General features: G+C 46.5%; 1 protein-coding gene across 1 annotated transcript; it reads left to right on the forward strand.

Moving 5' to 3' along the window:
* The first annotated feature begins 21,539 nt into the window (after positions 1-21,539).
* Positions 21,540-36,095, forward strand: LOC147115383 (extracellular calcium-sensing receptor-like). The gene is made up of 6 exons (XM_085989562.1): positions 21,540-21,649; positions 24,968-25,253; positions 26,919-27,749; positions 30,624-30,851; positions 31,511-31,634; positions 35,197-36,095. The coding sequence occupies exons 1-6, from the start codon at positions 21,540-21,542 to the stop codon at positions 36,093-36,095; spliced, it is 2,478 nt and encodes an 825-aa protein (XP_085845688.1).
* The last annotated feature ends 35,994 nt before the right edge of the window (positions 36,096-72,089 follow it).

Here is a 72,089-nt window from a genome sequence, read left to right on the forward strand (position 1 = left end):
CTCCCTCAGCAGCGGCACTGAAGCCTTCAGTGGGACTTGGACCCACAACCTTCATGAGCTCAGTAGGCAAGTGTGCTACCCACTGAACCACAGCTGACACACAATAGCAGAGGATGAATTTGAAAGAGATCTTGGGATTTTAGTAGGTTCAATACTCAACAGTAGTTAACAAGGAGGTTTGCCTGTACTAAATGGTATAGACTTCAATGCATGGAGTATAGCGAACAAGGCAGATGAGCTGAGGGCACAGGTAGATACTTGGGACTATGATATTATAGGTATTACAGAGGCGTGGCTGAAAGAGGGGCAGGTATGGCAGCTCGACATTCCTGGTTACAGGATTTTCAGATGGGATAGAGAGGGAGGTAAAAAGGGAGGGGGGGTCGCACTGTTGATTAAAGAAACTATTACAGCTGTGAGGAGGGATGATATGTTGGAGGGATCATTAAATGAGGCCATATGGGTCGAATTGAAAAACAAAAAATGGGCGATCACACTGCTGGGAGTGTACTACAGACCCCAAACAGTGAGAGGGAGATAGAAGAACAAATATGTAGACAAATTTCTGAGAAGTGCAAAAACTATAGGGCAATAATAATAGGGGATTTCAACTACCTCAATATTAACTGGGATAAAATTAGTGTGAAGGGTATAGAGGGTGCGGAATTCCTAAAATGCATCCAGGAGAACTTTTTAGCCAGTATGTAGCAAGCCCAACAAGGGAGGGGGCAGTTTTCGACTTAGTTTTAGGGAATGAAGCTGGGCAAGTAGAAGTCGTATCAGTGGGGGAGCATTTTGGTGCTGGTGACCATAATTCTGTTAGATTTAAGGTAGTTATGGAAAAGGACAAGGATAGACCAGGAATAAAAATTCTAAATTGGGGTAAAGCAAATTTTGCTAAGCTCAGAGGGGATTTAGCCATAGTGGACTGGAAACAGCTACTTGAAGGTAAATCAGTATCAGAGCAGTGGGGGGCATTCAAATCTGGAGCCCCCTGGATGTCTAGGGACATACAGGGTAGGATAAAGAAAAAAGGGAGGCGTATGACAGATACCGAGGGCTAAATATTCCAGAATCTTTAGAGGAGTAGAGAAAGTGCAGGGGTGCAATTAAAAAGGATATTAGGAAAGCAAAGAGAGCATGAAAAATTCTTGGCAAGTACAATCAAGGAAAACACAAAGATGTTTTATAAATATATTAAGAGTAAGAGGATAACTAAAGAAAGAGTAGGGCCTATTAGAGATCATGAGGGTAATCTGTGTGTGGAGGCGGGAGATGTCGGTAGGGTTCTTAATGAATGCTTTGCGTCTGTTTCCACAAAGGAGAGGGGCGAAGCAGACATTGCTATCAGGGGGAGGAGTGTGAAATATTAGATGAAATAAACATAGTGGGAGAGGAAGTATTAAGGGGTTTAGAAGCTTTAAAATTGGATAAATCCCCAGGCCCGGGTGAAATGTATCCCAGGCTTTTAAGCGAAGTAAAAGTGGAAATAGCAGAGGCCCTAACCACCATTTTTCAACCCTTTCTGGCTTCAGGTGTGGTGCCAGAGCACTGGAGGTGGGAAAATTATTGGAAAGAATTCTGAAGGACAGGATAAATCTTAATTTAGAAAGACACGGATTAATCAAGGATAGTCAGCACGGATTTGTTAAGGGAAGGTCGAGTCTGACAAACTTGATTGAATTTTTTGAGGAGTTAACAAGGAGGGTAAATTAGGGTAGTGCATTTGTTGTAGTGTATATGGACTTTATCAAGGCTTTTGATAAGGTTCCACATGGCAGACTGGTCATGAAGCTAAAAGCCCATGGGATCCAGGGCAAAGTGTCAAGTTGGATTCAAAACTGACTCGGAGACAGGAAGCAGAGGATAATGGTTGATGGGTGTTTTTGTGACTGGAAGGCTGTTTCCAGTGGGGTTCTGCAGGGCTCAGTATTAAGTTCCTTGCTTTTTCTGGTATATATCAATGATCTAGACTTGAATATAGGGGGTATGATTAAGAAGTTTGCAGATGATACTAAGATACTGAAGAAGGAAGCTGTAGACTGTAGGAAGATATCAATAAATTTGTCAGGTGGGCAGAACAGTGGCAAATGGAATTCAATCCAGAGAAATGTGAGGTAATGCATTTGGGGAGGGCTAACAAGGAAAGGGAATACACATTAAATGGTAGGGCACTGAGTAGTATAGAGGAACAAAGGGAACTTGGAGTGCATGTCCACAGATCCCTGAAGGTAGCAGGCCAGGTAGATAAGATGGTTAAGAAGGCATACGGAATGCTTACCTTTATTAGCTGTGGCATAGAATACAAGAGCAGTGGGGTTATGCTTCAACTGTATAAAACAATAATTAGGCCTCAGCTAGAGTACTGCGTGCAGTTCTGGTCACCACATTACAGGAAAGATGTGATTGCACTAGAGAGGGTACAGAGGAGATTTACAAGGATGTTGCCGGGAGTAGAGAATCTTAGCTATGAGGAAAGACTGGATAGGCTGGGTCTGTTTTCCTTGGAACAGAGGAGGCTGAGGGGACACCTTATTGAGGTGTATAAAATTATGAGGGGCCGAGATAAAGTGGATAGAAAGGACCTATTTCCCTTAGCAGAGGGGTCAAAAACCAGGGGGCACAGATTTAAAGTAATTGGGGGAAGGTTTAGAGGGGATTTGAGGGGAAATTTCTTCACCCAGAGGGTTGTGGGGGTCAGGAACTCACTGCCTGAAAGAGTGGTAGAGGCAGGAACCCTAACCTCATTTAAAAAGTACTTGGATGTGCACTTGTAATGCTGTAACCTGCCGGGCTACGGACCAAGAGCTGGGAAGTGGGATTCGGCTGGATAGCTCTTTGTTGGCCGGCGCAGACACGATGGGCCAAAATGGCCTCCTTCCATGCTGTAACTGTAACTTTCTGAATAGCCTGGATTTTATGATCGGATTTGGCTGATTATTTTTTATTCATTCACGTGATCTGGGCATCGTCAGCAAGGCCAGCATTTATTGCCCATCCTTAATTGCTCTTGAGAAGGTGGTGGTGAGCCGCCTTCTTGAACTGCTGCAGCCTATGGTACAACTGAGTGTCTTGCTGGGCCATTTCAGCAGGCAGGTAAGGGTCAACCACATTGTTGTGGGTCTGGAGTCACATATAGACCAGACCGGATAACAACGGCAGATTTCCTTCCCCAAAGGAGTTAGTAAATCGGATGGATTTTTAAAACAACCCGGTAGTTTCATGGTCACCATTACTGATACTAGCTTTTTATTCCAGATTTATTTAATCAATTGAATTGAAAACTGGTGTTGGAAGTCCCTGCCACAAACACATGGGAGTTTCAATCAAATATTAATTTGGAGTGAGGATGCCCTTCACACCATTTCTCTTAGTTTGTGCGTTTAGGTTGTCCATAAAAAACCATGGCCATGTGGGATGGGCATCACGGTTGCCAGGTGATGGTAAATATACAGAAAGTCATAATAAGTTATGTGTACTTCAGTCACTTCTTACACCTGGCACTAATGGGCTTTCCTATGGGAATCCCCCTATCTGATGTGTTTGGAAAAAGAGCGTAGGAACAGGAGGAGGCCATTCAGCCCCTCCAGTCTGTTGTTCCAGTCAATTAGATTAGTGCTGATTTGTACCTCAACTCCATTTACTCCTTAATACACTTTCCCAAGAAAAATCTAACGATTTGAGTTTCTAATTTTTCAATTGACCCCCAGCCTCAACAGAAGAAGAAGAAGAAGGAGGAGGAGGAGAAGAGTAACAATGGACTAATGCCAGACATGTCAGGCTACGCGAGAGGTGCTCTTTTCCCATTTACAGATACCTGTATGCTTGCCTCTACAGATAGGAGTGAACCAGCCCCACTATGGCAGACAATTAGTACATGAGGAAGCTTTCATTCCTAAGGAAGGCTGGCACAACAGACCCAATGGAGATGCACCATGACGATATGTCAGTGTCTATTGAACCATAGGGCTCGATTTTACCAGCCCTGAGGAGGCGGGTTTGGAGGCGGGTTGGCTGCGAAAATTGGAAAAAATGGCTTCAGACGCCCACCCGCCTCCATCCCGCCCCCACCTGATTTTTGTGAGTGTCTGTTCAGCTGTTCCCAAACTGACCCGACTCCAACCAGTGGGACAGGTAGTTAAGGCAGTTAAGAGCCTTGATAATCCTATTTTGATCGAGGTTTCCCATTTTCGTGCCTCTGGCTCCTGTTTCCCGTCTTGTCAGAAACAGTCCAGCTGTAAGGAGACGAGTTGGTGGAGGACATGATCCGTAGTCATTATTGGTGCAGAACTTTAACAGCACTCCTGTAACGTGGCTGGCATTCAAATGCAATAACTTTGTTATTGGAGGTTCGGGATAAGATTTTGCAAATCTACTGACCTTGTGACTGGTCAAGCTGACACACATCTGCTGTTTGAAATAATTGCATGCCACTTTGAGTGTGCGCTTGCAAGCTTCCTGCCTCAACTGAAATCTATAACAATGGGATGGGAAACATTTACATCCTCTCATCCTGGTCATCAGATTCGGAGGAAGAGCAGCGTGGCTTAGTGCTGCCAGATGAACAAGTGACTCAGCACACAGCCTCCTTGCAGCGACCACGCCACCACACAACCCTGCCACGGCAACCTCTGCAAGACATGCCAGATCATCAACACAGATACCATCATCACACGTGAGGACACCACCCACCAGGTACATGGTACATACTCATGTGACTCGGCCAACATTGTCTACCTCATACGTTGCAGGAAAGGATGCCCCGGAGCATGGTACATTGGCGAGACCATGCAGACTCTGCGACAACGGATGAATGGACACCGCACAACAATCACCAGGCAGGAGTGTTCCCTCCCAGTCGGGGAACACTTCAGCAGTCAAGGACATTCAGCCTCCGATCTTTGGGTAAGCATTCTCCAAGGCGGCCGTTGAGACACATGATAACGCAAAATCGTCGAGCAGAAACTGATAGCCAAGTTCCGCACTCATGAGGACGGCCTCAACCGGGATCCTGGGTTCATGTCACGCTACATGTAATCCCACCTGATGTAGATTCATCCAGACTCGAATCGTCATTGGCTTGTTCTCTCTGCACAGATGCGGCTGGACCTGCTGTGATTTCCAGCAAAGTTTTTTGTTTTTTTTCTGTTTTTCATATAGACCCTAGCATCTGCAACATTTGACCCCTTGTGACCCCACCTCATTGTTCCTGACTGACCTGTTTGGACACCATTCACACCTTTGATTGCTGTGATTATCTCTTTGCCGAGGTGTGATAAAGGGCAGTTAGAAAGATCACCTGTAATCATCTGGCAGTTTTCTCTGACTATATATGCTGTGTCTTTATGCATCTCTTCACTTCACTTGACAAAGAAGCAGCACTCCGAAAGCTTGTGATTTCAAATAAAGCTGTTGGACTATAACCTGGTGTTGTGTGACTTCCTACATTTGTCCACCCCAGTCCAACAACGGCATCTCCACATCCTTGGAGGAAGATGAGGAGGAAGATGATGAGGACGAGGAACAGGACGAGGAGGAGGATGGCGAGTGATGCCTTGTGGGGCCGGATGTGGCCAATCCAGCAGCAGATGACCACATTGCTGGCCGTCAGGCAAGAGATGCACTCATCCATGCCAGATTCCCGTAATCTTATGCTTCAACCACAGGTAGCTGGCACCTGGAGATGAATATAAGTCTGACATTCTCAAAACCCCAGGCATCATCTGTCCAATAAACGGTGGTTTGCGCTCAGTGTCACTACCAACATTCTACATGGAAATCACCCTGAGCTCTCACTCTTGAACTTCCCAGGACACAGAGGCCACACTTTAGGCGATCTCAGCAGATCATTAAACCTTTTTCCACACTGAACCCATGTGCATCTGCACACAGGCCTTGAGCTCACCTCCTCAGCAATTTGCCTTGGTTTGCTGAGGAGGCCTCCCCCTTCCGTTTCCAGGGAAGAGGAGCTCCTGACGTCCTCTAACTCCCTCAACAAGAGCATGGAGAGTGCTCTCATTGAACCTGGGTGAGCCTTAGCTATTGGGGCTGCCGTTCCTGCAGCACTTTTAAGAGAAAAAAGCATTAATATTACTAAGCCAATGATTGGAACAAATCTGGCATCTTTTTCATTTCATAGTCAGATAATCAATTGATATATAAAAAAATCATCAATATCTTTCTGGAATAATATGACCAGCAATTTCATTCATTAAATTTTGTTCAGAACAGACGCCGTCGACTCCCTTTTCTATATAATACAGTGTGGCGGAGCCACTGTATGACTCTGGGCAACTGTATATAATTCCCTTTAACGATGTTCTAACACCAGCCTAAGCCGGTACCATTGTGTTAGACATTACTGTGTTTTGTATATAGTGTTTGTATGTACGGGGCGTGGCCCTTTTAAGAGCGTGGGAAAACGCGGGCAAACGCGATGACGTCACGTCGCAAACCATGTGACTGTCCGGGCAGTCCTCGTGGAATCTCCATCTTGTTAAGACCTGTTTTCGTGGTTCTCCTGTATCGATCCCAACAAACTGTTTGAACTTGTTTAGTCTTACATTAAAGACCTGTTTGATTGATCTCCTGAGTCGACCACAGTTACTACATTGGTGACCCCGTTTTTTGTGAACGTTTTTCGCCAAAAGAACACAGCATGGAGGCCAACGCCGTTTCGCTGAAGCTACCGCTGTTCTGGGAGCAGCAAGCGACCTCGTGGTTCATTCAGGTCGAGGCACAGTTCGCCCTGAGGGACGTCGTTGCGGATCAGACCAAATATCTCTATGTGGTCTCCGCACTCGACAGCTCTGCCGCCTCGCGGATTGTCAGCCTCCTCGAGAACCCTCCAACGGAGCGCAAGTATGAAACTCTCAAGGCGTGGTTGCTGCAAGTTTTCGGGCTCACTAAATCGGAGCACGCCCGTCGATTGCTCGCTATGCCCGGGCTCGGGGACTCCAAGCCTTCGGAATTGATGAGCCAAATGCTCACACTCCTGGGCTCAGAACCGGAATGCTTCCTATTCCGTGAACCATTCCTCAGCCAGCTGCCTGAGCAGGTGCAAGCTGCCCTGACCAGATCCGAGGTGGAAGACTGCGCGGCACTCGCGGCAGAAGCGGACAAAATTTTCGCGGTAACGCAGCAGTATTGCACTGCCATGAGGCGCCCATCCCCCACAGACGCCGCCACAGCTCGTCAGCCTGCTGGGCTGTGTTTCTACCACGCGCAGTTCAGCGCGAAGGCGCAACGTTGCCGCCCTCCCTGCAGCTTTCCCCAACAAAAAAAACAACTGCGATTACTGAGGAACGGGCCTAACGGGCGCCCCGCGGCCGCCATGGTGATCGGCAACGCGGGCAAGTTGCTTTTCATCACCAATACGCTCTCCGGTCGTCGTTTTCTGTGCGACACCGGAGCGCAGTGTAGCATTTTGCCCGCGTCTGCCCTCGATGTGCAGGCAGGGAATCACGGCCTCGCCCTTGAAGCGGCCAATGGCAGAGCAATTCGGACCTTCGGCAGACGGCAAGTGGAGGTGTGCTTTGGGGGGCAACGTTTTCACTCGGAGTTTGTGATGGCCAAGGTTTCTCAACCCATTCTTGGCGCGGATTTCCTGTGCGCCAACAGCCTCTTGGTCGACGTGAAGAACCGGCGGTTGATCAACGCTGCAACTTTCAATTCTATCCCTTGTTACTGCAGTAACACTACGTCACGCACCATCGCCTGTGCTTTCCCGACTCCTGACGAGTTCGTTCGTCTGCTCACCGAATTTCCCGACCTCACAAGACCCACGTTCTCCTCCATAGCCACGAAACATGGTGTGGAACACCACATCACCACCAATGGTCCCCCGGTCTACGCGCGGGCCCGGTGCCTGGAACCTGGCAAGCTGGCGGTCGCAAAGGCAGAGTTCGCGACCATGGAATGGTTAGGGATTATTCGCCGGTTGAATAGTCCCTGGTCTTCACCCCTCCATATCATCCCGAAGCCTGGCGGCAGATGGCGACCATGTGGCGACTATCACCGCCTAAACGACACCACCACTCCTGATCGGTTCCCGATCCCCCACATCCAGGATTTCTCTGCCCATTTGGCAGGGAGCACCGTCTTCTCGAAAGTCGACCTTGTACAGGGCTACCACCAGGTCCAAGTGCACCCACAGGACGTCCAGAAGACCACAGTCATCACCCCATTCAGCCTCTTCAAGTTTCTGCGAATGCCGTTTGGGTTAAAGAACGCCGCCCAGGCTTTCCAATGCCTGATGGACTCCGTGCTGCGGGACCTCAAGTTCCTCTTCGTCTACCTGGATGATATCCTAATTGCCAGTCCCACTAAAGAAGAACATATCTGTCACCTATGCACCCTTTTTCGACGCCTCAGCCAACACAGCCTGATTATCAACCCGGCCAAGTGTCAGTTTGGCCTGCGCCAAATTGATTTCCTGGGACATTGCATCACCACAGAGGGAGCGGTTCCTTTACAAGTGAAGGTAGAGGCGGTGATATCCTTCCCACGCCCGCAAAGCATTAAGGCCCTGCAGGAATACCTAGGCATGGTAAACTTTTACCGCCGTTTCGTGCCTAAGGCAGTATAAAAACCGGCGCCAAGGCAGAGGCCCGACCAGTTCGGGGGAGAGCAGCAGCGGAGGAGGTGAGCCCGGTATAAAAACCGGCGCCAAGGCAGAGGCCCGACCAGTTCGGGGGAGAGCAGCAGCGGAGGAGGTGAGCCCGGTATAAAAACCGGCGCCAAGGCAGAGGCCCGACCAGTTCGGGGGAGAGCAGCAGCGGAGGAGGTGAGCCCGGTATAAAAACCGGCGCCAAGGCAGAGGCCCGACCAGTTCGGGGGAGAGCAGCAGCGGAGGAGGTGAGCCCGGTATAAAAACCGGCGCCAAGGCAGAGGCCCGACCAGTTCGGGGGAGAGCAGCAGCGGAGGAGGTGAGCCCGGTATAAAAACCGGCGCCAAGGCAGAGGCCCGACCAGTTCGGGGGAGAGCAGCAGCGGAGGAGGTGAGCCCGGTATAAAAACCGGCGCCAAGGCAGAGGCCCGAACAGTTCGGGGGAGAGCAGCAGCGGAGGAGGTGAGCCCGGTATAAAAACCGGCGCCAAGGCAGAGGCCCGACCAGTTCGGGGGAGAGCAGCAGCGGAGGAGGTGAGCCCGGTATAAAAACCGGCGCCAAGGCAGAGGCCCGACCAGTTCGGGGGAGAGCAGCAGCGGAGGAGGTGAGCCCGGTATAAAAACCGGCGCCAAGGCAGAGGCCCGACCAGTTCGGGGGAGAGCAGCAGCGGAGGAGGTGAGCCCGGTATAAAAACCGGCGCCAAGGCAGAGGCCCGACCAGTTCGGGGGAGAGCAGCAGCGGAAGAGGTGAGCCCGGTATAAAAACCGGCGCCAAGGCAGAGGCCCGACCAGTTCAGACCAGGGAGCAGCGAGGCATACCAAATCAACAGCAGAGGAGAGAGGTAAAAAGTAATCAGTGTGTGACGTCACCAGGGAGCAGGTAAGTGATTGGTTGGTGAGTATTTCTCTCTTTTCAATACAAGCTTGACTTCTGTGGTGTTAAATTTCTAGGGTCTCTGGTGTAGTGGGGACAGTTGGTAAATAAAGCGCCCTAGAGTATACCTGTAACTGGGGTATTGAATAAATTTTTTAATTAATTAAAGGAGTAAGTCATGGGAGGAGAGCTCAGACCCGTGTTCTGCTCCTCTTGCTCCATGTGGGAAATCAGGGACGCTGTCAGTGTCCCTGACGACCATATGTGCGGGAAATGCATCCAGCTGCAGCTACTTGCAGACCGCATTGCGGCGCTCGAGCTGCAGGTGGATGAATTTTGGAGCATGCGCGATGCTGAGAGGCTCGTGGATAGCACGTTTAGCGAGTTGTTCACGCCTCAGGGCAGGGCAGCACAGGGGGTGACCATCAGGTGGAGCAACAAAGGCAGGCAGGTAGTGCAGGGAACCACTGCGGGCATCCCCCTTTCAAACAAGTATACCGCTTTGGATACTGTTGAGGGGGATGACTCACCAGGGGAAGGCAGCAGCAGCCAAATTCCTGGCACTGGGGGTGCTCCTGCTGCCCAGGAAGGGGGGAAAAAGAGTGGGAGAGCAATAGTGGTAGGGGATTCTATAGTAAGGGGAACAGATAGGCGTTTCTGTGGCCGTAGACGTGAATCCAGGATGGTTTGTTGCCTCCCTGGTGCCAGGGTCAAGGATGTCACTGAGCGGCTGCAGGGCATTCTGGAGGGGGAGGGTGAACAGCCAATGGTCGTGGTCCACATTGGTACCAACGACATAGGTAAAAAGAGGGATGAGGTCCTGCATCAAGAATTTAGGGAGCTAGGTAACAGATTAAAGAGCAGGACCTCAAAGGTTGTAATCTCTGGATTACTCCCAGTGCCACGTGCTAGTAAGTATAGGAATGGGAGGATAGAGCAGATGAATGCGTGGCTAAAGAGTTGGTGTAGGGGGGAGGGTTTTACTTTCCTGGATCACTGGGCCTGCTTCTGGGAAAGGTGGGACTTGTACAAGTCGGACGGGTTGCACCTGAACCAGAGCGGGACAAATATCCTTGCGGGGAGGTTTGCTAGCACTGTTGGGGGGGGTTTAAACTAACTTGGCAGGGGGATGGGATACAGAGGGGAGCTGAAATAGGGGGGGATGTGCTGCCAATTATAGAGAAAAAAACAAGTCAGCTTGGTAGACAGGGCAAATCTATAAGGGCAAGGCTGGATGGCATCTATTTTAATGCAAGGAGTCTTGCAAATAAGGTGGATGAACTGAAGGTGTTGATAAACACATGGGAGTATGATATTGTTGCTATCACGGAGACATGGTTGAGGGAAGGGCAAGACTGGCAGCTCAATATTCCGGGGTACAGAATCTTCAGGCGAGACAGAGGGGGAGGTATAAGAGGAGGGGGGTGTCACAATATTAATTAAGGAGGCAATTACTGCAGTAAGGAGGGATGATATATTAGCAGGGTCCTCTAATGAGGCCATATGGGTGGAGCTTAAAAACAAAAAGGGGGCAAGCACTTTGCTGGGAGTGTACTATAGGCCTCCAAACAGTCAGGGGGAGATAGAGGAACAGATATGTAGGCAAATCTCAGAGAAATGTGCAAATAATAGGGTAATAATAATGGGGGATTTCAACTTCCCCAATATTAACTGGGATAGTCAGAGTGTGAAAGGCTCAGAGGGTGTAGAATTCTTAAAGTGCATCCAGGAGAGCTTTTTGAGCCAGCATGTAGAAAGTCCTACAAGAGAGGGGGCGGTACTGGACCTAATTCTAGGGAATGTGGCCGGCCAAGTGGAAAAAGTGCTAGTAGGTGAGCACTTTGGTGATAGTGACCATAATATGGTAAGATTTAAGGTGGCCATGGAAAAGGACAGGGATGGGCCGGAAATAAAGGTTCTAAATTGGGGGAAGGCCGATTTTAATAGGATAAGGCAGGATCTGGCCAAAATGGACTGGGATCAGCTACTTGTAGGAAAATCCGCATCGGAGCAATGGGAGGCTTTCAGAAGGGAGATTGAGATCATACAATGGCAACATGTTCCCGTAAAGGTCAAGGGTGGTTCCAAAAACCACAGGGAACCTTGGATGTCAGGGGATATACGAGAATGGATTAGGAAAAAAAGGAGGGCTTTTGGTAGATACAAAAGGCTAAAGACGGAGGAAGCCCTAGAGGAGTACAAAAAGTGCAGGGGGATACTTAAAAAAGAAATTAGGAGATCAAGGAGGGGCCATGAAATAACACTGGCAAGCAAAATAAAGGAAAATCCGAAGATGTTTTATAAGTATATTAAGGGTAAGAGGATAACTAGGGAAAAAATAGGGCCCATTAGGGACAAAAGTGGCAATCTGTGTGTGGAGCCGGAAGATGTAGGAGGGGTTCTAAATGAATTTTTTGCATCTGTTTTCACTATGGAGAAGGACGATGTAGACATAGAAATAGGGCGGGGGGACTGTGATATGCTCGAACATATTAACATCGAGAGGGAGGAGGTATTGGCGGTTTTAGCTGGCCTAAAAATGGATAAATCCCCAGGCCCGGATGAAATGTATCCCAGGCTGCTGTGTGAGGCAAAGGAGGAGATTGCGGGGGCTCTAACACATATATTCAGGACCTCTCTGGCCACAGGGGATGTGCCAGAGGACTGGAGAACCGCTAATGTAGTACCATTATTCAAGAAGGGTAGTAGGGAAAAACCGGGGAACTACAGGCCAGTGAGCCTAACATCAGTGGTAGGAAAATTATTGGAAAAAATCCTGAGGGACAAAATTTGTCTCCACTTGGAGAGGCAAGGATTAATCAGGGATAGTCAACATGGCTTTGTCAAGGGAAGATCATGTCTGACTAATTTGATTGAATTTTTTGAGGGGGTGACTAGGTGTGTGGATGAGGGTAACGCAGTGGATGTGGTATACATGGATTTCAGTAAGGCCTTCGATAAAGTCCCGCACAGGAGACTGGTCAAGAAGGTAAGAGCCCATGGAATCCAGGGTGCCTTGGCACATTGGATACAAAACTGGCTTAGTGGCAGAAGGCAGAGGGTGATGGTCGAAGGTTGTTTTTGTGACTGGAAGCCTGTGGCCAGTGGGGTACCACAGGGATCGGTGCTGGGTCCCTTGCTGTTTGTGGTCTACATTAATGACTTGGATATGAATGTAAAGGGTATGATCAGTAAGTTCGCGGATGATACAAAAATTGGTAGGGTGGTAAATAGCGAGGAGGGTAGCCTCAGTCTGCAGGACGATATAGATGGGTTGGTCAGATGGGCGGAACAGTGGCAAATGGAATTTAACCCGGAAAAGTGCGAGGTGATGCACTTTGGGGGGACTAACAAGGCAAAGGAATACACAATGAATGGAAAGACCCTAGGCAAGACGGAGGGTCAGAGGGATCTGGGTGTGCAAGTACACAGATCCCTGAAGGCGGCGGAACAGGTGGATAAGGTGGTAAAAAAGGCATATGGGATACTTGCCTTCATTAGCCGAGGCATTGAATATAAGAGCAAGGAGGTTATGATGGAGCTGTATAAAACACTGGTTAGGCCACAGCTGGAATATTGTGTGCAGTTCTGGTCGCCACACTACAGGAAGGATGTGATCGCGTTAGAGAGGGTGCAGAGGAGGTTCACCAGGATGTTACCAGGGCTGGAGCGCTTCAGCTATGAAGAGAGACTGGGCAGGTTGGGTTTGTTTTCCTTGGAGCTGAGGAGGCTGAGGGGGGACATGATTGAGGTGTACAAAATTATGAGGGGCATAGATAGGATGGATGCTGAGGAGCTTTTTCCCTTAGTAGAGGGGTCAATAACTAGGGGGCATAGATTCAAGGTAAAGGGCGGGAGGTTTAGAGGGGATTTGAGAAAGAACTTTTTCACCCAGAGGGTGGTTGGAGTCTGGAACTCACTGCCTGAAAGGGTTGTGGAGGCAGAAACCCTCACAACATTTAAGAAGCATTTGGATGTGCACTTGAAATGCCATAGCATACAAGGCTACGGGCCAAATGCTGGAATATGGGATTAGATTAGACAGGGCTTGATGGCCGGCGCGGACACGATGGGCCGAAGGGCCTCTATCCGTGCTGTATTACTCTATGACTCTATGACTCTACTCATGCAGCCCCTGTACGAGGCCCTCAAGGGCAAGACTGGCAAGAACCCAGTAGACTGGACGGACGACATGGCCCAAGCGTTCGACGACACCAAAAGCGCCTTAGCCAACGCAACGATGCTGGTGCACCCGCTGCCAGGAGCCACTATCACCCTCACCACCGACGCGTCAGACTACGCCATCGGCGCTGTGCAAGATCAGTGGGTGAACGGGATGTGGCAGCTGTTGGCATTCTTCAGCCGCCAACTACGGTGGAACGAGAGAGCGTATAGCATGTTTGACCGGGAGTTGCTCGCCCTTTTTCTGGCCATCCGCCATTTTCGCTTCCTCCTGGAAGGACGTCCTTTCACCGCCTTTGTAGACCATAAGCCACTAACTTTTGCCATGGCCAAGACCGCCGAACCATGGTCATCCCGACAGCAACATCAACTGACCTACATATCCGAATTCACCATGGATATACAGCACGTGGCCGGTAAGGACAACCTGGTGGCAGACTGCCTCTCCTGCGCGACCATCAATACGCTTCATTTGGGCATTGATTACGCCCTTATGGCAGCGGACCAAGCCTCAGACCCAGAAGTCCAAGCCTGCAGAATGACCATTACTGGCCTCTGGTTGGCCGACGTCAAGTTCCATTCGGCAGGTAGCACGCTGTTGTGTGACGTCTCCGTACAGGACCCTTGCCCGGTCGTGCCGGTCATCTGGCACCGTAAAGTCTTTGACGCCATACATGGGTTGTCACACCCAGGAATGAAGGCCTCTCAGAAGCTGATGTCAGCGAAATTCGCATGGCATGGCATGCACAAGGGTGTCCGCGACTGGGCCAACACCTGCGTGGTCTGCCAAAAGGCGAAAGTACAGTGCTACGTCAAAGCTCCGTTGCCCACCTTCACAGTTCCGGAGCGACGGTTTGACCATGTCAATGTGGACCTGGTAGGACCACTCCCACCCTCCCATGGTTTTTCACACATCCTGACCATGGTTGACTGCACCACCAGCTGGCCGGAGGCGGTTCCCCTGTTATCCACTACTTCGGCGGACGTGGCCAGGGCGTTCATTTCCACCTGGGTCGCCCGGTTCGGAGTGCCCGCAGATATTTCTTCCGACAGAGGACCACAGTTTTCCTCCGAACTCTGGAATGCAGTGGCCCAAGGACTCGGTGTCAAATTACATCGCACCACAGCCTACCACCCACAGGCGAATGGCCTCTGTGAACGTTTCCACCGATCACTGAAAGCCGCCCTGAGGGCCAGCCACCAGGATGCTGGATGGGCAGACAAGCTACCGTGGGTCCTGTTGGGCCTTTGCACGGCCCCCAAAGAAGACCTTCGCTCTTCATCAGCAGAGCTGGTGTATGGTCAGCTGCTGCGAGTCCCAGGAAATTTCCTGCCAGCTTCGACGAAGCCATGGTCCACGTCTGACCAGCTTACTAGTCACCAGGAGGTGGCCAGATGCTTCGCACCAGTGCCCACTTCGCACCACGGGCGGCAGATTTCGCACGTTCCCCCGGAGCTTCGCAAGGCTGAGTACGTCTTTATTCGCCATGATGCTCATAGGGATCCACTCAAGGCCCCATATACTGGTCCCTTCCACGTGTTGGAGGCAGGGGACAAAACCTTCACGGTAGATGTCGGTGGTAAACCGGACCACATTTCGGTCGATCGCTTAAAGCCAGCACTTCTGGACCTCTACCGCCCCGTCGAGACAGCACAACCGCCGAGCCGAGGTTGGCCACCCATCGCCGTTACAGCAGACCAAGTGCAACTGCCCGCCAGACCACCAGCCGCCCAACAGCCTCCGCCTCAGGAGTACAGGAGTCGTTCTGACAGGCTCATCAGACCCCCTCACCGTTTGACTTTGTCCGTTAAAGCGAATTCTGGGGGCGCGCATGTGGCGGAGCCACTGAATGACTCTGGGCAACTGTATATAATTCCCTTTAACGATGTTCTAACACCAGCCTAAGCCTGTACCGTTGTGTTAGACATTACTGCATTTTGTATATAGTGTTTGTATGTACGGGGCGTGGCCCCTTTAAGAGCGCGGGAAAACACGGGCAAACGCGATGACGTCATGTCGCAAACCACGTGACTGTCTGGGCAGTCCTCGTGGAATCTCCATCTTGTTAAGATGTGGTTTCGTGGTTCTCCTGTATCGATCTCAACAAACTGTTTGAGCTCGTTCATTCTTACATTAAAGACCTGTTTGATTGATCACCTGAGTCGACCTCAGTTGTTGGTTAGGAATTCGTCAATTCCTACAACAGCACCAATCCATCTGATTGACATTTTTTCCAAAGGGGACATGGCCCCTTTTAAATTTTCATTCAAACAACGCGTCATCAGATGCGAGAAACTGACAGCCTCCAAGCAATTGCCTGGAGGGACCCGCACGTCGGTCGTGACGAGACCAATCAAGCATAAATAATAAGTGATGGGAGGCGGCCACCGGGAGCGGGTCAGAAAGCTGTCGACAGCGAGCCCACCCTCAACCCGCCTCCATTAATAAAATCAAGCCCATAATGTTCGATCCTTCCTCAGTGTACCTTTAAGAGAAAAAAGAATTGGGGTATATGTCATAAGAACATAAGAAATAAGAGCAGGTGTCGGCCATTTGGCCCTTCGAGCCTGCGCTGCCTTTCAATAAGATCATGGCTGATGTTTTACGTCATCTTTACTTTCCTGAACTTCACAAAGGAGGACACAAATAACCCCCCAGAGATGTCGGGAAACATAGGGTCTAATGAAAGGGAGGAACTGAATGAAATCAGTATTTGTAGGGAAATGGTGTTCGGGTAATTGACGGGATTGAAGGCTGATAAATCCCCAGGGCCTGATAATCTACATCCTAGGGTGCTTAAGGAAGTGGCCCTAGAAATAGTAGATGCATTGCTGGTCTTCTTCCAAAATTCTATAGACTCTGGCACAGTTCCCATGGATTGGAGGGTAGCTAATGTTACCCCACTATTCAAAAAAGGTGGTAGAGAGAAAACGGTGAATTATAGACCGGTAAGCCTGATATCGGCAGTGGGGAAAATGCTAGAGTCCATTATAAAAGATGTAACAGCAGAGCCCTTGGAAAACAGTGACAGGTTTGGACAAAGTCAACATGGATTTACAAAAGGTAAATCGTGCTTGACTAATCTACTGGAATTTTTTGAGGATATAACTGGTAGAATAGATAAGGGACAACCAGTGGATGTGGTGTATTTGGGCTTTCAGAAGGCTTTCGATAAGGTCCCGCATAAGAGATTAGCGTGTAAAGTTAAGGCACATGGGATTGGGGGTAAGGTACTGTCTTGGATAGAGAACTGGTTGGCAGACAGGAAGCACAGAGTTGGAATAAACGGGTCTTTTTCCGAGTGGCAGGGAGTGACTAGTGGGGTACCACAGGGATCGGTGCTAGGACCCCAGCTATTCACAATATATATAAATGATCTAGACGAGGGAACTAGATGTAATATCTCCAAGTTTGCAGATAACACAAAGCTGGGTGGGCGTGTGTGCTGTGAGGAGGATGCAGAGAAACTCCAGTATGATTTGGACAGGTTGGGTGATTGAACAGATGCATGGCAAATGCAGTAAAATGTGGATAAATACGAGGTTATCCGCTTCGGTGGCAAAAACAGGAAGACAGATTATTATCTGAACGGCAATAGATTGGGAAAGGGGGAAGTGCAACGAGACCTGGGTGTCATTGTGCACCAGTCGCTGAAGGTAAGCATGCAGGTGCAGCAGGTGGTTAAAAAGACAAATGGTATGTTGGCCTTCATAGCGAGAGGATTCGAGTACAGGAGCAAGGATGTCTTGTTGCACTTGTACAGGGCCAGTTTTAGTCGCCTTATTTGAGGAAGGATGTTCTTGCCATGGAGAGAGTGCAGTGAAGATTCACCAGACCGATACCTGGGATGGCAGGAATGATCTATGAGGAGAGATTGGGTCGATTAGGCTTATATTCGCTGGAGTTTAGAAGAATGAGAGGGGATCTCAGTGAAACGTATAAAATTCTAACAGGACTAGACAGACTAGATGCAGGAAGAATGTTCCCGATGGCGGGGGAGTCCAGAACCAGGGGGTCACAGTCTAAGGATAAGGGGTAAGCCATTTAGGACTGAGATGAGGAGGAATTTCTTCACCCAGAGAGTGGTGAACCTGTGGAATTCTCTACCACAGAAGGCAGTTGCGGCTAATTCATTAAATATATTCAAGAAGGAGTTAGATATATTTCTTAAGGCTAAAGGGATCAAGAGATATGGGGAGAAAGCAGGGACAGGGTACTGAATTTGGATGATCAGCCATGATCTCAGTAAATGGCGGAACAGGCTCGAGGGGCCGAATGGCCTACTCCTGCTCCTATCTTCTATGTTTCTATGTATCCCCATATCCCTTGATTCCCTTAATATTCAAAAATCTATCAATCTCTGACTTGAATATACTCAACGACTGAGCCTCCACAGCCCTCTGGGGTAGAGAATTCCAAAGATTCACCACCCTCTGAGTGAAGAAATGTCTCCTCATCTCAGTCCTAAATGGCCAACCCTTATTCTGAGACTGTGACCCTTGGTTTTTGACTCCGCAGCCAGGGGAAACATCCTCCCTTCATCTATCCTGTCAAGGCCTGTAAGAATTTTGTATGTTTCAATGAGATCAACTCCCATTCTTCTAACCTCTAGAGAATATAGGCCTAGTCTACTCAATCTGTCCTCATACGTCATTCCTGCCATCCCAGGTGTCAGTCTGGTGAATCTTCGCTGCACTCCTTCCATGGCAAGAACATCCTTCCTCAGATAAGGCGACCAAAACTGCACACAATACTCAAGGTGTGGTCTCACCAAGGCCCTGTACAACTGCAGCAAGACATCCTTGCTCCTGTACTCAAACCCTCTCGCTATGAAGGCCAACATACCATTTGCCTTCTTAACAGTCTGCTGCACCTGCATGCTTACCTTCAGTGACTGGTGCACAAGGACACCCAGGTCTCGTTGCACTTCCCCTTTTCCCAATCTATTGCCGTTCAGATAATAATCTGTCTTTTGGATTTTGCCACCGAAGTGGATAACCTCGCATTTATCCATATTATACTGCATCTGCCATGCATCTGCCCAATCACCCAACCTGTCCAAATCATAGGTAAGGAGACCAAAACTGTATAGAATACTCCAGGTGTGGTCTCACCAGGGCCCTATATAATTGCAGTAAGACGCCTTGGCCTAGAAATTCATTATAGCCACTTTTGGGGCGGTAAAGTCGGGCGGCCGCTAAAGTTTGCGCCCAGCGCAAATTCGAGGCCACTTCGCCGATATTCATTAGCTTCGCCCTAAGAGTTTGCTCGAGCGCTAAAACTGGTGATGCACGGCTCTCTTTAAGCGCTAAGCCGGCGGCCTGGGCGCTAACACCGGAAGTTGGGCACAGGGCAGGTACGGCGAGCTGCTGATTGACGGCAGACACTCTGGCTCCGGTGAGCTCTTAAAGGGGGAGGGTGGATTTGTTTTTTTGAAAGGCCGAGACTGCTGTATTTGTGTTGTTGGGGAGGGCTTCTCTCCATCAGTTTGTTATGTGGTACCGGCACACCAATCATCTCCTCCTCCTCCTCCTCCTCCTCCTCCTCCTCCTCCTCCTCCTCCTCCACCACCACCATCATCATCTTTGTCTCTCACAAAGTGTTGCAAAACGGCTGCCTTTTCTGCAGGAGTGCCCTTTAATTTGCGCTCCCCGCGGCCCGCCTCGGCTGTGTACCGTTCCACTTCACAGTCGTTCGGGCCGCCAGGCGCACAATGGGGCGGCGCAAGTGAAGTTCCGGTTCCGGGCGCACAAAGGGCGTTGCACGACGAAATGACGTCATGATCTGCGCGCACAGCTGAGCGCGCGCAAAGACTTTGCGTCGGCGCTAAATGTCTACTGAAGTTGGGGCGAGGCGCAGATCGCGCTGCGCCCGAGCGCTAAGCGCCTAGCACTCGAGATCTGCTCCTCCTAAGGCGTTAACGGCTGGCGCAGCCAACTGAATTTCTAGGCCCTTTACTCTTATACTCAAATCCTCTTGTAATAAAGGCCAACATACCATTTTCTTCCCTAATTGCCTGCTGTACCTGCATGTTAACTTTCAGTGATTCATGTACAAGGACACCCTTGTCATGCTTGCACTGGAACTGCGTGAAAGAAGCATGACAGGATGATCACCAACCAGTGTAGCCTGAGTGCCCACACCTGTCTAGGTGCCACCAGCCATTTTTGAAGGAATTGCTGAACCTACCTGGCAACAATTTACCCTTTCTATTTGCCTTTGCGAGGGTAAAATGCAGATTCATCAGAATGGCACCAGGGTTAAAGGGTTAAATTAGAAAGTCAGGTTGCATAAATTTGCTTTGCATTCCCTTGAATTTAGAAGATTTATTTGAGGTCTTTAAAATAATAAAGAAATTCTATAAAGTAGCTACTATTTCCTCTGGTAAGGGAGTCCAGAATAAAGGGGAAAAATCTTAAAATTAGAGCTAGGTCATTTAGGAGTGAAATCTGGAAGCAATTTTTCACACAAAGTGTAGTAGAAATCTGGATCTCTCTCTCTCTCCCAAAAGGCTGTGGATTCTGGGTTATTTGAAATTTTCAAGACTGAGATCGATAGATATTTGTTGGGTAAGAGTATCAAGGGATATAGATCAAAGGCGGGTAAATGGAGTTGTGGTACAGATCAGCCATTATCTAATTGAATGGCACAACAGGCTTGAGGGGCTGAATGGCCTCATCTTGTTCCTATATTCCTGAGTAACCCCTGCTGAAACTCTAGCACAGAGTTGTGAATTTAGAGTGTTCAGTAAGCCGAGGCAGTGAGTGTTGAGTGAGCCTAGAGAGTGAGTGTTGAAATGCTATTCGACTGTGGGGACTATCGCAGTTGAGCATTCCATCACACATCCTGACTTCCGTACACATGCAGTTTCCAGGAGATGTCATTGGACAGGGATCAGGAGAGGGGTCGTTGGTTAATTTTTCCTCTCCTTAGCCCAGGAGGCACTGAGGCCAACTGTAGCACCCTAAATACTGCCTCAATTGAGATTAGCTACCTCGACAGGGGCCAGGGATCAAACCTGACATCTTGTGGCCTTTGCCCCTTGCTGCTATACCCCTCACCCACAGGGCTGTTGGACACACATCTAATAAATGTGCAACCTAAAAGGGGGTGATATTGGTTTTTGGGCAGGAGCACAAACTGGGTGATAGCGAATTAGATGCTAGTTTTACACCCAACCCGATGGGAAACAAAACCTGGCGGCACATAAAATGGGCATCGCCCATCTTGCTCTACTGCCCAAGACCAATTTCACTCCAAAAGGTACAAACAGATTTGAAAGACTGGGAGCACCAGTAAATTTACAGACTGTCCAGCACATCAGATATGCGGCACTGTACCTCATGTCAGAAACGATTCAATAAGAGCACTTTAACTTGTCTTGAATCTGGTATCTCCCAGTTTACAGAAGCTGTTTATTTAGGTCTGAATGAAGTCAGGTGGAATTCCATTCATTATGAGTCCAAAAACCCCAAAGAACATCCTATCCCCATTGGACAAAAATATTTACCTGGACTTACTCAGGTGGAACTAATACTTTATGGTAATCATCTCACAAACTCCCCAGTATGATATGCAAGAAATCATACTGGGAAGAGGGAAAAATATCTTTATGTATTTCTGTCTCACGAGCTGGACTTAGATCATTTGGGATTGGACCAAACTGTACTTCGAAATCCCCGCAGTCTCATGCATCTATTAGCCTGTATAAATGCTAGATATATAACGAACTCTAACCATTTTAACAGTGTTGCTTGCCTTTATGGGTCATGCAATGCATTGGAAATTCTCTTTAGTCATTCTGCACTCTATACTCTTGCCCCAATCCAAAGCAACTGGAGTATGCAAACTAAGGGAACACTTTGTTTCGCCTGGGATGGCACAGGACAGCGACATAACAATCGGAGGAATGTTCCCCATTAGTTTATATGTTAATGTGCCAAAGCTTCACTACATGAGAAAACCTGACCAGTTACGCTGCACAGGGTGAGTCAATGTATGTTGTATATATGGTGTATATATTGAACAGGCATTTTGTGGTTTCCTTGCTGGGGTCCCAGTGACTCGCCTGTGAAACATCACTAATTGTTATTATTGATCGAGGGACAAGACACACAATGAAGGACAACATCAGGGTGGGGAAGAGTAGGAGAGGAAGACTAAGTAAATCAGCAAAAATGGGGTGAATCTTAAAACCTCATGGTGGTGGGGGGTAAAGTTCAAATATATTCAATGCCATGATCCATAACCTGCCCAGAATGGGAGATCTAACTCTTTGATAAACAAAAATATTCAAGTTAATCAAAGAAAAATTGGTGAAATGGGCAGACACATGGCAGATAAAATTTAACACAGAGAAGTGTAAAGTGATTCATTTTCATAGGAAGACTGAGGAGACACAATATATACAAAATGGTGCAATTTTAAAGGGGGTGCAGGAACAGAGAGACTAGGAGGTGTATGTGCACCAATCTTTGAAGAGGCAGGACAAGTTGAGAAGGCTGTTAAAAAGGCATATGGCATCCTTGGCTTTACAAATAGAGCACCAAAAAACAAGGAAATTGTGCTAAAGCTTTATAAGTCACTGGTTAGGTCTCAGCTGGAGTATTGTGTTCAATTCTGGGCACCGCACTTTAGAAAGGATGTGAAGGCCTTAGAGAGGGTGCAGATGAGATTTACTAGAATGGTCCCAGGGATGAGGGACTTCAGTTACATGGAGAGACTGGAGAAGCTGGGATTGTTCTCCTTAGAACGGAGAAGGTTAAGGTGAGATTTGATAGAGGTGCTCAAAATCATGAAGGGTTTTGATAGAGTAAACAAGGAGAAACTGTTTCCACTGGTAGAAGGGTCAGTAATCAGAGGACACGGATTTAAGATAATTGGCAAAAATAAGAGGCGAAATGAGGATTTTTTACTCAGCGAGTTGTTGTGATCTGGAATGCACTGCCTGAAAGGGCGGTGGAAGCAGATTCAATAATAACTTTGAAAAGGGAATTGGATAAATACTTGAAGGGGAAAAATTTACAGGGCTATGGGGAAAGAGCAGGCGAGTGAGATTTTTGGATAGGTCTTTCAAAGAGCCGGCACAAGCACCGTGGACCAAATGGCTTCCTTCTGTACTGTATCATTCTCTGATTCTATGGAAACTCCCAAATGAGATTTACTGTGGTCCCTTACACTTTGTGCTTTCTAATGAGCAGTATGAGAATGCATGGGAAGCGCATATATCAGGTGATCTAAGTTAGGCAAAGCACTTAATTTTGAAGTTACAACATTATAATGCTCAAGAATTAAAAAGCAGAAAATGCAAGTTGTGAATGGCAGTAGGCAGCTGCTTCCTACAATGGATTGTTTGAAGGAGCTGAAGGTTATTTTCAACTTTGAATCTTCATTGTGCCATTGGCTGGAACTCATGTCTGCTTTGTTCTGCCAGATCTCGTTTGGCACGAAGAAGGCCCTTTGACCAATGTAATCCCGTCTGCTTCAGTGATGGATTTGCAGATGATACATAAATTGGCTGTGTGGTTGTTAGTGAGGAAGAAAGCTGTAGACTGCAGGAAGATATCAATGGACTGGTCAGGTGGGCAGAAAAGTGGCAAATGGAATTCAATCTGGAGACATGTGAGGTAATGCATTTGGGGAGGGCTAACAAGGCAAGAGAATACACAATAAATGGTAGGATACTGAGAAGTGTAGAGGAACAAAGAAACCTTGAAGTGCATGTCCACAGATCCCTGAAGGTAGCAGGACAGGTAGATAAGGTGGTTAAGAAGGCACACGGGATACTTTCCTTTATTAGCTGAGGCATAGAATATAAGAGCAGGGAGGTTATGCTTGAACTGTATAAAACACTAGTTAGGCCACAGCTAGAGTACTGCGTGCAGTTCTGGTCACCACTTAACTAGAAAGATGTTATTGCACTAGAGAAGGTACAGAGGAGATTTATGAGGATGTTGCCAGGACTGGAGAAGTTTAGCTATGAGGAAAGATTGGACAGGCTGGGGTTGTTTTATTTGGCACAGAGGGGGCTGCGGGGAGATTTAATTGTGGTGTATAAAATTATGAGGGACCTAGATAGAGTGGATAGGAAGGACCTATTTCCCTTAGCAGAGAGGTCGATAACCAGGGGGCAGAGATTTAAAGTAATTGGTAGAAGGATTAGAGGGGAGTTGAGGAGAACTTTTTTCACCCAGAGGGTGTTGGGGGTCTGGAACTCACTGCCTGAAAGAGTGGTAGAGGCAGAAACCCTCATCACATTTAATACGTACTTGGATATTCACTTGAAGTGCTGTAACCTACAGGTTAGGGACCAAGAGCTGGAAAGTGAGATTAGGCTGGAGAGCTCTTTTTCAGCCGGCACAGACACAATGGGCCGAATGGCCTCCATCTGGGCTGTAAATTTCTATGATTTTGTGAAAACCCTCTGTGCAGAGAAATACTTATTCTTTCTGTCCTCAGCCTCCCCTTCAAACTTGTCCTGCTGCCCTGGAGTTTTAAAATATCTATCTAATCTATCCAACTCAGCACCACTGAAGTGGCCTAGCAAGCCATTCCCTTGTATCACACTCAGGGCCACTAGGGGTGGGCAGTAATTGCCAGCCTTGTAGGTGACGCCCACATCCCGAGAATGATCTGCAGGCAAATTCACAGAGCGGGACAGGTCATTTTACTGGCTAGGTTCAAGGTTCCAAACAAGGCTTTGCTTCAAGTATGTAACTCCCAGTGAGATGTCACTGACACTCGTCCTGCAGTTGGCTCAAACAGAAACAGATTGGGGAACATTTGAGGAGTTACTGCTTCTGACGCTCATCCTCTCTCTGCAGATCGGGTGTGAGGTCAGAGGGCTGATTTGCTGCACGCTCGATTTCCCGATTAGTGATTAATCGCCCGGTTGCCCCATCGAACGAGGTTGCCCACAGCGAGTATCAATTCACTCACATCATTCTGTTGTATTTAAGGCATTCTCAAATATAAAAAATAGAGAATGAGCTTCAGGCTTGAAAAGCACACAGGGACATTTTAGTGTTGGGCATGATTCCAAAAGCACTGGTGACCTTCCAATATGTCACCCAAGTGATCTTTATTTAACGGAGCGCTTTGGTAGTGCGTGCTAGACTATTTGACTATGGCAGGCATCACAGTGAAGCCTGGTCCTGTCTCGCCAGATATAGGGTCTAGTGTTGTGTACTCACTTAAAAATCTTGACAATTTCTGCTTTCAAAGCATTAGTCAAACAACAAGTGGTTAAAAATCAATGAAGAAATATCTGTGCCTGTGATGCTGGGATTAATGTGTGCCGGACAGATTTGATTTCAGAGCCTTTCGCTGGTTACAAACGATGATCTTTACCATTGAAGAAATAAACAAGGAGCCGAAGATTTTGCCCAATATTACTCTGGGCTATAAGGTATACGACACTTGCGATACCTACGCTCTGAGGACAGCTATGACATTTCTCAGTGGTGGTGAAGAGGAAATGTCCAGCAGCACATGCCAAGGGGCGGTCTCTGTGCCAGCAATAATCGGTGAAGCCGGATCTCTTCAGTCCAGTATCATTGCAAGCACAACAGGACCGTTCCAGATTCCCATCGTAAGCTTTCACCACTTTTCAGCTGCTTCTCCTTTATTTTTGTGCCAGTTTTCTCTCCTGTTCTACAATAAGTTTTGACTCCTTGTTGGGGCAACAACAGCGATTTATATTTATGTGGAGCTTTTAACGTCGTAAAACTTTCCACGGCGCTTCACAGGAGCGTCAGGAGACACAATTTGACACCGAATTAAGACAGGTGACCAAAAGCTTCGTCTTAAGGTTTTAAAGAGCGTCTTAAAGGAAGAAAGAGAGGCGGAGAAGTTTAGGGAGGGAGTTCCCGAGCATAGGGTTTAGGCCGCTAAAGATAAGGCGAAGGAAATGGTCGATGTACAAGAGGCCAGAATTGCGCATGTTTCCAAAGGCACTGGTGACCTTCCAATGTGTCACACAAGTGATCGTTATTTAACTGAGAGCTTTGTGTGTGTTAGACTATTTGACTATGGTAGGCATCACAGTCGAGCCTGGTCCTGCCTCACCAGATTATCAACTTCACATGGATAACTCTATCAAAAGGGAACATGGCAAATGTCTGAATGGGAATCAGATTAGTGGCTATAATCTGAGATAATGAAATGTTCAAGGAGGAAGGGTAGTTCCCATACTGCTGGGGTTGAGGAAGCGAGGTGAACTGTTTGTGGAAAGTAGTAGGTTAGGGTTGATTAATGATACAGGAATGGAGTTGTTTTCATTGGAAAAAAGATTTATTTGATAGAGGTGTATATTATAAATATATGAAAGGATGGGACAGAATAGAGTGAAACAGATTGGGGTAGATTTTGACTTTGTGCCATAGTGTAAAATGGGTGATAGCGAATTGGCAGCCCGTTTTACATCGCTCGCCAATGTTTTTTTGTTGACTATTGATCCGCCCTGCACCATGAGCCTCAGTTCCGCTCTATGGGCCTGACTGGGCTCTGCACGATTGGCCCCGGTCCTGGGCTGTGGGTCTTGGGCTATGGGTCTTGGGCTGTGGGTCTTGGGCTATGGGTCTTGGGCTATGGGTCCTGGGCTGTGGGTCCAGTCTTGGGCTATGGGTCCTGGGCTGTGGGTCCAGTCTTGGGCTATGGGTCTTGGGCTGTGGGTCTTGGGCTATGGGTCCTGGGCTGTGGGTCCAGTCTTGGGCTATGGGTCCTGGGCTGTGGGTCTTGGGCTACGGGTCCTGGACTGTGGGTCCGGTCTTGGGCTATGGGTCCTGGACTGTGGGTCCAGGACTGTGGGTCCGGTCTTGGGCTATGGGTCCTGGACTGTGGGTCCAGGACTGTGGGTCCAGTCTTGAGCTATGGGTCCTGGACTGTGGGTCCAGTCTTGGGCTATGGGTCCTGGGCTGTGGGTCTTGGGCTATGGGTCCTGGGCTGTGGGTCCTGTACTGTGGGTCCAGGTCTGTGGGTCCGGTCTTGGGCTATGGGTCCTGGGCTATGGGTCCTGGGCTGTGGGTCTTGGGCTATGGGCCCTGGGCTGTGGGTCCGTGGGTCCGGTCTTGGGCTATGGGTCCTGGGCTGTGGGCCTTGGGCTATGGGTCCTGGGCTCTGGGTCCTGGGCTGTGGGTCCTGGACTGTGGGCCCGGTCTTGGGCTATGGGTCCTGGGCTGTGGGTCTTGGACTGTGGGTCCTGGATTATGGGCCTGGCTCTTCTCAATAAAAAACCAAATGATTTGGTTTCTTCCAGATCAGTTACTTTTCTACTTGTACCTGTTTGAGCGACAAGAGTAAATATCCGACATTTTTCCGAACAGCGCCCAGCGACTACTTTCAGACCAAGGCCTTGGCGCAACTTGTGAAACACTTTGGCTGGACTTGGATTGGAGCTTTTGCTAATGACGATGATTATGGTAGATTTGGGATTCAACAATTCATCCAACAGGTCACTGACTTCGGCGCTTGTATCGCTTTCTCATACATTCTGCCCAAGATTTACAACGCGGAGGAGATAGCTGAAATGGTGAACGTTATAAAAAGATCATCGGCCAAGGTCATTGTGGTCTTCACCCCCGAGAGGGAAATGCTTCAGTTGATTGAAGAGATTGCTCGACAGAATGTCACCGGCATTCAGTGGCTGGCCAGTGAAGCCTGGGTCACGGGAGCTGTGCTTTTTACCGACCAGTTCCTGCCATATCTGGAAGGAGCGATTGGCTTTTCATTTCGCAGAGCGGAAATCCCTGGGCTCCGGGAATTCCTTCTCCAAGTGAAACCCTCCCCACACGAGAGCAACAACTATGCCAACGTGTTCTGGGAGGAGCTGTTTGACTGTAAGTTTAAACTGCCGGAAAATATCACAGAAGGGGCAACTTTCGGAGCCCATTTATGCACGGGATCAGAGAGTCTGGAAGAAATAGACACCATATATTCTGATACTTCACAACTGAGAGTCTCATACAACGTGTACAAAGGTATATATGCGGTTGCCCACGCACTGCGTCGTTTGAGTCTATGTGAGAGTGGTAAAGGACCCTTTGAAAACAACAGTTGTGCACGTTTACACAACTTTGAACCATGGCAGGTGAGCATCTTATGTAAATTATCTCGAGAAAGCTTTTTATTGGGATTCTCAAAATCATAGACTCAGAGTACAGTAGGAGGTCATTCGGCCCATCGTGCCTGTGCCGGCTCTTTGAAAGATTTATCCAATTAGTCCCACTCCCCCCCCCCCCCCGCTCTTTCCCCATATCCCCGCAAAAGTTTCCCCTTCAAGTATTTATCCAATTCTCTTTTGAAAATTACTATTGAATCTGCTTCCACAGCCCTTCCAGGCAGCGCGTTCCAGATCACAACAACTCGCTGTAAAGAACATTCTTCTCATCTCCCCTCTGGTTCTTTTGCCAATTGCCTTAAATCTGTGTCCTCTGGTTACCCTGTCAGTGGAAACAGTTTCTCCTTATTTACTCTATCAACCCTTCATAATTGTGGACGCTTCTATCAAATCTCCCCTTAACATTCTCTGCTTTAAGGAGAACAATCCCAGCTTCTCCAGTCTCTCCACATAACTGAAGTAATTGGCTGAAATCGTTCAAAAAACAAGCACGTTCGGTGAACAGGACTTTTCCTGTTCCTGATGTTCAAAGAACGGACCCCGAAGTTCTGGCGGTCTTCGCTGGTCAACACTTTGGTGAGAGATTGGCGGAACCTGTAGCGAAACTGAGCAAATGGCTAAAACCAGCCGCTTCATTGGGGGATCAGCGGGTCTACCCACCGAATTTCCAGGCGATGTGACCAAATTAGGTCTACTCGTTGCTTGCAGAAATGGACGGTGTGATTCACAGATACACGAGTTGAGATTTTGGCAGGTCTGACATTTTAGAACAAAGGTTAAGTCGATAATATTTTAAAGATCACATGATTGGATGGTCAGGTGGGTCCTCCCATTAAACCTCCCAGTGGTTGACCTCCTCAAACTAATTTTCTTTATTGACAAAATGAGCTGAAGGACAGCAACAACTTGGAAAGAATAGGTTAGAAGGGGAGGGGGGGGGGGATGGAATCCAGAACAAGGGGCACAATCTTAATAATTAGAGCTGGGCCATTCAGGAGTGAAATCAGGAAGCATTTTTTCCACACAGAGGGTAATGGAATTCTTAAATTCCCTCTGTGAGTGCTGGGGTTCAATTGCCATTTTCAAGACTGAAATCAATAGATTTTTTTTTATTGGATAAGGGTATCAAGCTAAATGGATTAACGGCGAGTAAATGGAGTTGAAGTACTGATCAGCCATGATTTAATTGATTGGTGGAACGGGCTTGAAGGGCTGAATGGCCTCCTCTTGTTCCTAAATACAGAGCAGGAATTAAAAAAAGCCAAGAGGGCGATGGACTACACGGCGCCAAAACAGTAGAATACAAGTCAGAAGAGGTAATGACCAAACTGTACAGGGCTCTGGTGAGACTGCACCTTGTGTACTGGGTCCAGTCCTTGTCACCATAAACAAAGGAAGACATTCATCATCACTCTTATGTCTTTCTTCCCCGCCTGACCAAGGCATCTTTAAAATTCATTCTCAATATGTCTGCCTCACTGGCATGGCCGGCATTTATTGGCCATCTCTATTGATCCTGAGACGGTGGTGGTGGCCTTCTTCCTGAACCATTGGGTAGCAGGTTGATACAATTGAATGGCTTTCTAGGCTACATGAGAGTGCAGTTAAGAAGCAAACTACAAATGGTATACTCCTGCTTCTATTTCTTATGTATTCAAGCACTGGAAACAGTGCAGAGAAGAGCCAGAGGATGATCCTCACTGTCAAGGCCTGAGCTATGATAAAAGATTTGAGAGACTTGTGCTTTTCATCCTGGAAATGAGGCACCTGAGAACCGATCTTATAGAGATGCATAATATTAAGAGTATGGAAAAAGTTAACCCAGAATATTAACTTGAATTAAACTGTAGATTTAAAAATCAGGAACACAGGTTCAAACTAGTTATAGGTCATTTTAGGATAGATATCACAAACTTCTTATTCACACATAGAGTGCCCAATGTGCGGAATATGTTTGTAGATAGATGATAGTGAGGCAAAGACCCTGGAAACATTTAAGAAATAAATTGAATATTGCAATAGGGGTTAGGGGCATTGGAACCTCTCCTATGACTGAATTAAGATGGGCTAAATGGCCTCCCTCATCCATAATCATCTTATCAAGAGGGAGTGGATAGTGGACAGCAACTTGGGTTTTAAAAGCCATTGGATTGTAGGAGGCAGGGACTACTGAGGGAAGGAAGGTGTGACTGCTCTTGAGGTGCCAACAGCATTATAACTTCAGGAAGTTTTAATCTACTTCACATGGCTTTCATGTGTATGATAGTGTAATGGTTATGTTACTGAACTATTAAGCAAGAGGCCAGGATGAATAATTCAGAGAAAATGAGACCAAATCCCACCAGGGCAGTTTGAGAATTTGAATCCAGTTCAAAAAATCTGGAAATAAAAAAGCTGGTGTCAGTAAAAGTGACCCTGAAGCTGTTGCGTTGTTGCAAAAACCCAATGGGTTAATGAATGTTGTTTAGGGAAGGAAACTTGCCATCTGTGCATGTCCAGGCCTATTATATATGACTCCAGTCTCACACCAACCTGGTTGCTTATTAACTGCGTTCTGACGTAGCCTAAAAAGTAACTCAATTGTATCAACTTGGTACCCAATGGCTCATGAAGAAGGCTCACCGCCACCGTCTGAGGATCACTAGAGATGGGCAATAAATGCCAGCCATGCCACTGACGCCCACATCCCCAGAATGAATTTTTAAAATGGATTGGTCAGGTGGGGAAGAAAGAAAAAAGCGAGTGATGATGAATGAAGAATGGAAATATAAAGTATGGAGTTCCATGCATTGAAATGGTTTTTTTTCTGCATTACTGACACTTTATCCCGCTCCGCTTATTCAGCTCTTGTATTATCTGAAGGAAGTCCGATTCACCGACCAGTTTGGAGGAGAAGTAGGATTTGATGAAAATGGAGATGCAATTGCATCGTATGACATGATTAATTGTCAGAGAGGTGCCAGTGGAAAGGTTGAGTATGTCCAGGTCGGTCGTTTTGATTCTTTCGCACCCCCAGGGCAGGAACTTTCTCTGGAGGAGCATTCCATTGTTTGGACTGGGGGCAAAACCCAGGTATGATGAGGACTGCAGATACCTTTTGTTTAAAATCGAAAAGAATCACAATACACTCAATAGTTAACTGATCACGAAGTGTTCAATGGTTAATTGCCCACCATGTGTTTAAATAGTTAATAAGTCTACGCGCTCAATGGTTAATTGGTTACAATACGGCCAGCAGTTAGCCACAATGTGCTCAATATTTAATCACAATGTGCTGGATGGTTTATAAATCGCCATGTGCTGCATTGGTTAGTTTGATTACTGCTGGACACACCACCATTTTCAGACCATGTGTTTCTAGTAAACTATTTGCCGATAGAAAGCACATATGATTGGATTTTGGCCGCGGCGAGGGTTGTGGTCAGCTGTGACGCCATCTGCCAAGTAACTGTTCAATGGTCAATGGTTTACACATGAAGAATGGCGAGTTGGGTGAGGTATGAGAGGGCAGCCCTGGTTCTGGAACCGTGTCCCATCAATCAGGAGAGAATGATAGAACATTGGGGGAGTGTGATTGCGAAGAGGGAACCCCCTTAAATATCAGTTCGAAAGAATCAAGGCTAAATTTATCATCATTTAGTCTTTATCTACCCAATTTTTGGTCTTTTCATGTTAAACAGTGAGGGCTGGTTGCATCAATGGGCTATTCTGTCTTGTGTTCTTGTGCACAGCCCCCCCGGTCAGCGTGCAGTGACAGCTGCCCCCCTGGGATGAGGAAAGCGTCTCGGAACGGCGAACCGCTTTGCTGCTTTGACTGTGTGCCGTGTGCCGATGGGGAGATTAGTAATGAAACAGGTAATGCTTACTCATGCAAGCTAAATGGAAAGGGCTTTATTTCAAGGTTGTTGTAATAATATAAACGCGAACACTAGAGGGGGCATGTACCGGGGCCGGACTATTAGCTGTACAGATATGAGGCTTGCAGGTTCAAGTTAGTCAACTCCCATTTTCTACCTAGGGACAACTGCCTTCTCACAGCCAATAATTGGTTTAAATTGACTGCTTCGAAACTCTTGAAACCTTCCTTCACCCTGCCCAATTACTCATTCTTGAAGTGTGAGCCTTGAAAATCATTGATCGAAGGGTCTTTGACAGTGGAGAGCAGCATAACCAATCTTGGTCCTGTCCACACCCGATGTCCATGCACGTGCGCTTTCCAGCTACAGTGTTTGATTTGCGATCAGGAGTGGGAGCCTTGGCTGATGTTCCCTTCCTTAACTGGAGGACATTGAGGCAAATTTTAACTCAATACAATCCACCTTGAACTTGGAGCTATCGTGGCCTGTAGAGCTCAGTGCCACACTCGGAAGCACCTTTACCGACTGATCCGTCAGAGAAAAGCCCACTACATATTTAAACTTTCTTCAAAACTTTTGAGAGACCCGTATAAAGTATCATAGAACCTTCCAGCACAGACGGAGGCCGTTCGGCCCATCTTACCCGTGCCGGCTCCTTGAAACAGCTTTGCAATTAGTCCCACGCCTCTGCTCTTTCCTCATGGAGCTGCACTTTTTCCTTTGGAAGCATTTCTCTAATTCACTGTTGAAAGCTACGATTGAATCGGCTTCCACCGCCCTTTCAGGCAGTGAATTCCGGATCTTCAGAACTCGTACTTAAAGGCCCAGAGTACAAGACACCAGCAGATTTACAAAGACTAAGAGAGATGAGGCAAATTAGGATCGAGTGATGTGTGTGATCAGGCTTAGGATAGAAAAGGCTTCAGATTATAGGATCACAAAACACTGAGAAAGCACATAGAAACATAGAAAAACAGGAGCAGGAGTAGACCATTCGGCCCTTCGAGCCTGCTCCGCCATTCAATATGATCATGGCTGATCCTCTATCTCAATACCATGGGCCTAGAAATTGAGTGGGCTTTGCGCCCATTTTGCGGCGCTAGAGGTCATTGCGCTGGACTTACAGCCGGTTCAGAAATTCCCTGGGGCCCTACCATCGGCGGTAGACCGGTTGCGCTGCGCCGGCACCGATGACGTCATCGGTGTGCGCAGCGTCCCGGTTGCCGTGGTGACGGGCCCCAGCGCCGAAATTGAGTTGCGGCCGGCTCGCCCGTGGCAGCCGCAACTAAGGCCTAGAAATTGAGTTTTGGCTTAGCCAGGGCTTTAGCGCCGGAAGTTAGTGCCGGCGCTAAGTCCCCCTGCGCGCGCCAAAAATTCAGCAGGGCCGCGCCCAAATGGCTGCCGGCGCTACTGAAGGGTCTTTGCGGCGGTAAATCGGCGCTAACTGCCGTTTCGCGCCGCAATTCCGGCGCTGCGGCACCCGATGCGGTGCGGCAGGCTCGGGAAGTGCAGGCCTCCTCCTTCCCTTAAGGAGGAGCTGCCTGCACCCGGCCGCGGCCCGCGAAAATCTTTTTAAAAATGAGCCCGGCACCTCGGACAAGTGCCGGGCTTGCTTCTGTTCCGGGGGGGGGGGGGGGAAGTCCGGGGAGGGAGCTGCGGCCAGGCGGCCGGCGGGAAAGCGGCCGGCCGCCGCGGGGCCTTTAATGCGCCGGCGCAAAGACTTGTAAGACTCTGTTGCCAGAGTCTTAGTTGCGGCTGCCACGGGCGAGGCGGCAGCAACTGAATTTCGGCGCTGGGGCCCGTCGGCATGGCAACCGGGACGCTGCGCACACCGATGACGTCATCGGTGCCGGCGCAGCGCTACCGGTCTACCGCGGCGGAAGGGCCCCAGGCAATTTCGGCGCCGGCGCCAATTGCAGCGCTAGGCCCTCTAGCGCCGCAAAATCGGCGCTAAGGGCACTCAATTTCTAGGCCTAAGACTCTGGCAACCGAGTCTTACAGGAGTTTGCGCCGGCGCATTAAGGTCGCGCAGCGGCCGGCCGCATTCCCGCCGGCCGCCTGCCCGCACCTCCCTCCCCGGACTCCTCCACCCCCCCCCCCCCCCCCGCGGAACAGATGCTTCTGGGCTGCGAGCCCGGCACTTCCCCGAGGTGCCGGGCTCATTTTTGTAAAGATTTTACCGGCCAGCGGGTGGGTGCAGGCAGCTCCTCCTTAACTGAAGGAGGAGGCCTGCACTTCCCGAGCCTGCCGCACCGCATCGGGCGCCGCAGCGCCGGCATAGCGCCGCTATGCGGCAGGTAGCGCCCATTTTCAGGCGCAAACACCCTTCAGTAGCGCCGGCAGCCGTTTGGGCGCGGCGCTACTGAATTTTTGGCGCGCGCAGGGGGACTTAGCGCCGGCGCTAACTTTCCGGCGCTAAAGCCCTGGCGCGGCGCCAACTGAATTTCTAGGCCACATTCCCGCTCTCTCCCCATACCCTTTGATGCATTTTGTGTCTAGAAATCTATCTATCTCCTTCTTAAATATATTCAGTGACTTGGCCTCCACAGCCTTCTGTGGTAGAGAATTCCACAGGTTCACCACCCTCTGAGTGAAGAAATTTCTCCTCATCTCAGTCCTAAATGTCCTAGCCCATATCCTAAGACTGTGACCCCTCGTTCTAGACCCCCCAGCCAGGGGAAACATCCTCCAGGCATCCAGTCTGTCTAGCCCCGTCAGGATGTTATACATTTCAATGAGATCCCCTCTCATTCTTCTGAACTCTAGTGAATACAAGCCTAGTCGACCCAATCTCTCCTCATAGGACAGTCCTGCCATCCCAGTAATCAGTTTGGTGAAACTTCGCTGCACTCCCTCTATGGCAAGTATATCCTTTCTTAGGTAAGGAGACCAAAACTGCACACAGTACTCCAGGTGTGGTCTCACCAAGACCCTGTACAACTGTAGTAAGACATCCTTGCTCCTGTACTCAAATCCTCTTGCAATGAAGGCCAACATACCATTTGCCTTCCTAACTGCTTGCTGCACCTGCATGTTTGCTTTCAGTGATTGGTGTACAAGGACACCCAGGTCCCTTTGTACATCAACATTTCCAAAACTATCACTATTTAAATAATACTCTACCTTTCTGTTTTTCCTACTGAAGTGGATAACTTCGCATTTATCCACGTTATACTGCATCTGCCATGTATTTGCCCACTCACTCAACTTGTCTAAATCGCCTTGAAGCCTCTTTGCATCCTCCTCACAACTCACAATCCCACCTAGTTTCATGTCGTCAACAAACTTGGAAATATTATATTTGGTTCCCTCATCCAAATCATTGATATCCTTTCTCACTAGTACTCTGATTTCATCCTTTACTAACAAGGCCAGCCCATCCTTCCAAAATGCCAACCCTATCTTCCTCTCATTACAGCAGCTAACTGTTTCTTAAATTAGTCTAGCATCTTTTGTTCATGGCATAAATGAAGATTAAAGGAAGTGTGGGGTTCTGCCGTTTAGAGGTCGTGCTAAAGATTGTTAATCCACCTCTGACCAGCATGTTTTTCCATCCACAGATTCAGTGGGGTGCACAAAATGCTCTTCAGATGACTGGTCAGATGCTGAAAGGACCGCATGCATCCCAAGGGAAATCGAGTACCTTTCCTTTGAAGATGGGACAGGCATTACATTGACGATAATTGCATTGTTGGGAGCCTGTCTGACCGTCGCAGTTTTGGCCATTTTCTTTCGTCACAGGAATACTCCCATCGTAAAAGCCAACAATTCCGAGCTGAGCTTTCTTCTCCTGAGCTCCCTGGTCCTGTGCTTCCTGTGTTCCATGACATTCATTGGCCGGCCAACTGCCTGGTCCTGTATGCTGAGGCACACGGCTTTTGGAGTCATCTTCGTGCTCTGTATCTCTTGTATACTCGCCAAAACCGTGGTGGTGCTGATGGCATTCAGGGCGACGCTTCCAAACAGCAACATGATGAAATGGTTTGGAGCCACCCAACAGCGGGCTGTGATCTTTCTCTGCACCTGTGTCCAGATTGGGATCTGTGCCACGTGGCTGGCCAGGTCGCCCCCATTCCCATTTAAAAATACCACCTACCAAAGTGCTAAAACCATCCTAGAATGCAACGTTGGCTCAGCGGTGGTTTTCTACACCGTCTTAGCTTACATTAGTTTCTTGTCTTGTATGTGTTTTGTATTGGCCTTTCTGGCAAGGCAATTGCCCGACAAATTCAACGAGGCTAAATTCATAACCTTCAGCATGTTGATCTTTTTTGCAGTGTGGATTGCCTTTATACCTGCCTACCTCAGCTCACCCGGCAAATACACGGTAGCAGTGGAGATCTTTGCAATTTTGTCATCAAGCTTTGGGCTCCTTCTGTGCATTTTTGCCCCCAAATGCTACATAATACTGCTCAAGCCAGAGATGAATACAAAAAAAGTGCTCATGGGTAAAGGTTAACATACACAAGATAAATATATGGCAATATTAACCTAATCCACCCGGTGGGAAACTGACACACAATCAGATCGACCGCCTGTTCTACATTCTGCTCAATTTTCGGGTGCAGGGCAAAATGTGTGGCCAATCTGATTGCGTCAGTCTCCCACCGGGCAATTAATTTAAAATTACTCTATTATAAATATGTCACTTTTCTCTTTTCTTTCTGCTAGACTCGCTTCATATGCAAATGATTTTTAGATAGATTGTACCATAGTTGCCACTGGGCTAGAAATTCGTTTTAGCCGAGGAATGGGCAGTGTCAGTAGAAGAGTTGGAGAATTAGTGCCAGGAGCAAATGCTTTAGACTGCACGACAAATTCGTGCTTAGTGCTGAATAAAATGATTGGAGTCCTAAATCAAGTCTTAAAATCCAAGATCATTGGCGTTACACTTAAAGGGTGGACCAATATCGAGTGCAGTCTTATCGCAACTCATCATTGCCACAGGCTTTTTTCACTACTGCAACACCTCATTCTCAGCATTGCTGGCTGTGTGGCTGCCTCAGCAAGCAGAAGCAGAACAAGAAGGAGCCAGAGGACTGAACCAGGTGCACTCATGGCAGGTCCATGCCCCAGGGAGAGAGCCCACAGAATCTCCGATCAAGCATCGGCGGCATTGGTTTTCACTGTGGAGAGCTAGAGGGCAGTGTACTGGGCCAACACTTCGTGGGAGCACTAGAGTAGGAAAAGGCACAGTAATGAATTGCACTAGGGTGAAAAGTAAATATTTTTGGTGTAAATATGTGTCCACTACTTTTTGATAAATTTATTACTTCACTTACCATTCTTTTGTGGTGCCTCTAATTTCAGCTTTGCGCTGTGGCAAGAGGGATGGAATGATGGGGATGTGGAGAGCAAAGGGGATCTGGGGTTTAAGTCATCTTGGTGTGAGTCTGGAGGTCTGTTTGGAGGAGGTGCTACAGTTCTGTGACCACCTCCTTGGTGGAGCAGAGCCATCCAATACACTGCTCATCGGTTAATTGAAGGTAGGAGAAGTGCTCTCAGAATACACTCGGCGGGTAAAGGCTCCCATTGAGAGCCCTGATGTCCCTCCTCATCGCTCTGTGCACATATTCCCATATTTACCACTGCCTCCGCTCCCTCCACCATAGATCCTGGTGGGTGAGGTTGCAAGCCAGTACTGCCCCCATTAATGTTATCAAGTGTAGCAGTTTGAATCTTTGAAGAATAACTGTAGCTGCTTTTTAGTTGCCAGAAGATTCTTGATACAAAAGAACCTTGAAATTACTGAATGAAACTCTTGCAGTGGGTGAAACTAATAACAAACCACTGAAACTGCACTAACCTGATAGCTGCGAGTGATTACTGATGATCTATTTAAATAACGCCCCTGGAGCTGGCTACCTGGTGCTGCACACCAGCTCTCCCTATCGGAGTTTATTCCAGATGGTGAGGTAAGTGACGAGAATCAATTTTGCAATTCGGGCAGTCAGTGAGCATTGCACACTCACTGACATCACTATCCACCTGGCATTGATGTCCCCAGCGATACCTCTTACCAGCTGTGCTCCGGGGGTGGGGGGCGGATTTGACATTCAGTGCTGGATTCACCTCACCACAGTGATACTGGTCTAGTGCCCCATTAGCACCATCAACTGGTGCTAATGGGAGGTGTTAAGGGGATGAATTTTCCCCCATAGATTCTCACCTCTGGAATATGTGTTTGAATCCAGACTGAAGATTTGAAAGTCTGCTCTCTCTGCTCGCTGCAAGGAAAGGACTTCTCGTTCCTAATAGATTTGTTCCAACAGCCAAAGACTGCCCAATTAGCCAATGATTAGCACTAAGTTAGCATTTTTTTCAGTGCAGTCACAGCATGGTTAGTGTGAAAGATGCAAAAATATCACCCTGTGCAGTTATGGGCCATCTGCTGAGGTTGTGGTTGAGGCACCTTGGTGGAGGGTTGCTGTGGTCACCACGAGAAACATTTCCAACACCTTGAATCACCTGTGGGGCCTCGCAAGCATTGGGCAGCTTATTACAAAATCTTGGGTGCATTGTTTGCGATTGGCTAAATGTTGAAATCAATCGATGGAAATATGCATGCAGTGATTTTCCGATAAGCCATCTCTTGGGGTAGATCTTGACTTTGTGCGATAGTGTAAAATGGGGTGATAGCGAGTCGGCAGCCCATTTTATATCTCTCCCTATTTTTGAAGTCAGTGGAACTAAAATTTTCCTCCATTTCCAGATTTTGCACAAAGTCAAGATCTACCCCTTTGTGTGTGAGGCCCCACCAATAGCACGGAGTCTTGGAAAACTTCACCTTATGTGTGGAGACACTGTAAATGGATACGTGAAGATTTCCTCTGACCAGTGTTTACAGTGAAATCATTTATTTAGGATTTTCCTGGAAAAAAGAAGCAGAGGAAATGTGTGTGAAAGGATTAATGATACATTCACAAATCACTGAATAAACCTCAGCTGGAGTATTGTATCCAATTCTGGCCACCATACTTTAGGAAGGATGTCAATGCCTTAGAGAATGGTAGCAGGGATGCGGGACTTCAGTTATGTGGCGGGACACGAGAAGCTGGGATTGTTCTCCTTAGACAGAGAAAGTTAAGGGGTGATTTGATAGCGTTGTTCAAAATTATGAAGGGTTTTGACACTGTAGCTAGGGAGACATGGCCTAGAAATTCAGTGGGCTGCACCACCCGTTAGCGCCCAAAAAGGGCACTTAGTGGGTTTTGCGCCACTGGCCACGCCTCCCGCTAAATTTAGCGGGGCGCTAATGGTGGCACTAGCCGTTAGCACTGCGCCGCTACCGATGATGTAATCGGTGTGCACAGCACCCCGCTACCACCCTGATCGCCAAATTTGGTAGCCCCCCCTGCTTTAACACCGGTTGCAATTTGCGACCGGTTCAGGGGGGCCTACCTGCGGCGGTAGAGGCGCTGAGGTGCGGGGTGGCCATTTTTTTTGCTGGCCGCCTGCCAGCACCTATTCGCGCCACCGTCCCCGCATTGTGCCAGCTGTGTCCCAAGAGCCTGGCACTTCTCCTCGGTGCCGGGCTCTTTTGCCGGCACTCGCACGGAGATCGCGCTGCAGCAGGCCCCTCCCCTTTAAGAAGGAGAGGAAGGCCTGCAGTATTGCAGCGCGCTGTGCTGCAGCGTGTGGCGCTGCAGCACGTTGCGCTGCGATTTTCAGTTGCAGTGCCCCAAGAGGGATGCGGCATGCCTCGAGTAGCGCCGCGCTTCCGTTTGGGGTGCTGAAACTGAATTTCTGGCCGGCGCTCGCGACTCCTTCCGGCGGTACTTCTGGCACCCTGGCGAGACTGGCGCCCCAAACGGGGCGGCAGTGAATTTCTAGGCCATTGTTTCCACTGGCAGGAGGGTCGGTAACCAGAAGACATGGGTTTAAGATAATTGGCAAAAGGGTGAGAGGCGAGATGAGGTGGGTTTTTTTTATGCAGTGAGTTGTTATGATCTGGAATGCATTGCCTGAAAGGGTGGTGGAAGCAGGTATTTGGATATATACTTGAAAAGGAGAAATATGCAGGGCTATGGGGAAAGAGCAGGAGGAGTGTGACTAATTGGATAGCTCATTCAAAGAGCCGGCACAGGCACGATTGGCCAAATGGCCCCCTTCTGTGTTGTAGGATTCTGTGAATGAGGTGAACGAGGAGGTTGCTACATCTGACCCGGGTGTGCTTGATGTTGACGGGGGTTGCCAACAATAATGAACGTGTTCCATTTCCCAGACAGAACATTCTTCACTTTAATAACCACACAATTCACGAAAAAAATGTTTCAATGAAAACACAGATGGAAGAGGATATCCCAAAGGACCAAGCAGGCTGAAGACTTTTGAAACTCAAGATATACTTGGTGAACAAGAGTTTAGTATCAGTTGATGAACACCGTGCTATGAATGAGTGTTTTAACGTCTATGGAGGTAATTTTCAACTTCTTGACCTGGGCCGTAAAGCAACGAATGGAGTGCACGCCCGCTGTAGAACCCACCCGATATTCGTTGTGTTGAAATCAATGGAATGAAAATCAGGCCGGTTTTATAAAGGGCAGGAGATTGACTCCATCAGGATAATGCCCAGGTGGCGAAGTTGACAATCACACCCTATATAACCAGTCTTCCTTATCTCCGTAACTTACATTCTTTCATACACGTCAAATCGCTGTCAGGCTTACTACTCTTGCTGATGTTGTAAAATCTATTATATTGTAAGTTGAATATTCAGCGTGCTGTGTTCCTTTCAAACCAGTTCACTTAAAAAAGTATACTCTTCCAATCATGAAACATGGTTCAATGGTACTGACATAACGACTGGAAGAAGTTAACGTAATGTTGAATATCAATTGTAAGTTCCTCAAAATAAAAAATCCCACTGTTATTCGATTCTAGTTTTCAATCTTGGCTCAGTGGTAGTGCTCTTGTTTTGGATTAGAAGGTTGTGGGTTCAAGTCCCATTCCAGAGACTTAAGCCCATAATCTAGGATGAGACTTCAATGCTGCACTGTCGGAGGTGCCATCTTCCGGATGAGATGTTAAACCGAGGCCCAGTCTGCCCTCTCAGGTGGATGTAAAAGCTCCCATCACACTATTCGAAGAAGAGCAGGGGAGTTCTCCTGGTGTCTTGGCCAATATTTATCTCTCAAACAGTACCACTGAAAAATAGATTAACTAGTCATTTATCTCATTGCTGTATGTGGGAGCTTGCTGTGCACAAATTGGCTGTCGCGTTTCCTGCATTACAACAGTAACTACACTTCAAAAGTGCTTCATTGGCTGCGAAGCACTTTAGGACATCTTGAGGTTATTAAAGGCGCTATAGAAATGCAGGTTTCCTTTCCTAATGAACTTTAGTGAAGCAGTTGGGTTTTATTTAACAACAATCTGACAGCTTCATGGTCACTTTTACTAGTGCCATTTTTAAATTTCCAGATTTTATTATTAAATTCAATTCAAATTCGCAAACTGCCATGGATTTTAATTCACGTTCTCTGGATTTTCAGTCCAGTAAAATAATCACGAAGCTACCATGCCAATATGATGTAAATAGTGAGAAATTAGGTGTAAGAAAGTCATGTTCTCCTTTTTACAAAACTGATAATAGCTTTAATTAATAAGTTACTAGAGTTACAGTGAAGGAGAAAGTATAAATGGCTCCAGCAGGCTTCTTCTTCTTTCATGTGGTAGTAGCAAAGCAAATCAAATGTCAATATCTAAGTTGGATATCCAGGCCAAAGCGTGCAACAGCGTGCCTGCAAATTTCCTCTGAGGGCAGTGCTCAATGATGTCTGATTAGGAGCTCCACAGTCGCATGATGGGGATGCTTTAATCTTCCATCTATGGAGAAGGTGGCAGCATCTACCATGACCAGTTCTGAGGCAGTTGGTGGTTGTCCACTGTTTGCGAGGAAGGTTTGATCCTTCAGGTTGTCCTGTGGGCTCCTCTATAAGGAATCCATTCCATATGCCGCAGTTCTTCCAAGCATTTCACCATTGATCATCAAGGCTGAGGGGAGATCATTGAATGGCTTTGGTGATGGTCCAAAATGGCCTTCTAGATTTGAGATGGGTTGGTGGTAGGTTGTTCAAGTCCCCCTGGATCGTGTCTTTGCTGGTGTAGCGGTTGTATTCTCTGGAGACTGTATATTCGCAGCGTAGGTGTGGTGGTGCGATGTTTGCAAGCACGGGCAGCCAAGGTGTTGGTGTCGATAAAAGCAAACCGGTAATAATTCTCAAAGTAGAATTCAGCTGGACATCAATGGATTTGACATGCAGACTTGTTGCCATGCCAGAGAGCTGTTCTCCACTGTAGAGTACCAGGGCGAGTGTTGTCATATGGAGGGTTTGAGCGTGTGCTCCCCATGTGGATTGTGAGTTTCTGGATCAAGTTGACCCTACTCTTAAGTTTCTTCCCAATGTTCTGGAGATGTTGTCTATATGGCAGGGTGTGATCAAGCGTGACTCCTAACTAGGAGTGTTTTTTGGCATGGTTTACCTCTGCGCCACAGAAAGAGACTTTCAAAGCTTGGTTTGCTTGATGGGTGCTAAGGTGGAATGTCGAGGTGACGGTCTTTTGCGGGTTTGGCCGAAGTTGCCATCGGCGGGAGTAGGCCTCCATTCTCTGTAAATCACTGGTTGGGTCCCTTCGGTGATGGACAGATTCATATTTTGTGTGACCAAGGCAATGCCATCAGCTAAATAGTAGGAAGTTAGGAGTAAGAAAGTGAGTCATGTTTGCCATTTTACGCAACTCATAATAGCCTTAATTAATAAGTTACTAGAATTACAGTGAAGGAGAAAGTATAAATGGGTCCAGCAGGCAAATACATGTTTCTCTGCAATGAAAAGGCATTGAGAGATGTGATTGCATGTGGATACATGGGGCTGACAAAATCATAAAGGGGGCAGGTTTTTGGGCCTAATGGGCTTTTTAAAAAACATGTACACGTTCTTATGCTCTAGAATAATGGAAGTGAAATTCAGAACAATGAATATTGGCTTTATAAACAGAGTACAACAGCAAAGACGTTATACTAAACCTTTATAATCACTGGTTAGGCCCCAGCTGGTGTAATGTGTTCAATTCTGGGCAGCACACTTTTGGAAGGACATCAAGGCATTAGAGCTGCCGCAGAGGGGATTTACTGGAATGGTACCAGGGATAAAAACTTCAGTTACATTGAGAGACTAGAGACGCTGAGGTTGTTCTCCTTAGAGCAGATAAGGTTAAGTGGAGACTTAATAGAGGTGTTAAAATTCACAAAGGATATTGTTAGGGTAAATAAGGAGAAACTGTTTCCAGTGGCAGGAGGGTAGGTAACCAGACGACACAGATTTAAGGTAATTGTCAAAAGAACCAGAGGCGAGATGAGGAGAATGTTGTTACACAGCGAGTTGTTGTGATCTGGAATGCACTGCCTGAAAGGGTGATGGAAGCAGATTCAATAATAACTTTCAAAAGGGAATTGGATAAATACTTGAAGGGGAAAAATCTACTGGGCTATGGGGAAAGCAGGGGAGTGCGAATGATTGGAGAGCTCTTTCAGAGAGCTGGCACAGGTAAGATTGGTCGAATGGCCTCCTTCTGTGCTGTATAATTCTATGCTTCTATGATTCAATCTGACTTCTAATAATGCAACTGACTATGCGATGAATGCTTGAAGAAATTATGAATGACAACAATACACAAAAGATTGAACTACTGCCTTAAAATCAGAATCAAATAAAAATATTTGTATTACATTGGCTAATATTTTATGACCTCAGGTGGTCAGTGTGACGATTGGGATCTTTTTAGAAATCAGCAAAGGGGGACCAAGAAATTGTTAAATAAAGGGAAAATGGAATATGAACACAAACTAGCGAAAAATATAAAAACAGATTGCAAAAGCTTATATAGGTATATGAAAAGGAAAATACTGGTGAAGGTAAATGTAGATCCTTTACAGTCAGAGATGGAGGAATTTATAAAGAGGAATGAGGAAATGGCAGAGAAATTAAATAAATACTTTGTTTCTGTCATCACGGAGGAAGACACAAAAAACCTCCCAGAAATAAGAGAAAACCAAGGGTGTGACGAAAATGAGGAAATTATTATTAGTAAAAAAACAGTACTAGCAAAAATAATGGGACTAAAAGTCGATAAATCCCAAGGACCGGATGACCTACATTCTAGGGTTTTGAAAGAGGTGGCCATTGGGATAATGGACGCATTGGTTGTCATCTTCCAAAATTCTATAGATTCTGGAACGGTTCCTGCAGATTGGAGGATAGCAAATGCAACCCCGTTATTTAAGAATGGAGGGAGAGAGAAAACGGGGAACTACAGACCTGTTAGCCTCACATCAGTAGTTGGGAAAATGCTGGATTCTATTATAAAGGATGCAATAACTGGGCACTTAGAAACTAACAGTAAGATTGGGCAGAGTCAACATGGAATTATGAAAGGGAAATCCTGTTTGACAACCTATTGGAGTTCTTTGAGGATGTAACTAGTGGAGTAGACAAAGGGGAACTGGTAGATGTGGTGTATCTGGATTTTCAGAAGGCCTTCGATAAGGTCCCACACAAGAGGTTGGTGAACAGAATTAGGGCACATGGAATTGGGGGTAATATACTAGCATGGATTGAGAATTGGTTAACAGACAGAAAACAAAGAGTAGGGATAAACGGGTCTTTTTCAGGATGGTAGGCTGTGTCTAGTGGGTACCACAAGGATCGGTGTTTGGGCCCCAGCTATTCACAATCTATATCAATGACTTGGATGAGGGGACTAAATGTAACATTTCCAAATTTGCTGATGATACAAAACTAGGTGGCAGTGTCAGTTGGGAAGAGGATGCGAAGAGGCTTCAAGGGGATCTCGAGAGGCTCAGTGAGTGGGCGAGGACATGGCAGCTGGAATATATTGTGGATAAATCAGCAGTTATCCACTTTGGTAGAAAAAACAGAAAGGCAGAGTATTTCCTAAATGGTGAAGGATTGAGGAATGCAGATGCTCAAAGGGACCTGGGTGTCCTTGTACATGAGTCACTGAAAGTGAATGTGCAGGTACAGCAAGCCATTAGGAAGGCAAATGGTATGCTGACCTTCATTACAAGAGGATTTGAGTACAGGAGTAAAAAAGTCTTACTTCAATTATATAGGGCCTTGGTGAGACCACACCTGGAGTACTATTAACAATTTTATTCTCCTTGCCTAAGGAAGGATATATTTGCCATAGAGGGAGTGCATTGAAGGTTCACGAGACTGATTCCTGGGATGGCGGGACTGTTGTATGAGAAGAGATTGAGTAAACTAGGCCTGTATTCTCTTGAATTCAGAAGAATGAGTGGGGATCTCATTGAAGCATACAAAATTATTATAGTGCTTAATAGGGTGGATTCTGGGAAAACGTTTCCCTTGGCTGGGGAGTCTAGAACCAGGGGCCACAGCCTCAGGCTAAAGGGTAGGCCATTCAGGACTGATGAGAAGAAATGTCTTCACACACAGGGTGGTGAATCTTTGGAATTCTCTACCCCAGAGGTCTGTGGAGGCTCAGTCATTGGGTATATTCAAAACAGAAGTCGATAGATTTCTGACTAGTAAGGGCATCAAGGGATATGGCGATAGGGCCGGTGAATGGAGTTGAGGCAGAAGGTCAGCCATGATCTCATTGAATGGCGGAGCAGGCTCAAAGGGCCGAATGGCCGACTACTGCTCCTATTTCTTATGTTCAAATATTCTTATATTCTTATATTAAAATACCGTTGTTTTGATTTGATTCTTATCAGGCGATCATGTTAAGTTTATTTTTCCCAATTCAGTCTTGTAATTTTGATTGTTGCTAACAAGGAGAACATTTATTGCCCATCCCTAGTTGCCCTGAGAAGGTGTTGGTGGGCCTCCTTCTTGAATCACTGGTAGCAGTTTGATACATCTGAATGGCTTGCTCAGCACTTCAGAGGGCAGTTAAGAGTCAACCACGTTGGTGTGGGCTGGAGTCACATATAGTCCAGACTGGGTAAGGACAGAAGGTTCCCTTACCTAAAGGTCATTAGGTTGTGAAGAGGATGTGAAGAGGCTTCAACCATTCGTGAACCAGTTGGGTTTTCGAACAGTTTGATGGATCCCAAATTGTTATTTCTAGATTTCAAAACAAATTCAATTCAGATTCTCAAACTGCTATGGTGGGATTGGAACTCACATTATCAGGATCATTATAGAATAACATAACCTATGATACCATACCCATTTTTGTGTTGGCAGCATTTGCACCATCTTACTGTTTTCTGATATCCTAGTCCTTTATGCACATTAGAAATATCGGGGTCCAAATACTCACACTTGCTGGAAAAAGATAAAATTATGAGAAATGTTGCATATACCAGATTTATATAGTCTTGAATATAGGAGATTTAGCGATGAACAATTGAAATGTTTAATATGATTGAAGGATTTGTTAGGGTAAATAGAGAGAAACGATTTCCTCTGGTTTGAAAGTCCAGAATCAGAGCGAATTACCTTGAAAAAAGAGCTAGGCCGTTCAGGGTTGATGCCAGCACACACCTTTTCACACAAAGTGTATTAGAGATCTGGAACTCTCTCCCCCAAAAACCCGTTGAGGCTAGGCCAATTGAAATTTTTACAACTGAGACAGATAGATTTTTGTTAGACAAGGGTATTAAGGGTTATGGACGCAAGACATATAGATGGAGTTAAGATATGGATCAGCCATTAAATGGTGGAAAGGCTTGAGGGACTGATTGGCCTACTCCAGTTCCTATGTTCATATGATTCCAATCAACTCCTCTCCTAATCTTTCAGTATGGAATTCAAATCTGGCAGGTTCAATAAAGGGCGTGATTACCACTCAGACAGTGAAGTCGAAAATCTACCTCTATATTTGTTTATTTCGGGTCCTGTGGATCTTCACCATTCCTAGGGGATTCTTCACTGATGATATCAACTGCCCACAAAGTTTACTTCCTGGTTTGCTTCGCCACTTTAGGTTCTATGCCATCTCGCTCAGCCAAGCTTCTAGTCTTTACAAGAAGCAGAGCAACCACAGCAATTAGCATTAACATAGCAATTCTAATGCAATAAATAGTCTAAAGCATTTCACATGTTAATGACCAGACATCAAGCGGTGGTGGGAGAAAGGAATGTCATTGAAGACACGATGGAAACAATCGGTTTGCAGGAAGCTTATGAACAAGGAAATGGAAGTGAAAAGGTGGAGGGATTTTGGGAGAGTGTTCCGGAAAGTGGGGCACAGTGAGCTGAATGTTCCTGTTGAAGTTCTCATGGAGGGAAAGAGTAAAATGGAGTTGGAAGAATGGAGAACAGCAAAAACAAAAACTTGCAGGTATACAGCACCTTTAACCTAGCAATATTTCCCAAGGCGGTTCACAGGTGACTTATCAGACAGAATTTAATAGCGAGCCACATAAAGAGCTATTAGGACAACTGACCAAAAGAACATAAGAACAAAAGAAATAGGAGCAGGAGTAGGCCATTCACCCTTCGAGCCTGCTCTGTCATTCTATAAGATTATGGCTGATCTTCTACCTCAACTCCACCTTCTCGCACTATCCCCACATCTTTTGATTCCCTTAATATCCAAAAATCTATCGATCTCTGCCTTGAATATACTCAACGACTGAGCCTCCACAGCCCCCTGGGGTAGAGAATTCCAAAGATTCACCACCCTCTGAGTGAAGGAATTTCTCCTCACCTCAGTCCTAAGTGGCTGGCCCCCTTATTCTTAGACTGTGACTCCTGGTTCTAGACTCCCCAGACAGGGGAAAAATCCTCCCTGCATTTACCCTGTCAAGCCCTGTAAGAATTTTATGTTTCAATGAGATCACCCCTCATTCTCCTAAACTCCAGAGAATATAGGCCGAGTCTACTCAATCTCTCCTCATAGGACAATTCTCCCATCCCAGAAATCAGTCTGGTGAACCTTTGTTGCACTCCCTCTAAGGCAAGTATATCCTTCCTTAGGTAGGAGACTAAAACTGTACACAATACTCCAGGTGTGGTCTCACCAAGACCCTATATAATTGCAATAAGATTGGTGAAAGAGGTAGGTTTAAAGGAACGACTTAAAGGAGGAGAGATAGGTGTAGAGGCAGACATGCTTAGGGAGGGAATTCCACAGATGAGGGTCTAGACAGTTGAAGGCACAGTCACCAATAGAGGAGTAATGACAATTGGGGATGTGCAAGAGTTGTAGGAATACAGAGATCTCGGAGGGTTTTAGAGCGATGAGGAGTTTACAGAGATAGGGAGGGGGCATGACCATAGAGGGATTTGTAGATCATAGAATCATAGAATGAAACAGCACAGAGGAGGCCATTTGGCCCATCGTGTCTGTGCCTGCTCTTTGGTAGAGCTATCCAATTAATCCCACCTCCTGCTCTTTCCCCACAACCCTGTGATTATTTCCCTTCAAGTATTTATCCAATGGGCAAGGAAACCTCCTGCTGATTACCACCTACCACCCTTCCTCAGCTGATGAATCAGTGCTCCTCCATGTTGAAAATCACTTGGAAGAAGCACCGAGAGTAGCAAGGGCACAGACTGTAATCTGGGTGGGGGACTTCAATGTACATCACCAAGCGTGGCTCGGTAGCACCACTACTGACCGAGCTGGCTGAGTCCTGACGGACATAACTGCCACTCTGGGCCTGCGATCGGTGGTGAGAGAACCAACATGGGGAAAACCTACTTGACCTCGTCCTCACCAACCTACCTGTTGCAGATGCATCTGTCCATGACAGTATTGGTAGGAGTGACCACCACACAGTTCTTATAGAGACGAAGTCCCGCCTTCAGACTGAGGACACCCTCCATCATGTTGAATGGCATTACCACTGTGGTAAATGGGATAGATTCAGAACAGATCTAGCAGTTCAAAACTGGGCACCCATGAGACATTGTGGGCCATCAGCAGCAGCAGAATTGTATTCCACCACAATCTGTAACCTCATGGCCCGGCATATCCCTCACTCTACCATTACCATCAAGGCAGGGCACCAAACCTGGTGCAATGAGAAGTGTAGAAGAGCATGCCAGGAGCAGCACCAGGCATACCTAAAAATGAGGTGCCTAAACTGGGGAAGCTACAACGGAGGACTACATGCATGCTAAAGAGTGGAAGCAGCATGCTATAGACAGAGCTAAGCAATCGCACAACTAATGGATCAGATCAAAGCTCTGCAGTCCTGCCACATCCAGTCGTGAATGGTGGTGGACAATTAAGCAACTAACGGGAGGAGGAGGCTACATGAATATCCCCATCCTCAGTGATGGTGGAGCCCAGCACATGAGTGCAAAAGACAAGGCTGAAGCGTTTGCAGCCATATTCAGCCAGAAGTGCTGAGTGGATGATCCATATCGCCTCCTCCTGAGGCCCCCACCATCACAGAAGCCAGTCTTCAGCCAATTTGATTCACTCCACGTGATATCAAGAAACGGCACAGCGCACTGGAGATAGCAAAGGGTATGGGCCCCGACAACATCCCGGCTGTAGTGCTGAAAACTTGTGCACCAGAACTAGCCGCAACTCTAGCCAAGCTGTTCCAGTACAGTTACAACATGGCATGTATGCGACAATGTGTAAAACTGCCCAGGTATGTCCTGTCCACAAAAAACAGGACAAATCCAAACCGGCCAATTACTGCCCCATCAGCCTAATCTCAATCATCAGTGAAGTGATGGAAGGTGTTGTCGACAGTGTTATTGAGTGGCACTTACTCACCAATAACCTGCTCACTAATGCTCTGTTTGGGTTCCACCAGGACCACTCGGCTCCAGACCTCATTACAACCTTGGTACAAACATGGACAAAAGAGCTGAATTCCAGAGGTGAGGTGAGAGTGACTGCCCTTGATATCAAAGCAGCATTTCGCCAAAATTGGCATCAAGGAGCTCTCATAAAATTGAAGTCAATGTGAATCGGGGGAAACTCTCCACTGGCTGGAGTCATACCTAGCACAAATGATGATGGTTGTGGTTATTGGAGGCCAATCCTCTCAGCCCCAGCACATCGTTGCAGCAGTTCCTCAGGGGAGTACCCTAGGCCCAACCATCTTCAGCTGCTCCATCAGAAGGTCAGAAGTGGGGGTGTCTGCTGCTGATTGCACAGTTTTAAGTTCCATTCACAACTCCTCAGATAATGAAGATCAGCCATGACCTTATTGAATGGCAGAGCAGACTCGAGGGGCCAAGTGGCCTATTCCTGCCCCTATTTCTTATGTTCTTATGTTCTTATGAAGCAGTCCATGCCCGCATGCAGCAAGACCCGCATTCAGGCTTGGGCTCATAAGTGTTGCATAACATTTGTGCCATATAAGAGCCTGGCAAAACCATCTCAAACAAGAGGTAGCCTAGCCACCTCCCCTTGACATTCAACGGCATTACCATCACCGAATCCCCCACCATCAAACGTAGATGAGAATCTTAAAATCGAGGCATTGCTTAACTGGGAGGCAATGTTGGTCAGTGAGCACAGGGGTGATGGGTGAACGGGACTTTGTGTGAGTTAGGACACGGGCAACAGAGTTTTGGATGAGCTTAAGTATAGAGGGGGCAAAGTGTCTCACCTCCTGACTCCCCAAAGTTTTTCCACCATCTACAAGGCACAAGTCAGGAGTGTGAAGGAATACTCTCGACTTGTCTGGATGAGCGCAGCCCTACCAACACTCAAGAAATGCGACACCATCCAGGACAAAGCAGCCCACTTGATTGGCACCCCATCCACCACCTTAAACATTCACTCCCTCCACCACTGGCGCACCGTGGCTGCAGTGTGCACCATCTACAAGATGCACTGCAGCAACTCGACAGCACCTCCCAAACCCGCGACCTCTACCACCTAGAAGGACAAGGCCAGAATACGCATGGGAACACCACCACCTGCAAGTGCCCCTCCAAGTCACACACCATCCAGACTTGGAAATATATCGTCGATCCTTCATCATCGCTGGGTCAAAATCCTGGAACTCCCTCCCTAACAGCACTGTGGGAGTACCTTCACCACATGGGACTGCAGCGGTTGAAGAAGGCAGCTCACCACCACCTTCTCAAGGACAATTAGGGATGGACAATAAATGGTGGGCCTTGCCAGCGATGCCCACTTCCCATGAATTAATAAAAAAAGCTCTTTTGAATGTTACTGTTCAATCTGCTTCCCCCACTCGTTTAGACAGCGCATTCCAGATCACAAACATTGGCTGTGTAAAAAGAAAGCTTATCTCTCCTTTGGTTCTTTTGCCAATCACCCTAAAATCTGTGTTTTCTGGTTACGAACCCTTCTGCCAATGGAAACAGTTTCTCTTTATTTACTCTAACAAATCTCCTCTTAATCTTCTCTGCTCCAAGAACAACAACCCCAGCTTCTCCAGTTTCTCAGGTACCATTCGAGTAAATCTCTTCTGCACTCTCTCCACGGCCTTGACATAGTTCATTGACAAAGTGTGGTGCCCAATACTCACTACTCCAGCTGAGGCCTAACCAGTGCTTTATAAAAAATTAGCATAACTTCCTTGCTTCTGTACTTTATTCCTCTATTAATGAAACCAAGGATTGATCTGCTTTTATAACAGCTTTCTCAACTTGTTCTCCACCTTCAAAAGTTTGTGTACATACACCACCATGCCCCTCTGTTGCTGCACCTCCTTTAAAATTGTGCCATTGTGCCGCTCTTCATTCTTTCTACCAAAATATTTAACTTCACACTTCTCTGCGTTAAATTTCATCTGCCATGTGTTTATTTATTTCACCAGTCTGCCTATGTCCTCCTAACGTCTGTCACTATCCTCCTAATTGTTTACTATAATTCAGAATTTCGTGTCATCTGCAAACTTTGAAATTTTTCCCTGTATACCCAAGTCCAGGTCATTAATATATATCAAAAAGCAGTGGTCCTAATACGGACTCCTGGGGAACACTCCAGCGTGCTTCACTCCAGCCTGAACCACAACCATTCACCACTACCCTCTGTTTTCTGTCCCTTAGTCAACTTCGTATCCACGTTGCCACTGTCGCTTTAGTCCAATCGGTTTCAATTGTGCTTACATTGAATATCTTATTAATATGGCAATGATTCAGTGCTCTTCACATTTAGTCTTACAAAACCAATAGGTACACAATAGCCCCGAGCGTTGGGAAGCACGAGGTTAGTCTTTCCTATAGCCGAACATGAATGAGCACGGTAGAGGTCAGTTCACGAAACAACAACAGCACCACCCTTATCAGCAGGTTTAATGATAATGTTAGGGTTGGATCGGAGAGAACAGAGTGCTGCAAGTGGAGTGAGAGAGGGGAGCAGAGAAATGGAGATGGCCGATGTCACGTCGGCAGTTAGCAACGAAAAGATCTAGAGAGGTCAGAGGGAGGGGTCCAAGTAGAACGAATTTAGAAAGTGGGAGAAAGGGTCAGCCATGCGGGGGGAAGACTCCTGGCCAAGAAGTGGGCATGGAGATGAAGGCAATGGAAAAAGAGCTCAGCATCGTGCCGAGCTCGAAATTCATTCAGATGGGGGCGTAAAGGGATGAAGCTCAGGCCTTTGCTGAGGACTGATCATTTGGGGTCAGAGAGGGGAAGGTCAGAGGGGATAGTGAAAACACGGCAGGGGGTGAGATTGGAAGAAGGGATGGGATCAGAGGAAAGTAACAGGGAAGAAGGTTCTGGAGTGGCGTTGGTGTCCAAGAGTTGTTGAAGCTTGCGATCCTTGACATCGGAAAGGAAGAAAAAAGTTTTTTGTTGAAGCGTCGGATGAGTCGAAGGATGAAATGGAACTGTGGACCCAGACAGCTTTGAGATAGAGTGCGTCGGTGCTGCTGAAGAGAGAGGTCGAGAGTGTTCATGTGGCACTGCATGGCATTGAGTGTGGATCTCAAGGTGCGGCGAGAGCAGTGGTTCGAGGAATGCTGAATATCGAGGAGATATTTGTAACCCTGGGTGGATCCGAAACATGAAGGGTGGAAGTTCAGTTGGACTCCACGTGGAATAACTCTGAACCGGTGACAGTTACTGAGGAAAGAAATCTGGCTGTGAAACTGAGTCTTGGCAGGTACCTGATGAAACATGAGAAGGGAAATTGAAAGGAATGAAGATGAACAAGTTTGAAGGGAAATACGGAACTCCTGTCGGAGAGAAGAGCAGAACTTCTTCAACGTGGGCATTCCTAGAAGAGAGGTGGCAGTGAACCAAACACTAATAGAATAGCAAAATACTGTGGATGCAGAAAATCTGAAATAAAAACAGAGAATGCTGGAAACACTCAGCAGGCCAGGCAGCATCCGCGGAGAGAGAAACAGAGTTAACATTTCAGGTCTGGGACCCTAGGGAAATGGTGTTAGGGAAATTGATGGGATTGAAGGCCGATAAATCCCTAGGGCCTGATAATCTACATCCTAGGGGACTTAAGGAAGTGGCCCTAGAAATAGTAGATACATTGCTGATCATCTTCCAACATTCGATGGAATCTGGAATAGTACCCATGGATTGGAGGGTAGCTAATGTTACCCCACTATTCAAAAAAGGTGTTAGAGAGAAAATATGGAATTACAGACCGGTAAGCCTGACATCGTTAGTGGGGAAAATGCTAGAGTCCATTATAAAAGATGTAATAGCAGAGCACTTGTAAAACAGTGACAGGATTGGACAAAGTCAACATGGATTTACAAAAGGTAAATCGTGCTTGACTAATCTACTGGAATTTTTTGAGTATGTAACTAGTAAAATAGATAAGGGAGAACCAGTGGATGTTGTGTATTTGGACTTTCAGAATGCTTTCGATAAGGTCCCGCATAAGAGATTAGCGTGTAAAGTTAAGGCACATGGGATTGGGGGCATGGTATTGACTTGGATAGAGAACTGGTTGGCAGACAGAAAGCAAAGAGTTGGAATCAACGGGCCATTTTCCAAATGGCAGGCAGTGACCAGTGGGGTACCGCAAGGATTGGTCCTTGGACCCCAGCTATTCACAATATATATTAATGATCTAGACAAGGGAACTAGATGTAATATCTCCAAATTTGCGGACAACACAAAGCTGGGTGGGCGTGTGTGCTGTGAGGAGGATGCCGAAAAACTACAGGATGATTTGGACAGGTTGGGTGATTGGGCAGAAGCACGGCAGGGGCAAGATAACGGGGATAAATGTGAGGTTATCCACTTTGGTGGCAAAAACAGGAAGGCAGATTATTATATGAATGGCAATAGATTGGGAGAAGGGGAAGTGCAACGAGACCTGGGTGTCCTTGTGCACCAGTCGCTGAAGGTAAGCATGCAGGTGCAGCAGACGGTTAAGAAGGCAAATGGTATGTTGGCCTTCGTAGCGAGAGGGTTTGAGTACAGGAACAAGGATGTCTTGCTGCAGTTGTACAGGGCCTTGGTGAGTCCACATCTTGAGTATTGTGTGCAGTTTTGGTCGTCTTATCTGAGGAAGGATGTTCTTGCCATGGAAGGAGTTCAGCGAAGCTTCACCAGGCTGATACCTGGGATGGCAGGAATGACGTATGAGGAGAGATTGGGACGATTGGGCTTGTAGTCGCTGGAGTTTAGAAGAATGAGAGGGGATCTCATTGAAACTTATAAAATTCTGACAGGACTGGACAGACTAGATGCAGGAAGGATGTTCCTGATGGTCGGGGAGTCCAGAACCAGGGGTCACAGTCTAAGGATAATGGGTAGGCCATTTAGGACAGAAATGAGGAGGACTTTCTTCACCCAGAGAGTGGTGAATCTGTGGAATTCTCTACCACAGAAGGCAGTAGAGGCCAATAAATTAAATATATTCAAGAAGGAGTTGGATATATTCCTTAAGGCTAAAGGGATCATGAGGTATGGGGAGAAAGCAGGGACCATGTACTGAATTTGGATGATCAGCCATGGTCGCATTGAATGGCAGAGCAGGCTTGAGGAGCCGAATGGCCTACTCCTGCTCCTATCTTCTATGTTTCTATCAGAACTGGAAAAAGCTGGAAATGTAACAGATACAGGTGCAGAGACAGGGGGGTGGGGTGTTTAGGAGGGGAGGAAGGAATTGAAAGAACATACAGTGAAAATGTTGTAATTGGGATTGGCAAAATCATACAGCATGAAAAACGGGGGCAGGGATTATTATCTGAAATTGTTGAACTCAATGTTGAGTCCAGAAGGCTGTAAAGTGTCTAATCGAAAGATGAGGTGCTGTCTCTCGAGCTTACTTTGAGCTTCATTGGAACAATGTAATAGGCTGAGGACAAAGATCAGAGCGGGAGTGGAGCGGAGAATTAAAGTGACAGGTGACCGGAAGCTTTGGGTCACCTTTAGGGACTGAACGGAGGTGTTCCGCAAAGCGGTTGTCCAATCTGCATTTGGTCTCCCCAATGTAGTGGAGACCGCATTGTGAGCAGTGAATACAGTATATTAAATTGCAAGAAGTACAAGTGAATTGCTGTTTCACCTGGAAGGGGTGTTTGGGGCCCTGGACAGTGGGAAGGGAGGAGGTAAAAGGGCATGTGTTGTATCTCCTGCGCTTGCACGGGAAGGTGCCAGGTGAAGGGAAGGGCTGTTAGGGATGATTGAGGAGTGGACCAGGGTGTCGCGGAGGGAGCGGTCCCTTCGGAATGCTGAAAGGGGAGGTGAGGGGAAGATGCATTTGGTGGTGGGATCACGTTGGAGGTGGCGGAAATGGCAGAGGATGATCTGCTGAATGGTTCTGGGAGGGAGGGGAAGGGGTGAAAAATGAGGACAAGAGGAACCCTATCATGGTTCTGGGAGGGAGGGGAAGGGGTGAGAGCAGAAGTGCGGGAAATGGAATGGTCATGGTTAAGGGCCAAGTCAACCACAGTAGAGGGAATTCTCGGTTGAGGAAAAGGGAAGACATGTCGGAAGCACTGGTATGGAAGGTGGCATCGTCAGAACAGATGCGGCAGAGATGGAGAAACTGGGAGAATGGAATAGAGTCCTTACAGAAAGCGGGGTGGGAGGAAGTGTAGTCCAAGAGAAGAGGGGAAGATGTGTTTGGTGGTGGGATCATGTTGGAGGTGGCGGAAATGGTGGAGGATGATCTGCTGAATGTGGAGGCTGGTGGGGTGAATGATGAGGATCATTCTTGGTTCCAGTCCTACTCAGGCCCCCTCCCTCACTTCTTTTTCCTGTACATTGATGACTGTAAGGACTCTATCCCATTCTCCCAGTTTCTCCATCTCCGCCGCATCTGTTCTGACGATGTCACCTTCCATACCAGTGCTTCCGACATGTCTTCCTTTTTCCTCAACTGAGGATTCCCCTCTACTGTGGTTGACCTGGCCCTTGAGCGTGACCGTTCCATTTCCTGTACTTCTGCCTTCACCCCTTCCCCTCACTCCCAGAACATGATAGGGTTCCCCTTGTCCTGACCTTTCACCCCACCAGCCTCCACATTCAGCAGATCATCCTCCGCCATTTCCACCACCTGCAACGTGATCCCACCACCAAATGCATCTTCCCCTTTCAGCATTCCGAAGGGACCGCTCCCTCCACGACACTCTGGTCCACTCCTCTATCACCCCTAACAGCCCTTCCCCTTCCCCTGGCACCTTCCCATGCAAGCGCAGGAGATGCAACACATGCCATTTTACTTCCTCCCTTCCAACTGTCCAGGGCCCCAAACATCCCTTCCAGGTGAAACACTGATTTACTTGTACTTCTTGCAATCTAGTATACTGTATTCGCTGCTCACGATGCGGTCTCCTCTACATTGGGAGACCAAATGCAGATTGGGCGACTGCTTTGTGGAACACCTCCATTTAGCCCGTAAGGCTGACACTGAGCTTCCAGTCGCCTATCACTTTAATTCACCGCTTCACTCCCACTCTGATCTCTCTGTCCTCGGCCTATTACATTGTTCCAATGTAGCTCAACGTAAGCTTGAGGAACAGCACCTCATCTTTCGATTAGGCACTTTACAGCCTTCTGGACTCAACATTGAGTTCAACAATTTCAAACTATAACCCCTGCCCCCATTTTTCATGCTGTATGATTTTGCCATTCCCATTTGCAACATCTTATCTTTCCTGCCTCCTTCAAAAGCACAGTCTGTTCCTTCAGTGCCCTCCTGTCTCCGCACCTGCTTAATATCTGTTACATCTCCAGCTTTTTCCAGTTCTGATGAAGGGTCCCAGACCTGAAACGTTGACTCTGTTTCTCTCTCCACGTATGCTGCCTGGCCTGCTGAGTTTTTCCAGCGTTTTCTGTTGTTAATTAAGTGCGATTTGCCTTTAACAAATCCGTGCTGTCTTTCATTTATTAGCCCATACTTTTCCCAATGCCAATTAATTTTGTCCTGGATTATTGTCTCTTAAAGTTTCCCCATCACTGAAGTTAGGCTGACTAGTTGCCAGATTTATCCTTCTCCCCGTTTTTGAAGAGTATGTAACATTTGCAACCCACTCTGGCACCACATTCAAGGAGGATTGGGAGAATGTGGTAGAGGCTCTGCAATTTCCACCCTCACTTCCCTCAGTAAGCTAGGATGCATCCCATCTGGACCAGGTAAACATTCTACTTTGAGGACTGCCAAGCTTTTAAGTACATCCATTTATTTATTTTTATCCTATCCGATATCACCACTGCCTTCTCCTTTACTGCTACATCGGAAGCATCCTCTTCGCTAGTGAATAGAGCTGCAAAGAACTAATTTATTACCTCAGCCATGCCATTTGCCTCCACAAGAATATCGGCCCCACCTTTCTTCTGACTAACCTTTTACTATTTATGTGTTTATAAAACAGCTTTGTGTTAGCCGCTAATCTATTCTTCCCGGTAAGCATAGTGATTATGTCACTGGACTAGTAATTCAGAGGCCTGGAATAATGATCCAGCGGCGTGAGTTCAAATCTCACCATGGCAGCTAGGGAATTTAAATTCAATTAAATACATCTGGAATTAAAAAGCTATTGGATTGTCCTGCGGAAAAACAATAAGAATAAAACAGGATGGACCACTGGTCTCGGACCTAATAATGGCACACCCAGCCCAGTCGACCCTGCAAAGTCCAACTCACTAACATTTGGGGACTTGTGCCATAATTGCTGTCCCACAGACTAGTCATACTCACAGAATCATACCTTTCAGCCAATGTCCCAGACTCCAACATCACCATCCTTGGGTATGTCCTTTCCCACTGACGAAGTCCCATCTTCACACTGAGGACGCCCTCTATCGGGTTGTGTGGCACTACCACCGTGCTACATGGGATAGATTCAGAACAGATCTAGCAGCTCAAAACTGGGTATCCACGAGGCACTGTGGGCCAGCAGCAACAGCAGACTTGTATTCCACCACAATCTGTAATCTCATGGCCCGGCATTTCCCTTATTCTACCATTACCACCAAGCCAGGGGACCAACCCTGGTTCAATAAGGAGTGTAGAAGAGCATGCCAGGAGCAGTTCCAGGCGTACCAAAAAATGAGCTGCCAACCTGGGGAAGTTGCAACAGAGGACTGCATGCATGCTAATCAGCGAAGCAGCATGCTATAGACTGAGCTAAGCAATCCCACAATCAACGGATCAGATCAAAGCTTTGCAGTCCTGTCACATTCAGTCATGAATAGTGGTGGACAGTTAAACAAGTAACAGGAGGTGGAGCCCAGCGCACTAGTAGAAAAGCGATGGTGAAGTGTTTGCAACCATCTTCAGAAGTGCCAAGTGGATGATCCATATCGGCCTCCTCCTGAGGTCCCCATCATCACAGAAGCCAATTCGAATGCCTCCATGCAATATCAAGAAATGGCTGAGCGCACTGGATACAGCAACAGCTGTGGGCCCCGACAACATCTCAGCTGTCGTGCTGAAGAATTGTGCTCCAGAACTAGCTGCGCCTCTAGCCAAGCTGTATAGCTACAACATTGGCATCTATTAGATAACATGGAAAACTGCCCAGGTATGCCCTGTCCACAAAAAGCAGGACAAATCCAGTCTGGACAATTACCGCCCCATCAGTCTACTCTAAATCATCAGCAAAGTGATGGAAGTTGTCCTTGACAGTGTTATCAAGCCCACTTACTCATCAATAACCTGGTCGACGATGCTCAGTTTGTGCTCTGCCAGGACCACTCAGCTCCAGACCTCATCAAGCCTTGGTACAAACATGGACAAAAGAGTTGGATTCCAGAGACGAGGTGACATCAAGGCAGCATTTGACAGAGTGTGGCATCATTGAAGTCAATGGGAATCAGGGGGAAAATTCTCCACTAGCTGGAGTCATATCTAGCACAACGGAAAATGGTTGTAGTTGCTGGAGGACAATCATCTCAACCCCAGGACATCACTGCAGGATTTGCTCACGGCATTGTCCTCAGCCCAACCATCTTCAGCTGCTTCATCAATGATCTTCCCTCCATGATAATGTCACAAGTGGGGATGTTCGCTGATGATTGCACAGTGTTTTGTTCCACTCGCAATGCCTTTGATAATGAAGCAGTCCATGCCCGAATGGAGGATGACATTCAGGCTTGGCCTGATAAGTGGCAAGTAGCATTCGCGCCACAGAAGTACCAGGCAATGACTACCTCCAACAAGCAAGAGTCTAAACATTGCCTCTTGACATTCAACGGCATTAGCATCGCCGAATCCCCCACCATCAACATCCTGGGTGTCAGCATTGACCAGAAACTTAACTGGACCAGCCACATAAATACTGTGGCTAAAAGAGCAGGTCAGAGGCTGGGTATTCTGCGGCGAGTGTCTCACCTCCTGACTCCCCAAAAGGTATTTCCACCATCAACAAGGCACAAGTCAGGAGTGTGAAGGAATACCCTCCACTTGCCTGGATGAGTGCAGCTCCAACAGCACTCAAGAAGCTCGGCACCATCCAGGAAGAAACAGCCTGCTTGATTGGCACCCCATCCACCACCTTATACAGTCACTCCCTCCACCACCAGCGCACCGTGGCTGCAGTGTGTACCATCTACAAGATGTACTGCAGCAACTCGCCAAGGCTTCTTCGACAGCACCTCCCAAATCTGCGACCTCTACCACCTAGAAGGACCAGGGCAGCAGGCACATGGAAACACTACCAGCTGAAAGTTCCGTTCCAAGTCACACACCATCCTGACTTGGAAGTATATTGCCGTTCCTTCATTGTCGCTGGGCCAAAATCCTGGAACTGCCTCCCTAACAGCGCTGTGGGAGTACCATCACCACACGGACTGCAGCGGTTCAAGAAGGCGCTTCAGCACCACCTGCTCAAGGGCAATTAGGGATGGGCAATAAATTCTGGCCTTGCTAGAGACGCCCATATGCCAGGAACGAATAAAAAGCTCGGTCTTTGCTCCTCTCATTCCCTTTTTTAGATCTCCTCGGTATTTATATTCAGCTTGGTTCTGTACTGTATTATAGAACTTACAATTGTCAAAGGCCTTCTATTTCTGTCTCATTTTAACCTCTGTATCTTTAGTCATCCAGGGAGCTATAGCTTTGGATACCCTTCCTTTCCCCCTCATAGGAACGTTCCTGAACCATCTCCTTAGTGAAGGCTTCCCATTGTACAATTGTTGTTTTGCCGACCAAATTTTGATTCTCAAATCAGTTCACTTTTATTATTTATGTGTTTATAAAAGACTTTGCGGACCCCTTTTATGTTAGCCGCTAATTTATTCTCACACTCCCTCTTTCTCCCTCTTAAAAAAGAATACTCACACAATCCTGAAACTTGGTCCAATGTTACGGAGATATCAACTGGGAGAAGTTAATAATGGTGGTGCCATCTTTCTGGTGAGATGTTAAACGGAGGCCCTGTCAGCCCTCTCCGGTGCTGATTAAAGATCAGATCGCACTATTCAAAGAAAAGCAGGAGCGTTCTCCCCGGTGTCCTGGGGCCAACATTTAACCCTCAACCAACACCACTAAAACAGATTATCTGGTCATTATCTCATTGCTGTTTGTGGGAGCTTGCTGTGCGCAAATTGACTGCTACGTTTCACTACATTGCAACAGTGACTACACTTCAAACGTACTTCACTGGTTTTGTGATGTCCTGTGGCTATTAAATGTATGGTATAAAGCCAGGTTTTGTTTTCGAATAAACAGTAGTGAACCAGTTGGATTTTTTTATTTATCGACAATCCGACAGTTTCATTGTCACTTTTACTGGTGCCTGTTTTTTATTCCCAGATTATATGTATTAACTGAATTCAAACTCTGAAACTGCGATGGATTTGAACTCGCGATCTGTGGATTATTAGACCAGTAACACAATCACGATACTTCCTTGGCCATGCCAAGATAGTTTAAATATTAGGAAGTTAGGTGCAAGAAAGAAAGTCACGTCCACCTTTTTAATCAAAGGATAATAGACTTAATGAATAAACTACTGGAAGTACAGCAAAGCAGAAAGTATAAATGGGTCCAGTAGATGTTTCTCTGCAATGAGAAGGATTTGAGGGATGTGAGAAGCTTATGGGTAGATGGGATTGAAACCAATCAAAAAGAGGACAGGCTTTTGGGCCTCATGGGCTATTCTGAAAAATGTACATATAAGAATATTCTCGACCAATGGCAGTGAAATTCAGAACAGTGATTCAGTCTAACTTCTAATGATGTAATAAAATACACGATGAATGCTTGAAGAAAGTATGAATGTCAACAAGATACAAAAGATTGAAATACTACTTTAAATTACAATCAAATAACAATGTTTGTATTATATTGCCTGATATTTATATTAAAATAATATTGTTCTGATTTTTATGCTTATCAGGTAATCACATTAAGATTTTTCCCCACTTATTCTGGGGATGTGCACATCGCTGGGAAGGCTGGAATTTATTGCCCATCCCTACTTACCCTTAGAATGTGATGATGAACCTTCTTTTCGACCCCCTGGTAGCAGTTTGATACAACTGAGAGGCTTGCCAGGCCTCTCCCGAGGGCAGTGTCTCCCCTCTTGACTCCCCAAAGCCTTTCAACCATCTACAAGGCACAAGTCAGGAGTGTGATGGAATACTGTCCACTTGCCTGGATGAGTGCAGCTCCAACAGCACTCAAGAAGCTCGACACCATCCAAGACAAAGCAGCCCGCTTGATTGGCACCCCATCCTCCACCTTAAACATTCACTCTCTCCACCACCGGCGCACTGTGGCTGCAGTGTGTACCATCTACAAGATGCACTGCAGCAACTCGCCAAGGCTTCTTTGGCTGCACCTCCTAAACCTGCAAGCTCTTCCACCTAGAAGGACAAGGGCAGCAGGCACATGGGAACACCATCACCTCCAAGTTCCCCTCCAAGTCACACAGCATTCTGACTTAGAAGAATATCTCCGATCCTTCATCGTCGCTGGGTCAAAATCCTGGAACTCCCTCCCTAACAGCCCTGTGGGAGTACCTTCACCACACAGAATGCAGCAGTTCGAGTAAGTGGCTGAGCACCACCTTCTCAAGGGCAATTAGGGATCTGCAGTAAATGCTGGGCCTTGCCAGCGACGCCCAAATCTCATACACCAATAAAAATAAGCCAAGCTTCTAGTCTTTACAAGAATTCTAATGCAATAAATAGTCTAAAGCATGTCACATGAAAATGACCAGACATCAAGTGGTGGTGGGAGAAAGGATGGTCATGGAGATGTGTTGTTACTGTAATGTGTGGGAGCTTGTGGACACTTCTGTCCAGGGTGACTACATTTGTGGTAAGTGTCTGCGGCTCGAGGAACTTCGGTTCCATGTTCAGGAGCTGGAGTCTGAGCTGCACACATTGTGAGACATCAGGGAGAGAGAAAGTTACCTTTACCTTTTGCTTCAGGGGGCAGCCACACCCCTTAGATGAAATACTTTAGAATTGACACGTGGTCAGGGACAGGAGGGTGTGACTGCGAGTGAGGCAGGTACGGGGATCCAGGAGGTAGCATTGCAGGAGCCTCAGCCCCTGCACTTGTGCAATAGATTTGAGGTTCTTGCAACCGCTGTGGACAAATGCGGGGACTGCAGGGAGGACGAGCAAACTGACCACGGCACCATGGTACAGAAGCCGTTCAAGTGTGGGGAGTAAAAAGGAAGTTGGTTGTAGTAGGCGACCATATAATTATGGGGTAGACACTGTTCTCTGCAGCCAGGAACGTGAGTCCCGAAGGCTATGTTGCCTACCCAGTGTCAGGGTAAAGGACAGCGCCTCTGGGCTGGGGAAGAACTTGGAGTGGGAGGGGGAGGATCTAGTTGTCATGGTCCACGTACGTACCAACGACATAGGTAGGACAAAGAAAGAGGTTCTGCTGAGCGAGTTTGAGCAGCTAGGTACTAAATTAAAAAGCATTACCACAAAGGTCATAATCTCTGGATTACTACTGGAGCCACGAACAAATTGGCATAGGGTCAATAGGATCAGGGAGATGAATGCATGGCTCAAAGGTTGCTGTGGGAGAAGTGGGTTTTGATTCGTGGGGCACTGGCAACAGTACTGGGGAAAGAGAGAGCTGTTCCATTGGGACAGGCTACACCTGAACCATGCTGGGATCAGAGTTCTAGCGAATCGAATAACTAGGGAGGTAGATAGAGCTTTAAACTAAATAAGGGGAGGGAGGGTTCCGGTGGAGGGAAATCTAGAATGCTAAAGAGAAAAGACAAGGCAGTAGAGCAGGAAAGTGATTGGGGTAAGGATAACCAGATTGTGTCAGGAAGGGACAGAGCGGAGAAACATAGGAGTGCACTAACAAATTGGGTACGGGTAAGAAAAAATGGTAAGAAAAATAGTGCCACAGTACAAAAAAATGTTAAGATGTCTAATAATGTTAAAAAGACAAATCTAATGGCACTGTATCTGAATGCATGAAGGATTTGTAATAATTTGGACAAATTAACAGCACAAATAAATGTAAACAGATGCGATGTAATGCCGATTATGGAGACATTGCTGCAGGGTGTCCAAGGCTGGGAGCTGAATGTCCAAGGACAATCTGTATTTAGGGAGGACAGGCAAAAAGGAAAAGGAGATGGGGTGGCGTTGTTCGTAAAGGAGGAAATCAGAGTACTAGTGAGAAAGGATATTGGCTCAGAAAATCAAGATGTAGAATCAGTCTGGGTGGAGCTAAGAAGCACCAAGGGGCAGAAAACATTGGTGGGAGTTGTCTATAGGCCTCCAAGCAATAGTGGTAATGTAGGGGACGGCATCAAACAGGAAATTAGAGATGTATGTAACAAGGGTGCTCCAGTAATCATGGGAGACTTTAATCTACATATAGACTGGCCAAACCAAATTAGCAATAATACTGTGGAGGATGAATTCCTAGAGTGTGTACGAAATGGATTTTTAGACCAGTACATTGAGGAGCCAACGAGGGAATAGGCTATCCTAGATTGGGTATTGTGCAATGGGAAGGGGTTAATTAATAATTTTGTTGTGCGGGGTCCTTTAGGGAAGAGTGACCATAACATGATAGAATTCTTCATTAAGATGGAAAATGAAGAAGTCCAATCCGAAACTAGGGACCTAAATTTAAACAAAGGAAACTACGATGGTATGAGGAGTGAGTTGGCTATGATAGATTGTGCAGTTTCATTAAAAGGTGTATCTGTGGATAGGCAATGGCTAACATTTAAGGAACAAATGCAAGAATTGCAACAGTTATACATTCCTTTCTGGCGCAAAAACACAAAAGGAAATGTGGCCCAACCATGGCTAACAAACGAAATTAAGGATAGTATTCGATCCAAAGAGGAGTCATATAAAGTTGCCAGAAAAGGTAGCAAGCCTGAGGATTGGGAGCAGATTGGCGTTCAGCAAAAAAGGGCCAAGATTAAGAGGGGAAAAATCGTGTACGAAAGTAAACTTGCAAGGAACATAAAAGCGGATTGCAAAAGCTTCTACAAGTCTGTAAAAAGAGAAAGGTTAGAGAATAGAAATGTAGGTCCCTTACAGTCAGAAACGGGATAATTTATAATGGGGAACAAGGAAATGGCAGAGCAAATAAACAAGTACTATGGTTCTGTCTTCACGGAAGAGGACACAAATAACTTCCCAGAAATGCTAGAGAACCAAGGGTCTAGTGAGAAGGAGGAATTAAAGGAAATTAGTATTAGTAAAAAAATAGTGCTGGAGAAATTAATGGGACTGAAAGCTGATAAATCCCCAGGGCTTGATAATTTGCATCCCAGAGTACTAATAGAGGTAGCCATGGAAATAATCGATGCATTGGTTGTCATCTTCCAAAATTCTATAGATTATGGAACAGTTCCTGCAGATTGGAGGGTGGCAAATGTAACCCCCCTATTTAAGAGAGGAGGGAGAGAGGAAACAGGGAACTACAGACCGGTTAGCCTAACATCAGTAGTAGGAAAATGCTAGAGTCTGTTATAAAGTATGTGACAACAGGACAGTTTAGAAATATCAACGGGATTAGACAAAGTCAACATGGATTTATGAAAGGGAAATCGTGTTTGACAAACCTACTGGAGTTTTTTGAGGATGTAACTGATAGAATAGATAAGGGAGAACCAGTGGATATGGTGAATTTGGATTTTCAGAGGGCCTTTGATAAAGTCCCACATAAGAGGTTAGTGTGCAAAATTAAAGCACATGGGATTGGGGGTCATATGCTGGCATGGATTGAAAATTGGTTAACAGACAGGAAACAGAGAGTAGGAATAAATAGGTCTTTTTCGGTGTGGCAGGTGGTGACTAGTGGGGTACCACAGGGATCAGTGCTTGGGCCCCAGCTATTCACAATATTTTTCGATGATTTGGATGAGGGAACCAAATATAATATTTTCAAGTTTGCTGACGACACAAAGCTAGGTGGGATTGTGAGTTGTGGGGAGGATGCAAAGAGGCTTGAATGCGATTTAGACAAGTTGAGTGAGTGGGAAAATACATGGCAGATGCAGTATAACGTGGATAAATGTGAAGTTATCCGCTTTGGTAGGAAAAACAGAAAGGTAGAATATTATTTAAATGGCGATAGATTGGGAAATGTTGACGTACAAAGGGACCTGGGTGTCCTTGTACACCAGTCACTGAAAGCAAACATGCAGGTACATCAAGCAGTTAGGAAGGCAAATGGTATGTTGGCCTTCATTGCAAGATGATTTGTGTACAGGAGCAAGGATGTCTTACTACAGTGAGACCACACCTGGAGTACTGTGAGTAGTTTTAGTCGCCTTACCTAAGAAAGGATATAGTTACCATAGAGGGAGTGCAGCGAATGTTCACCAGATTGACTCCTGGAATGGCAGGACTGTCGTATGAGGAGAGATTGGGTCGACTAGGCCTGTAATCACTAGAGTTTAGAAGAATGAGAGGGGTTCTCATTGAAATGTATAAAATTCTGACAGGGTTAGACAGGCTGGATGCAGGGAGAATGTTTCCCCTGGCTGGGGGGTGGGCGGTCTAGAACGAGGGGTCACAGTCTCAGGATACGGGGTAGGACATTTAGGACTGAGATGAGGAGAAATTTCTTCACTCAGTGTGTGGTGAACCTATGGAATTCTCTACCACAGAAGGCTGTGGAGGCCAAGTCACTAAATATATTTATGAAGGAGATAGATAGATTTCTAGACACAAAAGGCATCAAGGGATATGGGGAGAGCAGAAATATGGTATTGAGATAGAGGATCAGCCATGATCATATTGAATGGCGGACCAGGCTCGAAGGGCCGAATGGCCTACTCCTGCTCCTATTGTTCTAGTTTTCTATGTCATTAAAGGCGTGATGAAAAAGATCGGTTTGCAGGAAACTTATGAAGAAGACGATTGAACTGGAAGAGGAGGAGGGATTTTGGGAGATTGTTCCAGAATTTGAGGCCCAGTGACTGAAACTTCCCATTGAAGGTGAAGCAGAGGGAAAAGAGCGCAAAGGAGGCCCGAGTCAGAGGTTGGAATAAAGCATGACTCAACAATGTTACAGAGATCGGGTGGGGCAATGCAATGGAGGGCCTTGTAGATGAGGAAAATTATTTTCAAATTGATACATTTTGGGATGGGGATTAAATGAAGGTTTACGAAGACAGGAATGATAGGGTATATTCATGGGGACAGTAGAGTTTTAGTTAAGGTTGAATTTTTGAAAAATAGCCCTCGGTACTCCATTAGGAGAGCATTGCTGTAATCCAGTCTGGACCTTACTCTAAAAATGAGGGAAATGCTATGCTCAACATCTTCAATTTACCTCTGGAATTCTTCTTGTCCTTCCTGTTTTAGAAAATCCTGGAGTTCTTTCATTATTCCTGTAGTCCTTGTATAGTTATTTCATAACCACATTTGAAAAAGTGATGCAACTATCAGCAAGACAAAATTAGAATCCATGTGGATAAAGATAAAAGATAATAAAAGATCAATCACACTAATGGGCTAGCCTGCAGACCACCTAATTGTGGAAGGGTGGTGGAGGAAGAAATATGCAAACAAATTAGGGAAATGTGTTAAAAACATAGGATAGTAATCATGGGGGATTTCAACTACCTTGATATTAATTGGCCAGAAGAGGTAGGTAAAGGGGCTAAGGGAATGGTGTTCCTATAATATGTACAGGACTCCTTTCTAACCCAATATGTAAGAAGTTCAATAAGGGCGGATTCGCTACTGGATCTAGTAATGTGGAATGAACCAGAGCAGATAAAATAATGATAAGTATGGGAATATCTAGGCAATAGTGACCATAATATAATATGTTTTAATATAATAATTGAGGGGGACATAAGTATGACGAAGACCAATGTAATAGATTGGAGAAAAGTCAATTTTGTGGGCTGAGAAGAGAACCTGGGAAAATAAAATGGACAACAATATTGGCCAACAAGGATGTAGAACAGCAGTGGCAAATATTTAAAATGGTGTTCAACAGTCTCCAGAAAAAATATGTTCCACTAAAAAACAAGAACAAGCTATGCACTAATGAGACACTGTGGTTGAATAAAGACTTAAGGGAAAAATTCAGGGTAAGCAAAGAGGCATTCATTAAGTACATGGACAGCAGGGGAGAGCATGACAAGAGAGAGTTCAAAGAGAATAGGCGAGAAGTAAAAAAAAATCAGAAAGGCAAACATGAACTATAAAATTGAATTATGAAGGAACATAAAACAAAATAGTAAAATATTTTACAGACACATAAATGAAAAAAGAAAGTCGGGATGGGAATAGGGCCACTAAGCAACGTCAGGCAGCAATAGAGAGGTGGCAGAAATATTAAATAATTACTTTGCTTCAGTATTTACCACGGAGACAGAATAGGTGGACAAGACATCGGATGATGAGATTGGGAATGAGATAACTGCATTTAAAGTAAAAAGAGGAGAAATATTAAATAAACTAATCAAACTTAAAGAGGATAAAACCTCTGGTCTGGACAGATTACATCCGCACATTTTAAAAGAAGCTAGTGAAGAGTTAGTAGAGGCATTACTACACATATTTAATAATTCGTTAGAACATGGTGTAGTGCCAGAGGACTGGCAGATAGCTAACATAATAGCTACATTTAAGAAGGAAGATAGAATATTTCCAGGGAACTATATACACCAGTCAGTTTAACATCGGTGGTAGGAAAAGTAATGGAATCCCTACTAAAGGAGAAACTGGAAGAACATCTTGAAACCAAAAATATAATAATGAATTGTCAGCATGGATTTCAAAAGGGAAAGTCTTGCTTGACTAACCTCATTAAATTTTTTGAAGAGGTAACAGAGAGAGTAGGCAAGGGTAATTCGGTATATGTAAGTTGTCTAGATTTTCAAAAGACCTTCGATAAGGTACCACATAATAGACTAATGAATAAGGTCAGAGAATGCGGAGTCAGGGAACAAGTAGTATAATGGATAATTAGCTGGCTTCAAGACAGAAAGCAGAGAGTAGGGGTAAAGGGTAGCTATTCAGAGTGGCAGAAGGTGGGAAGTGGTGTTCCACAAGGATCAGTGTGCGACCACTGTTGTTTCCAATTTATGTCAACGATTTAGGCTTTGGAATCAAAAACACATTTTCTAAATTTGCAGATGACACAAACTTTGGGGGGTGGCAGTGGGGTCGGGGAGGGCGGGGTGGGGGTTTAGTCAATACTGAGGAGGACTGCAACAAATTACAGGAAGACATTAATAAACTTGAATAATGGGCATATAATTGGCAAATGAAATTCAACACAGATAAATGTGAGGTATTACATTTTGGTAAGAAAAATAGGGAGGTCACATATTACTTGAAAAATACGAATCTAAGTGGGGTAGAAGTGCACAGGGACCTCGGAGTAGAAATACACACATCATTAAAAGTAGAGGCACAGGGTAACAAGGCCATTAAGAAAGCGAACCCAGCACTAGGGTTTATTTCTAGAGGGATTGACTTGAAAAGTAGAGAAGTCATGCTAAACTTGTATCGAACATTGGTTAGACCACACTTGGGCACTGCGTACAATTCTGGTCGCCATATTATAAAAAACATAGAGGCATTGGCGAGGGTGCAAAAAAGATTTACAAGGAAGATACCGGAAATACGAGGGTATACCTGTCAGGAAAGGATGAACAGGCTGGATCCCTTTCCTCTTGAAAAGAGCAGGGTGACCTAATAGAGGTCTTTAAATTTATGAAAGGTTTTGATAGAGTAGATACAGAGAGAATGTTTCCACTTGTGGGGAAGAGCAAAACTAGAGGCCATCAATATAAGATAGTCACCAAGAAATCCAATAGAGAATTCAGAAGAAACTTCTTTACCCAGAGAGTGGTGAGAATGTGGAACTCGCTACCACAGGGAATGGTTGAAGCGAATAGTATAGATGCATTTAAGGGGAATTTAGACAAGCATATGAGGGAGAAGGGAATAGAGGGTAATGCTGATAGATTTAGACGAGGAAAGATGGGAGGAGGCTCGAGTGGGGCATAAGCGCCGGCATGCACTGGTTGGGCCGAACGGCCTGTTTCTGTGCCGTATATTCTATGTAATCCTATGTAATCATATGTAATCTTGCTAAACGGCAAAGGGATCTTGTCAATTTACAAGCTGCTAGAAATATGAAGCGACCAGAGCAAGCTCCCCTCAGTGCGGCTCAATGATAATAACACTGTGTTACCACAGTCAGAATGTGACACAGATCAGTTCTAATACAAAGCAAATAATCTGGAAGCTCTTTATGGAAGGGCCGCCATTGATTTATTGTCACCTCTCTGCGAAACATTTAGCTTTAAGTCGCAGCGAAAGATGACATCGTAACCTTTAAATTGAACTTCATTGATTCTCTCAGTGTCGTTGCCACTGCCTGTGAAACGATCCTCAGCATCAAACACGGGACTGGTTCCCTGCGGACAGACACTGAGTTCGCGGAACAGTTATTCAATCAATGCTGTGAAACTAACAATTCGGCGGTTCTCTGCACTGAAACATTAATTCACATACAACAGATTGTCTTCCTAATATGGTAACGTATCCACATTTAATCTAACGAAACCATCAGGTACACAATAGCCCCGAGCGTCGGAAAACACGACGTTAGCCTTTTTGAGAAGACAACAGTAATGAGCACCTGCGAGGTTTGAGTTTGAAACCTCTTGGGACTGGGTTGTGAGGGTTTAATATCCCCGTGAAGCGGGCCGCTTGCATCAGAGCGCTGAAGCTCAGGTTCATTGTTCCAGTGACTCCTGAGAAAATCTTCCGGTTTTCCTGATGCCACTTAATTCCATTTGGAGCCTTTTGTTACTGATTCCAATCCAGATCCAGGGCTCCGTAGACGATCCGCCATGCAAACTTCGGGACAAGTTCAATCCTGGAATGTTTCAGGATGGGGATGTTATTCTTGGTGGTTTATTTCCAATACATTTAAGAGCTGCGCCGGACTATAACTCATTCCAATCTAAACCTCAACCGGTGCGCTGTGTGGAGTGAGTGACAGTCATTATTGATGTTTAAATTTGAAAATACTCCGTCTGGGTTGGGTAATTTTCTAAACATAATTTTATTTTTTTTGGTTTTTGCCCTTTCGCGTTTTTTCTGTTGTGCTTTCGTTGTTTGTCCATTTTTTATTCCCTTCCCACGTGATCCTTTTCAGACTGGTTTAGTTATTCAGTGCTTCTATTTCGGGCAATGTGGAGAGTTTATAGAAACTGGGATGCTCTCCTTAGAGCAGTGAATGTAAAGTGGAGATTGATAGACCTGCTCAATATTATGACGGTTTTGATAAAGTAAATGAGGAACTAAATGTCCACAATATGTGGGAGTTGGAGGATCATCGCAATCTATCTCAGTGTAGAGAGTGGTGGCCCAATTCGGCATTGGTGTGGTAAGATGTGTCAATTGTTTTGCGATAAACGCTTACTTGGACGAGATAGAAGTAGATGCATGCGATTACGATAAACTTTTTCCACTCGCGGCTGGGTCGAAAAGCAGAGTGCACAGCTTCAACATAGATGGCAAAACAACCAGAGGGGAGATGATGAGATTTGTTTTCCGCAGCGTATTGTTGTGATCCGGAAGGTACTGCCTGAAAGGGTGGGAGAAACAGATTGAATAGTAACTTTCAAGAGTGAATTGGATATGTACTTGAACAGGGGAACATAAGAACATAGGAAAAGGAGGAGGCCATTCAGCCCTCGAGCCTGTACCGCCATTCAATGAGATCATGGCTGATCTGCCACCTAACTCCATATACCTGCCTCTGGCCCATATTCCTTAATACCTTTGGTTAACAAAAAGGTATCAATCTCAGATGTAAAATTAACAATTGATCTAACATCAATTGCCGTTTGCGGAACAGAGGTCCAAACTTCTACCATCCTTTGTGTGTAGAAGTGTTTCTTAATTTCACTCTGAAATGTCTGGATCTAATTTTTAGACTGTGCCCCCTAGTCCTAGAATCCCCAACCAAAGGAACTATTTTCTCTCTATCTACCCTATCTGTTCCACTTACTATCTTGAATATTTCGATCAGATCACCCGTTAACCTTCTAAATTCTAGGGAATACAACCCTAATTTGTGTAATCTCTCCTTGAACATAACCCTTTAATTCCGGGTATTATTCTGGTAAACCTATGCTGCACTCCCTCCAAGGCCAATATATCCTTCCTAAGGTATGGTGCCCAGAACTGCTCACAGTGCTCCAGGTGTGGTCTAACCAGGGTTCTGTATAGCTGCAGGGCTATGGTGGAGCGGAACTATTTGGATAGCTCTTTGAAAGGGCCCGCACAGGCACGATGGGCTGTATAGTCACCTTCTGTGCAAGATCCAGTGATTCTATGTGCAATGCCAGAAAGCCGGTCTGGAGATCAGTAGAACAGGTTTAATAGCGCGGCAGCAGCAAGTGAGGCACAGATTCACGGTTAGAAAAGGTAAGGATGGAGCAGGCACCAGGAAGCATTTCGTTATACAGTGGATGATCAACAGCTGGGCTACCCCAATGGGTGGTTGGGTCAAGTCAGTGCAGTCATTCCTCAGTCAGCTGAATGGTACAATGAGAAGACAATATAAATGGATGAGAGCGAGTGGACTGCCACGAACCGTCTGGACATATAAACCCAGCAGAGAGCAATATAGTTGAAACAATAAC

The sequence above is a fragment of the Somniosus microcephalus genome, chromosome 6 (genome assembly GCF_052327205.1).
Source record: "Somniosus microcephalus isolate GS21.2 chromosome 6, FLI_Smic_1.0, whole genome shotgun sequence".
Lineage (NCBI taxonomy): Eukaryota > Metazoa > Chordata > Chondrichthyes > Squaliformes > Somniosidae > Somniosus > Somniosus microcephalus.

Bases quoted from the DNA above. Each gene is read 5' to 3' on its own strand.
- LOC147115383 (XM_085989562.1), top strand. From the start codon at position 21,540: ATGGCACAGGACAGCGACATAACAATCGGAGGAATGTTCCCCATTAGT. The intron at 27,750-30,623 runs GTGAGCATCTTA...CCGCTTATTCAG, and splicing joins ACAACTTTGAACCATGGCAG to CTCTTGTATTATCTGAAGGA. The intron at 31,635-35,196 runs GTAATGCTTACT...TTCCATCCACAG, and splicing joins GGAGATTAGTAATGAAACAG to ATTCAGTGGGGTGCACAAAA.